A 72089-nucleotide genomic window follows, 5' to 3' on the forward strand; every position below is an offset into this window, starting at 1 on the left:
GGGGTATCACAGGCAGGACAATGGAAAGCTTCCGGAAGAGTACCCGGGGCCAGGACCACCCTGGCTGGCCAGCAGGCACCAAGTTGGCCTGCGTGCTGTCGCTAGTGTGGCTCCACGGCCCTTCCTCTAGGCTTTCAAGCCCTTGTACATATTCAGGTGTTTTACCTGGGAAGGGTGGGAACAGATCAGCAGCAGCTGGCCTGGGGCTCAGCTCACCTTTATTCAGAGATTTCTCGGCACGGTCTCCCAGCTTTGCAATGAGGACGCTCCTTGCGTGTGGGGTGGGTGCTACCTGGATGGGAGATGATTCCACACCTCTGACCAATTTCAGAATTGTTTACCGCTGGAGCAAGTGCCCTGATAGGGTTTTCCTCTGTATAACTGGTGGGTTCAGGTTTTTTTTTCGTTTATGGTTCAACTTAGATTTTATTCCTCTTTTATGTATTTATAGATATAAGCATGGAAATAATTCATTCCTATAAATACATGTGTGTGAAGGGAAGAACATTTTTCTGTTTTATTTTTAAATTTTATTTTTTAAAATTTTGAAATTTAATTTTATTTACTTTTTTATACAGCAGGTTATTATCAGTTATGTATTTTATGCATATACATGTATACAGGTCAATCCCAAACTCCCAACTCATCCCACCGCCACCACCCCATGGCTTCCCACACTTGGTGTCCATACGTTTGTTCTCTACCTCTGTGTCTCTATATCTTCCCTGCAAACCAGTTCATCTGTACCATCTTTTAGGTTCCACATATATGCATTAATATACAATATTTGTTTTCCTCTTTCTGACTTACTTCATTCTGTATGACAGTCTCTAGATCCATCGATGTCTCTACAAATGAACCAGTTTCATTCCTTTTTATGGCCGAGTAATATTCCATTTTATATATGTACCCCATCTTTATCCATTCATCTGTCTGTGGGCATTTAGGTTGCTTCCATTACCTGGCTATTTTAAATAGTGCTGCAATGAACATTGTGGTGAATGTGCCTTTTTGATTTAGGGTTTTCTCTGGGTATATGCCCAGAAGTGGGATTGCTGGATTGGATGGTAATTCTATTTCTAGTTTTTTAAAGGAAACTCCATACTGTTCTCCATAGTGACTGTATCAATTTACATTCCCACCAATAGTGGAAGAGGGCTCCTTTGGTCCACACCCTCCCCAGAATTTGTTGTTTGTAGATTTTCTGATGATGGCGATCCTAACAGGTGTGAGGTGATACCTCATTGTAGTTTTGATTTGCATTTCTGTAATAATTAGTGCTCTTGAGCAGCTTTTCATGTGTGTCTTGGCCGTGTCTGTGTCTTCTTTGAAGAAACGTCTCTTTAGAACTTCTGCCCATTTTTGTATTGGGTTGTTTGTTTTTTTAATATTAAGCTGCATGAGCTGTTTATATATATTGGAGATTAAACCTTTGTCCATTGATTCGTTTGCAACGATTTTCGCCCAGTCTGAGGGATGCCTTTTTCCATTCCCGTCTTTTTAACCAAAGAAGAAAGAAAGACAAAGTAGCAGAACACTAATGTGCATAAAATATGCCTTTTGAAACGGTCGTTTTGAAATATGGACGTCCTTTGAATTTTTTGGTCGATATGTGACCCCAGGATTTGTTTTCAGGGCAGGTGTCATTTACAGGACTGCAATGATTTTGTATATCAACTGACCATTAGCGCTGGGATTAAAGCTGCTGTTGTGTGAAACGGCCACAAGGTGGCAGCAGTTCTCCCTTATTAAATCTGGTTACTAGGGCAGCAGAGACTCAATGGAAGTCATGTTCTAGATTGGAATTTAGAATGGGATGTGCCATGAGAAAGCCCCTCAAGTTTGTCTCCCTACTTCTTGTTCGTATTTTTAATTTAAATTTTTATTTTTTATTACAGCAAGTTTGATTACAATGTTTGGTTTATTGTAGGTGTCGAAGATGTGGTTCTTTTACACATATACAGATGTCTGTTCTTCCTGGGATCCTTTTCCCAGGGACGTTATGACAGAATGTTGAGTAGTCTTCTCTTGGTATTCCGTAGGCCTTTGGTGATTATATATGTCACCTGTGTTTGTATATGTCTGTTAACCGCGATATCGTAATGAAACCAATCCTCACACCTTTCCATTGGTGAACCATAAGTGTGTTTAATGAAACTGTGATTGCCCTTCTCCATGGAAATATCTGCCCTGGTATCCGTTTTTAGGTAACACCTATAAGTGATATGATATGATATGTGTCTTTCACTTTCTGACTTACTACAAGTCACGTGATTACCTCTAGACTCATCTACGGTGCTGCAAATGGCATTGTGTCCTTATTTTCCTTGGCTTCTATTCTGCCTTAGCGAGGTCCATTTTCAACAATGTGATTCCCTGAGGGTTGTGGATTAGCTGACCTGGGCAGCCTTACCCTGCCGGCCGGCCCTCCCCAGGTGTGCCTGGTTGAGGTCAATATAAACAGCGCTCCAGGCAGCAATAGCCCCTGAAGCTGTGCCTGACTCCATATTCTCTGCCCCGTCAGCCGTCTCGGGGCTGAGCTGTTGGGAGGGAATGAGGGGCCACAGCTTTGTTGGTGGCCCGGTGTGAGTGGGGCACTGCTGGCCTTTCTGCAGGAGTTGCCAGGCTGCCACCTGTAAAGAAGAGGATGTGTCACCCATACCTTCCGCTGGAATTTCTCTCCGGACAGAGGTGAGGAAGGAAAAAAGCAGTGGGGGCCGGGACAGGAGGGGTATCACAGGCAGGACAATGGAAAGCTTCCGGAAGAGTACCCGGGGCCAGGACCACCCTGGCTGGCCTGCAGGCACCAAGTTGGCCTGCGTGCTGTCGCTAGTGTGGCTCCACGGCCCTTCCTCTAGGCTTCCAAGCCCTTGTACATATTCAGGTGTTTTACCTGGGAAGGGTGGGAACAGTTCAGCAGCAGCTGGCCTGGGGCTCAGCTCACCTTTATTCAGAGATGCCTCGGCATGGTCTCCCAGCTTTGCAATGAGGATGCTCAATGCGTGGGGGGTGGGTGCTAGCTGGATGGGAGATGATTCCACACCTCTGACCAATTTCAGAATTGTTTACCGCTGGAGCAAGTGCCCTGATAGGGTTTTCCTCTGTATAACTGGTGGGTTCAGGTTTTTTTTCGTTTATGGTTCAAGTTAGATTTTATTCCTCTTTTATGTATTTATAGATATAAGCATGGAAATTATTCATTCCTATAAATACATGTGTGTGAAGGGAAGAACTTTTTTCTGTTTTATTTTTAAATTTTATTTTTTAAAATTTTGAAATTTAATTTTATTTACTTTTTTATACAGCAGGTTATTATCAGTTATGTATTTTATGCATATACATGTATACAGGTCAATCCCAATCTCCCAACTCATCCCACCACCACCACCCCATGGCTTCCCACACTTGGTGTCCATACGTTTGTTCTCTACCTCTGTGTCTCTATTTCTTCCCTGCAAACCAGTTCATCTGTACCATCTTTTAGGTTCCACATATATGCATTAATATACAATATTTGTTTTCCTCTTTCTGAGTTACTTCATTCTATATGACAGTCTCTAGATCCATCGATGTCTCTACAAATGACCCAGTTTCATTCCTTTTTATGGCCGAGTAATATTCCATTTTATTTATGTACCCCCTCTTTATCCATTCATCTGTCTGTGGGCATTTAAGTTGCTTACATTACCTGGCTATTTTAAATAGTGCTGCAGTGAACATTGTGGTGAATGTGCCTTTTTGATTTATGGTTTTCTCTGGGTATATGCCCAGAAGTGGGATTGCTGGATCAGATGGTAATACTATTTCTAGTTTTTTAAGGGAAACTCCATAGTGTTCTCCATAGTGACTGTATCAATTTACATTCCCACCAATAGTGGAAGAGGGCTCCTTTGGTCCACACCCTCCCCAGAATTTGTTGTTTGTAGATTTTCAGATGATGCCGATTCTAACAGGTGTGAGGTGATACCTCATTGTAGTTTTGATTTGAATTTCTCTAATAATTAGTGCTGTTGAGCAGCTTTTCATGTGCGTCTTGGCCATCTCTGTGTCTTCTTTGAAGAAACGTCTCTTTAGAACTTCTGCCCATTTTTGTATTGGGTTGTTTGTTTTTTTAATATTAAGCTACATGAGCTGTTTATATATATTGGAGATTAAACCTTTGTCCATTGATACTTTTGCGAACGTTTTCGCCCATTCTGAGGGTTGGCTTTTTCCATTCCCGTCTTTTTAACCAAAAAAGAAAGAAAGACAAAGAAGCAGAACACTAATGTGCATAAAATATGCCTTTTGAAACGGTCGTTTTGAAATATGGACGTCCTTTGAATTTTTTGGTCGATATGTGACCCCAGGATTTGTTTTCAGGGCAGGTGTCATTTACAGGCCTGCAATGATTTTGAATATCAACTGACCATTAGCGCTGGGATTAAAGCTGCTGTTGTGTGAAACGGCCACAAGGCGGCAGCAGTTCTCCCTTACCAAATCTGGTTACTAGGGCAGCAGAGCCTCAATGGAAGTCGTGTTCTAGATTGGAATTTAGAATGGAATGTGCCAGGAGAAAGCCCCTCAAGTTTGTCTCCCTACTTCTTGTTCGTATTTTTAATTTAAATTTTTATTTTTTATTACAGCAAGTTTGATTACAATGTTTGGCTTATTGTAGGTGTCGAAGATGTGGTTCTTTTACACATATACAGATGTCTGTTCTTCCTGGGATCCTTTTCCCAGGGACGTTATGACAGAATGTTGTGTAGTCTTCTCTTGGTATTCCGTAGGCCTTTGGTGATTATATATGTCACCTGTGTTTGTATATGTCTGTTAACCCCGATATCGTAATGAAACCAATCCTCACACCTTTCCATTGGTGAACCATAAGTTTGTTTAATGAATCTGTGATTGCCCTTCTCCGTGGAAATATCTGCCCTGGTATCCATTTTTAGGTAACACCTATAAGTGATATGATATGATATGTGTCTTTCACTTTCTGAGTAACTACAAGTCACGTGATTACCTCTAGACTCATCTACGGTGCTGCAAATGGCATTGTGTCCTTATTTCCTTGGCTTCTATTCTGCCTTAGCGAGGTCCATTTTCAACAATGTGATTCCCTGAGGGTTGTGGATTAGCTGACCTGGGCAGCCTTACCCTGCCGGCCGGCCCTCCCCAGGTGTGCCTGGTTGTGGTCAATATAAACAGCGCTCCAGGCAGCAATAGCCCCTGAAGCTGTGCCTGACTCCATATTCTCTGCCCCGTCAGCAGTCTCGGGGCTGAGCTGGTGGGAGGGAATGAGGGGCCACAGCTTTGTTGGTGGCCCGGTGTGAGTGGGGCACTGCTGGCCTTTCTGCAGGAGTTGCCAGGCTGCCACCTGTAAAGAAGAGGATGTGTCACCCATACCTTCCGCTGGAATTTCTCTCAGGACAGAGGTGAGGAAGGTAAAAAGCAGTGGGGGCTGGGACAGGAGGGGTATCACAGGCAGGACAATGGAAAGCTTCCGGAAGAGTACCCGGGGCCAGGACCACCCTGGCTGGCCTGCAGGCACCAAGTTGGCCTGCGTGCTGTCGCTAGTGTGGCTCCACGGCCCTTCCTCTAGGCTTTCAAGCCCTTGTACATATTCAGGTGTTTTACCTGGGAAGGGTGGGAACAGTTCAGCAGCAGCTGGCCAGGGGTTCAGCTCACCTTTATTCAGAGATGCCTCGGCACGGTCTCCCAGCTTTGCAATGAGGACGCTCCTTGCGTGGGGGGTGGGTGCTAGCTGGATGGGAGATGATTCCACACCTCTGACCAATTTCAGAATTGTTTACCGCTGGAGCAAGTGCCCTGATAGGGTTTTCCTCTGTATAACTGGTGGGTTCAGGTTTTTTTTCGTTTATGGTTCAAGTTAGATTTTATTCCTCTTTTATGTATTTATAGATATAAGCATGGAAATAATTCATTCCTATAAATATATGTGTGTGAAGGGAAGAACTTTTTTCTGTTTTATTTTTAAATTTTATTTTTTAAAATTTTGAAATTTAATTTTATTTACTTTTTTATACAGCAGGTTATTATCTGTTATGTATTTTATGCATATACATGTATACAGGTCCATCCCAATCTCCCAACTCATCCCACCACCACCACCCCATGGCTTCCCACACTTGGTGTCCATACGTTTGTTCTCTACCTCTGTGTCTCTATTTCTTCCCTGCAAACCAGTTCATCTGTACCATCTTTTAGGTTCCACATATATGCATTAATATACAATATTTGATTTCCTCTTTCTGACTTACTTCATTCTATATGACAGTCTCTTGATCCATCGATGTCTCTACAAATGACCCAGTTTCATTCCTTTTTATGGCCGAGTAATATTCCATTTTATATATGTACCACATCTTTATCCATTCATCTGTCTGTGGGCATTTAGGTTGCTTCCATTACCTGGCTATTTTAAATAGTGCTGCAATGAACATTGTGGTGAATGTGCCTTTTTGATTTAGGGTTTTCTCTGGGTATATGCCCAGAAGTGGGATTGCTGGATCAGATGGTAATTCTATTTCTAGTTTTTTAAAGGAAACTCCATACTGTTCTCCATAGTGACGGTATCAATTTACATTCCCACCGATAGTGGAAGAGGGCTCCTTTTGTCCACACCCTCCCCAGAATTTGTTGTTTGTAGATTTTCTGATGATGCCGATCCTAACAGGTGTGAGGTGATACCTCATTGTAGTTTTGATTTGCATTTCTCTAATAATTAGTGCTCTTGAGCAGCTTTTCATGTGCGTCTTGGCCATCTCTGTGTCTTCTTTGAAGAAACGTCTCTTTAGAACTTCTGCCCATTTTTGTATTGGGTTGTTTGTTTTTTTAATATTAAGCTGCATGAGCTGTTTATATATATCGGAGATTAAACCTTTGTCCATTGATTCGTTTGCAACGATTTTCGCCCAGTCTGAGGGATGCCTTTTTCCATTCCCGTCTTTTTAACCAAAGAAGAAAGAAAGACAAAGAAGCAGAACACTAATGTGCATAAAATATGCCTTTTGAAACGGTCGTTTTGAAATATGGACGTCCTTTGAATTTTTTGGTCGATATGTGACCCCAGGATTTGTTTTCAGGGCAGGTGTCATTTACAGGCCTGCAATGATTTTGAATATCAACTGACCATTAGCGCTGGGATTAAAGCTGCTGTTGTGTGAAACGGCCACAAGGTGGCAGCAGTTCTCCCTTACCAAATCTGGTTACTAGGGCAGCAGAGCCTCAATGGAAGTCGTGTTCTAGATTGGAATTTAGAATGGAATGTGCCAGGAGAAAGCCCCTCAAGTTTGTCTCCCTACTTCTTGTTCTTATTTTTAATTTAAATTTTTATTTTTTGTTACAGCAAGTTTGATTACAATGTTTGGCTTATTGTAGGTGTCGAAGATGTGGTTCTTTTACACATATACAGATGTCTGTTCTTCCTGGGATCCTTTTCCCAGGGACGTTATGACAGAATGTTGAGTAGTCTTCTCTTGGTATTCCGTAGGTCTTTGGTGATTATATATGTCACCTGTGTTTGTATATGTCTGTTAACCCCGATATCGTAAAGAAACCAATCCTCACACCTTTCCATTGGTGAAACATAAGTTTGTTTAATGAATCTGTGATTGCCCTTCTCCGTGGAAATATCTGCCCTGGTATCCATTTTTAGGTAACACCTATAAGTGATATGATATGATATGTGTCTTTCACTTTCTGACTTACTACAATCACGTGATTTCCTCTAGACTCATCTACGGTGCTGCAAATGGCATTGTGTCCTTATTTTCCATGGCTTGTATTCTGCCTTAGCGAGGTCCATTTTCAACAATGTGATTCCCTGAGGGTTGTGGATTAGCTGACCTGGGAAGCCTTACCCTGCCGGCCGGCCCTCCCCAGGTGTGCTTGGTTGAGGTCAATATAAACAGCGCTCCAGGCAGCAATAGCCCCTGAAGCTGTGCCTGACTCCATATTCTCTTCCCCGTCAGCAGTCTCGGGGCTGAGCTGGTGGGAGGGAATGAGGGGCCGCAGCTTTGTTGGTGGCCCGGTGTGAGTGGGGCACTGCTGGCCTTTCTGCAGGAGTTGCCAGGCTGCCACCTGTAAAGAAGAGGATGTGTCACCCATACCTTCCGCTGGAATTTCTCTCAGGACAGAGGTGAGGAAGGAAAAAAGCAGTGGGGGCCGGGACAGGAGGGGTATCACAGGCAGGACAATGGAAAGCTTCCGGAAGAGTACCCGGGGCCAGGACCACCCTGGCTGGCCTGCAGGCACCAAGTTGGCCTGCGTGCTGTCGCTAGTGTGGCTCCACGGCCCTTCCTCTAGGCTTTCAAGCCCTTGTACATATTCAGGTGTTTTACCTGGGAAGGGTGGGAACAGATCAGCAGCAGCTGGCCTGGGGCTCAGCTCACCTTTATTCAGAGATTTCTCGGCACGGTCTCCCAGCTTTGCAATGAGGACGCTCCTTGCGTGTGGGGTGGGTGCTACCTGGATGGGAGATGATTCCACACCTCTGACCAATTTCAGAATTGTTTACCGCTGGAGCAAGTGCCCTGATAGGGTTTTCCTCTGTATAACTGGTGGGTTCAGGTTTTTTTTCGTTTATGGTTCAACTTGATTTTATTCCTCTTTTATGTATTTATAGATATAAGCATGGAAATAATTCATTCCTATAAATACATGTGTGTGAAGGGAAGAACATTTTTCTGTTTTATTTTTAAATTTTATTTTTTAAAATTTTGAAATTTAATTTTATTTACTTTTTTATACAGCAGGTTATTATCAGTTATGTATTTTATGCATATACATGTATACAGGTCAATCCCAATCTCCCAACTCATCCCACCACCACCACCCCATGGCTTCCCACACTTGGTGTCCATACGTTTGTTCTCTACCTCTGTGTCTCTATATCTTCCCTGCAAACCAGTTCATCTGTACCATCTTTTAGGTTCCACATATATGCATTAATATACAATATTTGTTTTCCTCTTTCTGACTTACTTCATTCTGTATGACAGTCTCTAGATCCATCGATGTCTCTACAAATGACCCAGTTTCATTCCTTTTTATGGCCGAGTAATATTCCATTTTATATATGTACCCCATCTTTATCCATTCATCTGTCTGTGGGCATTTAGGTTGCTTCCATTACCTGGCTATTTTAAATAGTGCTGCAATGAACATTGTGGTGAATGTGCCTTTTTGATTTAGGGTTTTCTCTGGGTATATGCCCAGAAGTGGGATTGCTGGATTGGATGGTAATTCTATTTCTAGTTTTTTAAAGGAAACTCCATACTGTTCTCCATAGTGACTGTATCAATTTACATTCCCACCAATAGTGGAAGAGGGCTCCTTTTGTCCACACCCTCCCCAGAATTTGTTGTTTGTAGATTTTCTGATGATGGCGATCCTAACAGGTGTGAGGTGATACCTCATTGTAGTTTTGATTTGCATTTCTGTAATAATTAGTGCTCTTGAGCAGCTTTTCATGTGTGTCTTGGCCGTCTCTGTGTCTTCTTTGAAGAAACGTCTCTTTAGAACTTCTGCCCATTTTTGTATTGGGTTGTTTGTTTTTTTAATATTAAGCTGCATGAGCTGTTTATATATATTGGAGATTAAACCTTTGTCCATTGATTCGTTTGCAACGATTTTCGCCCAGTCTGAGGGATGCCTTTTTCCATTCCCGTCTTTTTAACCAAAGAAGAAAGAAAGACAAAGTAGCAGAACACTAATGTGCATAAAATATGCCTTTTGAAACGGTCGTTTTGAAATATGGACGTCCTTTGAATTTTTTGGTCGATATGTGACCCCAGGATTTGTTTTCAGGGCAGGTGTCATTTACAGGACTGCAATGATTTTGTATATCAACTGACCATTAGCGCTGGGATTAAAGCTGCTGTTGTGTGAAACGGCCAGAAGGTGGCAGCAGTTCTCCCTTATTAAATCTGGTTACTAGGGCAGCAGAGACTCAATGGAAGTCATGTTCTAGATTGGAATTTAGAATGGGATGTGCCATGAGAAAGCCCCTCAAGTTTGTCTCCCTACTTCTTGTTCGTATTTTTAATTTAAATTTTTATTTTTTATTACAGCAAGTTTGATTACAATGTTTGGTTTATTGTAGGTGTCGAAGATGTGGTTCTTTTACACATATACAGATGTCTGTTCTTCCTGGGATCCTTTTCCCAGGGACGTTATGACAGAATGTTGAGTAGTCTTCTCTTGGTATTCCGTAGGTCTTTGGTGATTATATATGTCACCTGTGTTTGTATATGTCTGTTAACCGCGATATCGTAATGAAACCAATCCTCACACCTTTCCATTGGTGAACCATAAGTGTGTTTAAGGAAACTGTGATTGCCCTTCTCCATGGAAATATCTGCCCTGGTATCCGTTTTTAGGTAACACCTATAAGTGATATGATATGATATGTGTCTTTCACTTTCTGACTTACTACAAGTCACGTGATTACCTCTAGACTCATCTACGGTGCTGCAAATGGCATTGTGTCCTTATTTTCCTTGGCTTCTATTCTGCCTTAGCGAGGTCCATTTTCAACAATGTGATTCCCTGAGGGTTGTGGATTAGCTGACCTGGGCAGCCTTACCCTGCCGGCCGGCCCTCCCCAGGTGTGCCTGGTTGAGGTCAATATAAACAGCGCTCCAGGCAGCAATAGCCCCTGAAGCTGTGCCTGACTCCATATTCTCTGCCCCGTCAGCAGTCTCGGGGCTGAGCTGTTGGGAGGGAATGAGGGGCCACAGCTTTGTTGGTGGCCCGGTGTGAGTGGGTCACTGCTGGCCTTTCTGCAGGAGTTGCCAGGCTGCCACCTGTAAAGAAGAGGATGTGTCACCCATACCTTCCGCTGGAATTTCTCTCCGGACAGAGGTGAGGAAGGAAAAAAGCAGTGGGGGCCGGGACAGGAGGGGTATCACAGGCAGGACAATGGAAAGCTTCCGGAAGAGTACCCGGGGCCAGGACCACCCTGGCTGGCCTGCAGGCACCAAGTTGGCCTGCGTGCTGTCGCTAGTGTGGCTCCACGGCCCTTCCTCTAGGCTTCCAAGCCCTTGTACATATTCAGGTGTTTTACCTGGGAAGGGTGGGAACAGTTCAGCAGCAGCTGGCCTGGGGCTCAGCTCACCTTTATTCAGAGATGCCTCGGCATGGTCTCCCAGCTTTGCAATGAGGATGCTCAATGCGTGGGGGGTGGGTGCTAGCTGGATGGGAGATGATTCCACACCTCTGACCAATTTCAGAATTGTTTACCGCTGGAGCAAGTGCCCTGATAGGGTTTTCCTCTGTATAACTGGTGGGTTCAGGTTTTTTTTCGTTTATGGTTCAAGTTAGATTTTATTCCTCTTTTATGTATTTATAGATATAAGCATGGAAATAATTCATTCCTATAAATACATGTGTGTGAAGGGAAGAACTTTTTTCTGTTTTATTTTTAAATTTTATTTTTTAAAATTTTGAAGTTTAATTTTATTTACTTTTTTATACAGCAGGTTATTATCAGTTATGTATTTTATGCATATACATGTATACAGGTCAATCCCAATCTCCCAACTCATCCCACCACCACCACCCCATGGCTTCCCACACTTGGTGTCCATACGTTTGTTCTCTACCTCTGTGTCTCTATTTCTTCCCTGCAAACCAGTTCATCTGTACCATCTTTTAGGTTCCACATATATGCATTAATATACAATATTTGTTTTCCTCTTTCTGAGTTACTTCATTCTATATGACAGTCTCTAGATCCATCGATGTCTCTACAAATGACCCAGTTTCATTCCTTTTTATGGCCGAGTAATATTCCATTTTATTTATGTACCCCCTCTTTATCCATTCATCTGTCTGTGGGCATTTAAGTTGCTTACATTACCTGGCTATTTTAAATAGTGCTGCAGTGAACATTGTGGTGAATGTGCCTTTTTGATTTATGGTTTTCTCTGGGTATATGCCCAGAAGTGGGATTGCTGGATCAGATGGTAATACTATTTCTAGTTTTTTAAGGGAAACTCCATAGTGTTCTCCATAGTGACTGTATCAATTTACATTCCCACCAATAGTGGAAGAGGGCTCCTTTGGTCCACACCCTCCCCAGAATTTGTTGTTTGTAGATTTTCAGATGATGCCGATTCTAACAGGTGTGAGGTGATACCTCATTGTAGTTTTGATTTGAATTTCTCTAATAATTAGTGCTGTTGAGCAGCTTTTCATGTGCGTCTTGGCCATCTCTGTGTCTTCTTTGAAGAAACGTCTCTTTAGAACTTCTGCCCATTTTTGTATTGGGTTGTTTGTTTTTTTAATATTAAGCTACATGAGCTGTTTATATATATTGGAGATTAAACCTTTGTCCATTGATACTTTTGCGAACGTTTTCGCCCATTCTGAGGGTTGGCTTTTTCCATTCCCGTCTTTTTAACCAAAAAAGAAAGAAAGACAAAGAAGCAGAACACTAATGTGCATAAAATATGCCTTTTGAAACGGTCGTTTTGAAATATGGACGTCCTTTGAATTTTTTGGTCGATATGTGACCCCAGGATTTGTTTTCAGGGCAGGTGTCATTTACAGGCCTGCAATGATTTTGAATATCAACTGACCATTAGCGCTGGGATTAAAGCTGCTGTTGTGTGAAACGGCCACAAGGCGGCAGCAGTTCTCCCTTACCAAATCTGGTTACTAGGGCAGCAGAGCCTCAATGGAAGTCGTGTTCTAGATTGGAATTTAGAATGGAATGTGCCAGGAGAAAGCCCCTCAAGTTTGTCTCCCTACTTCTTGTTCGTATTTTTAATTTAAATTTTTATTTTTTATTACAGCAAGTTTGATTACAATGTTTGGCTTATTGTAGGTGTCGAAGATGTGGTTCTTTTACACATATACAGATGTCTGTTCTTCCTGGGATCCTTTTCCCAGGGACGTTATGACAGAATGTTGAGTAGTCTTCTCTTGGTATTCCGTAGGCCTTTGGTGATTATATATGTCACCTGTGTTTGTATATGTCTGTTAACCCCGATATCGTAATGAAACCAATCCTCACACCTTTCCATTGGTGAACCATAAGTTTGTTTAATGAATCTGTGATTGCCCTTCTCCGTGGAAATATCTGCCCTGGTATCCATTTTTAGGTAACACCTATAAGTGATATGATATGATATGTGTCTTTCACTTTCTGAGTAACTACAAGTCACGTGATTACCTCTAGACTCATCTACGGTGCTGCAAATGGCATTGTGTCCTTATTTCCTTGGCTTCTATTCTGCCTTAGCGAGGTCCATTTTCAACAATGTGATTCCCTGAGGGTTGTGGATTAGCTGACCTGGGAAGCCTTACCCTGCCGGAAGGCCCTCCCCAGGTGTGCCTGGTTGTGGTCAATATAAACAGCGCTCCAGGCAGCAATAGCCCCTGAAGCTGTGCCTGACTCCATATTCTCTGCCCCGTCAGCAGTCTCGGGGCTGAGCTGGTGGGAGGGAATGAGGGGCCACAGCTTTGTTGGTGGCCCGGTGTGAGTGGGGCACTGCTGGCCATTCTGCAGGAGTTGCCAGGCTGCCACCTGTAAAGAAGAGGATGTGTCACCCATACCTTCCGCTGGAATTTCTCTCAGGACAGAGGTGAGGAAGGTAAAAAGCAGTGGGGGCTGGGACAGGAGGGGTATCACAGGCAGGACAATGGAAAGCTTCCGGAAGAGTACCCGGGGCCAGGACCACCCTGGCTGGCCTGCAGGCACCAAGTTGGCCTGCGTGCTGTCGCTAGTGTGGCTCCACGGCCCTTCCTCTAGGCTTTCAAGCCCTTGTACATATTCAGGTGTTTTACCTGGGAAGGGTGGGAACAGTTCAGCAGCAGCTGGCCTGGGGTTCAGCTCACCTTTATTCAGAGATGCCTCGGCACGGTCTCCCAGCTTTGCAATGAGGACGCTCCTTGCGTGGGGGGTGGGTGCTAGCTGGATGGGAGATGATTCCACACCTCTGACCAATTTCAGAATTGTTTACCGCTGGAGCAAGTGCCCTGATAGGGTTTTCCTCTGTATAACTGGTGGGTTCAGGTTTTTTTTCGTTTATGGTTCAAGTTAGATTTTATTCCTCTTTTATGTATTTATAGATATAAGCATGGAAATAATTCATTCCTATAAATATATGTGTGTGAAGGGAAGAACTTTTTTCTGTTTTATTTTTAAATTTTATTTTTTAAAATTTTGAAATTTAATTTTATTTACTTTTTTATACAGCAGGTTATTATCTGTTATGTATTTTATGCATATACATGTATACAGGTCCATCCCAATCTCCCAACTCATCCCACCACCACCCCCCCATGGCTTCCCACACTTGGTGTCCATACGTTTGTTCTCTACCTCTGTGTCTCTATTTCTTCCCTGCAAACCAGTTCATCTGTACCATCTTTTAGGTTCCACATATATGCATTAATATACAATATTTGATTTCCTCTTTCTGACTTACTTCATTCTATATGACAGTCTCTTGATCCATCGATGTCTCTACAAATGACCCAGTTTCATTCCTTTTTAGGGCCGAGTAATATTCCATTTTATATATGTACCACATCTTTATCCATTCATCTGTCTGTGGGCATTTAGGTTGCTTCCATTACCTGGCTATTTTAAATAGTGCTGCAATGAACATTGTGGTGAATGTGCCTTTTTTTTTTTTTTTTTTTTTTTTTTTTTTTTTTTTTTTTTTTTTTTGCTGTATGCGGGCCTCTCACTGTTGTGGCCTCTCCCGTTGCGGAGCACAGGCTCCGGACGCGCAGGCCCAACGGCCATGGCTCACGGGCCCAACCGCTCCGCGGCATGTGGGATCTTCCCAGACCGGGGCACGAACCCGTGTCCCCTGCATCGGCAGGCGGACTCTCAACCACTGCGCCACCAGGGAAGCCCAATGTGCCTTTTTGATTTATGGTTTTCTCTGGGTATATGCCCAGAAGTGGGATTGCTGGATCATATGGTAATTCTATTTCTAGATTTTTAAAGGAAACTCCATACTGTTCTCCATAGTGACGGTATCAATTTACATTCCCACCGATAGTGGAAGAGGGCTCCTTTTGTCCACACCCTCCCCAGAATTTGTTGTTTGTAGATTTTCTGATGATGCCGATCCTAACAGGTGTGAGGTGATACCTCATTGTAGTTTTGATTTGCATTTCTCTAATAATTAGTGCTCTTGAGCAGCTTTTCATGTGCGTCTTGGCCATCTCTGTGTCTTCTTTGAAGAAACGTCTCTTTAGAACTTCTGCCCATTTTTGTATTGGGTTGTTTGTTTTTTTAATATTAAGCTGCATGAGCTGTTTATATATATTGGAGATTAAACCTTTGTCCATTGATACGTTTGCAACGATTTTCGCCCAGTCTGAGGGATGCCTTTTTCCATTCCCGTCTTTTTAACCAAAGAAGAAAGAAAGACAAAGAAGCAGAACACTAATGTGCATAAAATATGCCTTTTGAAACGGTCGTTTTGAAATATGGACGTCCTTTGAATTTTTTGGTCGATATGTGACCCCAGGATTTGTTTTCAGGGCAGGTGTCATTTACAGGCCTGCAATGATTTTGAATATCAACTGACCATTAGCGCTGGGATTAAAGCTGCTGTTGTGTGAAACGGCCACAAGGTGGCAGCAGTTCTCCCTTACCAAATCTGGTTACTAGGGCAGCAGAGCCTCAATGGAAGTCGTGTTCTAGATTGGAATTTAGAATGGAATGTGCCAGGAGAAAGCCCCTCATGTTTGTCTCCCTACTTCTTGTTCTTATTTTTAATTTAAATTTTTATTTTTTATTACAGCAAGTTTGATTACAATGTTTGGCTTATTGTAGGTGTCGAAGATGTGGTTCTTTTACACATATACAGATGTCTGTTCTTCCTGGGATCCTTTTCCCAGGGACGTTATGACAGAATGTTGAGTAGTCTTCTCTTGGTATTCCGTAGGTCTTTGGTGATTATATATGTCACCTGTGTTTGTATATGTCTGTTAACCCCGATATCGTAAAGAAACCAATCCTCACACCTTTCCATTGGTGAAACATAAGTTTGTTTAATGAATCTGTGATTGCCCTTCTCCGTGGAAAAATCTGCCCTGGTATCCATTTTTAGGTAACACCTATAAGTGATATGATATGATATGTGTCTTTCACTTTCTGACTTACTACAATCACGTGATTTCCTCTAGACTCATCTACGGTGCTGCAAATGGCATTGTGTCCTTATTTTCCTTGGCTTGTATTCTGCCTTAGCGAGGTCCATTTTCAACAATGTGATTCCCTGAGGGTTGTGGATTAGCTGACCTGGGAAGCCTTACCCTGCCGGCCGGCCCTCCCCAGGTGTGCCTGGTTGAGGTCAATATAAACAGCGCTCCAGGCAGCAATAGCCCCTGAAGCTGTGCCTGACTCCATATTCTCTGCCCCGTCAGCAGTCTCGGGGCTGAGCTGGTGGGAGGGAATGAGGGGCCACAGCTTTGTTGGTGGCCCGGTGTGAGTGGGGCACTGCTGGCCTTTCTGCAGGAGTTGCCAGGCTGCCACCTGTAAAGAAGAGGATGTGTCACCCATACCTTCCGCTGGAATGACTCTCCGGACAGAGGTGAGGAAGGAAAAAAGCAGTGGGGGCCGGGACAGGAGGGGTATCACAGGCAGGACAATGGAAAGCTTCCGGAAGAGTACCCGGGGCCAGGACCACCCTGGCTGGCCTGCAGGCACCAAGTTGGCCTGCGTGCTGTCGCTAGTGTAGCTCCACGGCCCTTCCTCTAGGCTTTCAAGCCCTTGTACATATTCAGGTGTTTTACCTGGGAAGGGTGGGAACAGATCAGCAGCAGCTGGCCTGGGGCTCAGGTCACCTTTATTCAGAGATTTCTCGGCACGGTCTCCCAGCTTTGCAATGAGGACGCTCCTTGCGTGTGGGGTGGGTGCTACCTGGATGGGAGATGATTCCACACCTCTGACCAATTTCAGAATTGTTTACCGCTGGAGCAAGTGCCCTGATAGGGTTTTCCTCTGTATAACTGGTGGGTTCAGGTTTTTTTTCGTTTATGGTTCAACTTAGATTTTATTCCTCTTTTATGTATTTATAGATATAAGCATGGAAATAATTCATTCCTATAAATACATGTGTGTGAAGGGAAGAACATTTTTCTGTTTTATTTTTAAATTTTATTTATTAAAATTTTGAAATTTAATTTTATTTACTTTTTTATACAGCAGGTTATTATCAGTTATGTATTTTATGCATATACATGTATACAGGTCAATCCCAATCTCCCAACTCATCCCACCACCACCACCCCATGGCTTCCCACACTTGGTGTCCATACGTTTGTTCTCTACCTCTGTGTCTCTATATCTTCCCTGCAAACCAGTTCATCTGTACCATCTTTTAGGTTCCACATATATGCATTAATATACAATATTTGTTTTCCTCTTTCTGACTTACTTCATTCTGTATGACAGTCTCTAGATCCATCGATGTCTCTACAAATGAACCAGTTTCATTCCTTTTTATGGCCGAGTAATATTCCATTTTATATATGTACCCCATCTTTATCCATTCATCTGTCTGTGGGCATTTAGGTTGCTTCCATTACCTGGCTATTTTAAATAGTGCTGCAATGAACATTGTGGTGAATGTGCCTTTTTGATTTAGGGTTTTCTCTGGGTATATGCCCAGAAGTGGGATTGCTGGATTGGATGGTAATTCTATTTCTAGTTTTTTAAAGGAAACTCCATACTGTTCTCCATAGTGACTGTATCAATTTACATTCCCACCAATAGTGGAAGAGGGCTCCTTTGGTCCACACCCTCCCCAGAATTTGTTGTTTGTAGATTTTCTGATGATGGCGATCCTAACAGGTGTGAGGTGATACCTCATTGTAGTTTTGATTTGCATTTCTGTAATAATTAGTGCTCTTGAGCAGCTTTTCATGTGTGTCTTGGCCGTCTCTGTGTCTTCTTTGAAGAAACGTCTCTTTAGAACTTCTGCCCATTTTTGTATTGGGTTGTTTGTTTTTTTAATATTAAGCTGCATGAGCTGTTTATATATATTGGAGATTAAACCTTTGTCCATTGATTCGTTTGCAACGATTTTCGCCCAGTCTGAGGGATGCCTTTTTCCATTCCCGTCTTTTTAACCAAAGAAGAAAGAAAGACAAAGTAGCAGAACACTAATGTGCATAAAATATGCCTTTTGAAACGGTCGTTTTGAAATATGGACGTCCTTTGAATTTTTTGGTCGATATGTGACCCCAGGATTTGTTTTCAGGGCAGGTGTCATTTACAGGACTGCAATGATTTTGTATATCAACTGACCATTAGCGCTGGGATTAAAGCTGCTGTTGTGTGAAACGGCCACAAGGTGGCAGCAGTTCTCCCTTATTAAATCTGGTTACTAGGGCAGCAGAGACTTAATGGAAGTCATGTTCTAGATTGGAATTTAGAATGGGATGTGCCATGAGAAAGCCCCTCAAGTTTGTCTCCCTACTTCTTGTTCGTATTTTTAATTTAAATTTTTATTTTTTATTACAGCAAGTTTGATTACAATGTTTGGTTTATTGTAGGTGTCGAAGATGTGGTTCTTTTACACATATACAGATGTCTGTTCTTCCTGGGATCCTTTTCCCAGGGACGTTATGACAGAATGTTGAGTAGTCTTCTCTTGGTATTCCGTAGGCCTTTGGTGATTATATATGTCACCTGTGTTTGTATATGTCTGTTAACCGCGATATCGTAATGAAACCAATCCTCACACCTTTCCATTGGTGAACCATAAGTGTGTTTAATGAAACTGTGATTGCCCTTCTCCATGGAAATATCTGCCCTGGTATCCATTTTTAGGTAACACCTATAAGTGATATGATATGATATGTGTCTTTCACTTTCTGACTTACTACAAGTCACGTGATTACCTCTAGACTCATCTACGGTGCTGCAAATGGCATTGTGTCCTTATTTTCCTTGGCTTCTATTCTGCCTTAGCGAGGTCCATTTTCAACAATGTGATTCCCTGAGGGTTGTGGATTAGCTGACCTGGGCAGCCTTACCCTGCCGGCCGGCCCTCCCGAGGTGTGCCTGGTTGAGGTCAATATAAACAGCGCTCCAGGCAGCAATAGCCCCTGAAGCTGTGCCTGACTCCATATTCTCTGCCCCGTCAGCAGTCTCGGGGCTGAGCTGTTGGGAGGGAATGAGGGGCCACAGCTTTGTTGGTGGCCCGGTGTGAGTGGGGCACTGCTGGCCTTTCTGCAGGAGTTGCCAGGCTGCCACCTGTAAAGAAGAGGATGTGTCACCCATACCTTCCGCTGGAATTTCTCTCCGGACAGAGGTGAGGAAGGAAAAAAGCAGTGGGGGCCGGGACAGGAGGGGTATCACAGGCAGGACAATGGAAAGCTTCCGGAAGAGTACCCGGGGCCAGGACCACCCTGGCTGGCCTGCAGGCACCAAGTTGGCCTGCGTGCTGTCGCTAGTGTGGCTCCACGGCCCTTCCTCTAGGCTTTCAAGCCCTTGTACATATTCAGGTGTTTTACCTGGGAAGGGTGGGAACAGTTCAGCAGCAGCTGGCCTGGGGCTCAGCTCACCTTTATTTAGAGATGCCTCGGCATGGTCTCCCAGCTTTGCAGTGAGGATGCTCAATGCGTGGGGGGTGGGTGCTAGCTGGATGGGAGATGATTCCACACCTCTGACCAATTTCAGAATTGTTTACCGCTGGAGCAAGTGCCCTGATAGGGTTTTCCTCTGTATAACTGGTGGGTTCAGGTTTTTTTTCGTTTATGGTTCAAGTTAGATTTTATTCCTCTTTTATGTATTTATAGATATAAGCATGGAAATAATTCATTCCTATAAATACATGTGTGTGAAGGGAAGAACTTTTTTCTGTTTTATTTTTAAATTTTATTTTTTAAAATTTTGAAATTTAATTTTATTTACTTTTTTATACAGCAGGTTATTATCAGTTATGTATTTTATGCATATACATGTATACAGGTCAATCCCAATCTCCCAACTCATCCCACCACCACCACCCCATGGCTTCCCACACTTGGTGTCCATACGTTTGTTCTCTACCTCTGTGTCTCTATTTCTTCCCTGCAAACCAGTTCATCTGTACCATCTTTTAGGTTCCACATATATGCATTAATATACAATATTTGTTTTCCTCTTTCTGAGTTACTTCATTCTATATGACAGTCTCTAGATCCATCGATGTCTCTACAAATGACCCAGTTTCATTCCTTTTTATGGCCGAGTAATATTCCATTTTATTTATGTACCCCCTCTTTATCCATTCATCTGTCTGTGGGCATTTAAGTTGCTTACATTACCTGGCTATTTTAAATAGTGCTGCAGTGAACATTGTGGTGAATGTGCCTTTTTGATTTATGGTTTTCTCTGGGTATATGCCCAGAAGTGGGATTGCTGGATCAGATGGTAATACTATTTCTAGTTTTTTAAGGGAAACTCCATAGTGTTCTCCATAGTGACTGTATCAATTTACATTCCCACCAATAGTGGAAGAGGGCTCCTTTGGTCCACACCCTCCCCAGAATTTGTTGTTTGTAGATTTTCAGATGATGCCGATTCTAACAGGTGTGAGGTGATACCTCATTGTAGTTTTGATTTGAATTTCTCTAATAATTAGTGCTGTTGAGCAGCTTTTCATGTGCGTCTTGGCCATCTCTGTGTCTTCTTTGAAGAAACGTCTGTTTAGAACTTCTGCCCATTTTTGTATTGGGTTGTTTGTTTTTTTAATATTAAGCTACATGAGCTGTTTATATATATTGGAGATTAAACCTTTGTCCATTGATACTTTTGCGAACGTTTTCGCCCATTCTGAGGGTTGGCTTTTTCCATTCCCGTCTTTTTAACCAAAAAAGAAAGAAAGACAAAGAAGCAGAACACTAATGTGCATAAAATATGCCTTTTGAAACGGTCGTTTTGAAATATGGACGTCCTTTGAATTTTTTGGTCGATATGTGACCCCAGGATTTGTTTTCAGGGCAGGTGTCATTTACAGGCCTGCAATGATTTTGAATATCAACTGACCATTAGCGCTGGGATTAAAGCTGCTGTTGTGTGAAACGGCCACAAGGCGGCAGCAGTTCTCCCTTACCAAATCTGGTTACTAGGGCAGCAGAGCCTCAATGGAAGTCGTGTTCTAGATTGGAATTTAGAATGGAATGTGCCAGGAGAAAGCCCCTCAAGTTTGTCTCCCTACTTCTTGTTCGTATTTTTAATTTAAATTTTTATTTTTTATTACAGCAAGTTTGATTACAATGTTTGGCTTATTGTAGGTGTCGAAGATGTGGTTCTTTTACACATATACAGATGTCTGTTCTTCCTGGGATCCTTTTCCCAGGGACGTTATGACAGAATGTTGAGTAGTCTTCTCTTGGTATTCCGTAGGCCTTTGGTGATTATATATGTCACCTGTGTTTGTATATGTCTGTTAACCCCGATATCGTAATGAAACCAATCCTCACACCTTTCCATTGGTGAACCATAAGTTTGTTTAATGAATCTGTGATTGCCCTTCTCCGTGGAAATATCTGCCCTGGTATCCATTTTTAGGTAACACCTATAAGTGATATGATATGATATGTGTCTTTCACTTTCTGAGTAACTACAAGTCACGTGATTACCTCTAGACTCATCTACGGTGCTGCAAATGGCATTGTGTCCTTATTTCCTTGGCTTCTATTCTGCCTTAGCGAGGTCCATTTTCAACAATGTGATTCCCTGAGGGTTGTGGATTAGCTGACCTGGGCAGCCTTACCCTGCCGGCCGGCCCTCCCCAGGTGTGCCTGGTTGTGGTCAATATAAACAGCGCTCCAGGCAGCAATAGCCCCTGAAGCTGTGCCTGACTCCATATTCTCTGCCCCGTCAGCAGTCTCGGGGCTGAGCTGGTGGGAGGGAATGAGGGGCCACAGCTTTGTTGGTGGCCCGGTGTGAGTGGGGCACTGCTGGCCTTTCTGCAGGAGTTGCCAGGCTGCCACCTGTAAAGAAGAGGATGTGTCACCCATACCTTCCGCTGGAATTTCTCTCAGGACAGAGGTGAGGAAGGTAAAAAGCAGTGGGGGCTGGGACAGGAGGGGTATCACAGGCAGGACAATGGAAAGCTTCCGGAAGAGTACCCGGGGCCAGGACCACCCTGGCTGGCCTGCAGGCACCAAGTTGGCCTGCGTGCTGTCGCTAGTGTGGCTCCACGGCCCTTCCTCTAGGCTTTCAAGCCCTTGTACATATTCAGGTGTTTTACCTGGGAAGGGTGGGAACAGTTCAGCAGCAGCTGGCCTGGGGTTCAGCTCACCTTTATTCAGCGATGCCTCGGCACGGTCTCCCAGCTTTGCAATGAGGACGCTCTTTGCGTGGGGGGTGGGTGCCAGCTGGATGGGAGATGATTCCACACCTCTGACCAATTTCAGAATTGTTTACCGCTGGAGCAAGTGCCCTGATAGGGTTTTCCTCTGTATAACTGGTGGGTTCAGGTTTTTTTTCGTTTATGGTTCAAGTTAGATTTTATTCCTCTTTTATGTATTTATAGATATAAGCATGGAAATAATTAATTCCTATAAATACATGTGTGTGAAGGGAAGAACTTTTTTCTGTTTTATTTTTAAATTTTATTTTTTAAAATTTTGAAATTTAATTTTATTTACTTTTTTATACAGCAGGTTATTATCAGTTATGTATTTTATGCATATACATGTATACAGGTCCATCCCAATCTCCCAACTCATCCCACCACCACCACCCCATGGCTTCCCACACTTGGTGTCCATACGTTTGTTCTCTACCTCTGTGTCTCTATTTCTTCCCTGCAAACCAGTTCATCTGTACCATCTTTTAGGTTCCACATATATGCATTAATATACAATATTTGATTTCCTCTTTCTGACTTACTTCATTCTATATGACAGTCTCTTGATCCATCGATGTCTCTACAAATGACCCAGTTTCATTCCTTTTTATGGCCGAGTAATATTCCATTTTATATATGTACCACATCTTTATCCATTCATCTGTCTCTGGCCTTTAGGTTGCTTCCATTACCTGGCTATTTTAAATAGTGCTGCAATGAACATTGTGGTGAATGTGCCTTTTTGATTTATGGTTTTCTCTGGGTATATGCCCAGAAGTGGGATTGCTGGATCAGATGGTAATTCTATTTCTAGTTTTTTAAAGGAAACTCCATAGTGTTCTCCATAGTGACGGTATCAATTTACATTCCCACCCATAGTGGAAGAGGGCTCCTTTTGTCCACACCCTCCCCAGAATTTGTTGTTTGTAGATTTTCTGATGATGCCGATCCTAACAGGTGTGAGGTGATACCTCATTGTAGTTTTGATTTGCATTTCTCTAATAATTAGTGCTCTTGAGCAGCTTTTCATGTGCGTCTTGGCCATCTCTGTGTCTTCTTTGAAGAAACGTCTCTTTAGAACTTCTGCCCATTTTTGTATTGGGTTGTTTGTTTTTTTAATATTAAGCTGCATGAGCTGTTTATATATATCGGAGATTAAACCTTTGTCCATTGATTCGTTTGCAACGATTTTCGCCCAGTCTGAGGGATGCCTTTTTCCATTCCCGTCTTTTTAACCAAAGAAGAAAGAAAGACAAAGAAGCAGAACACTAATGTGCATAAAATATGCCTTTTGAAACGGTCGTTTTGAAATATGGACGTCCTTTGAATTTTTTGGTCGATATGTGACCCCAGGATTTGTTTTCAGGGCAGGTGTCATTTACAGGCCTGCAATGATTTTGAATATCAACTGACCATTAGCGCTGGGATTAAAGCTGCTGTTGTGTGAAACGGCCACAAGGTGGCAGCAGTTCTCCCTTACCAAATCTGGTTACTAGGGCAGCAGAGCCTCAATGGAAGTCGTGTTCTAGATTGGAATTTAGAATGGAATGTGCCAGGAGAAAGCCCCTCAAGTTTGTCTCCCTACTTCTTGTTCTTATTTTTAATTTAAATTTTTATTTTTTGTTACAGCAAGTTTGATTACAATGTTTGGCTTATTGTAGGTGTCGAAGATGTGGTTCTTTTACACATATACAGATGTCTGTTCTTCCTGGGATCCTTTTCCCAGGGACGTTATGACAGAATGTTGAGTAGTCTTCTCTTGGTATTCCGTAGGTCTTTGGTGATTATATATGTCACCTGTGTTTGTATATGTCTGTTAACCCCGATATCGTAAAGAAACCAATCCTCACACCTTTCCATTGGTGAACCATAAGTTTGTTTAATGAATCTGTGATTGCCCTTCTCCGTGGAAATATCTGCCCTGGTATCCATTTTTAGGTAACACCTATAAGTGATATGATATGATATGTGTCTTTCACTTTCTGACTTACTACAATCACGTGATTTCCTCTAGACTCATCTACGGTGCTGCAAATGGCATTGTGTCCTTATTTTCCATGGCTTGTATTCTGCCTTAGCGAGGTCCATTTTCAACAATGTGATTCCCTGAGGGTTGTGGATTAGCTGACCTGGGAAGCCTTACCCTGCCGGCCGGCCCTCCCCAGGTGTGCTTGGTTGAGGTCAATATAAACAGCGCTCCAGGCAGCAATAGCCCCTGAAGCTGTGCCTGACTCCATATTCTCTTCCCCGTCAGCAGTCTCGGGGCTGAGCTGGTGGGAGGGAATGAGGGGCCACAGCTTTGTTGGTGGCCCGGTGTGAGTGGGGCACTGCTGGCCTTTCTGCAGGAGTTGCCAGGCTGCCACCTGTAAAGAAGAGGATGTGTCACCCATACCTTCCGCTGGAATTTCTCTCAGGACAGAGGTGAGGAAGGAAAAAAGCAGTGGGGGCCGGGACAGGAGGGGTATCACAGGCAGGACAATGGAAAGCTTCCGGAAGAGTACCCGGGGCCAGGACCACCCTGGCTGGCCTGCAGGCACCAAGTTGGCCTGCGTGCTGTCGCTAGTGTGGCTCCACGGCCCTTCCTCTAGGCTTTCAAGCCCTTGTACATATTCAGGTGTTTTACCTGGGAAGGGTGGGAACAGATCAGCAGCAGTTGGCCTGGGGCTCAGCTCACCTTTATTCAGAGATTTCTCGGCACGGTCTCCCAGCTTTGCAATGAGGACGCTCCTTGCGTGTGGGGTGGGTGCTACCTGGATGGGAGATGATTCCACACCTCTGACCAATTTCAGAATTGTTTACCGCTGGAGCAAGTGCCCTGATAGGGTTTTCCTCTGTATAACTGGTGGGTTCAGGTTTTTTTTCGTTTATGGTTCAACTTGATTTTATTCCTCTTTTATGTATTTATAGATAAAAGCATGGAAATAATTCATTCCTATAAATACATGTGTGTGAAGGGAAGAACATTTTTCTGTTTTATTTTTAAATTTTATTTTTTAAAATTTTGAAATTTAATTTTATTTACTTTTTTATACAGCAGGTTATTATCAGTTATGTATTTTATGCATATACATGTATACAGGTCAATCCCAATCTCCCAACTCATCCCACCACCACCACCCCATGGCTTCCCACACTTGGTGTCCATACGTTTGTTCTCTACCTCTGTGTCTCTATATCTTCCCTGCAAACCAGTTCATCTGTACCATCTTTTAGGTTCCACATATATGCATTAATATACAATATTTGTTTTCCTCTTTCTGACTTACTTCATTCTGTATGACAGTCTCTAGATCCATCGATGTCTCTACAAATGACCCAGTTTCATTCCTTTTTATGGCCGAGTAATATTCCATTTTATATATGTACCCCATCTTTATCCATTCATCTGTCTGTGGGCATTTAGGTTGCTTCCATTACCTGGCTATTTTAAATAGTGCTGCAATGAACATTGTGGTGAATGTGCCTTTTTGATTTAGGGTTTTCTCTGGGTATATGCCCAGAAGTGGGATTGCTGGATTGGATGGTAATTCTATTTCTAGTTTTTTAAAGGAAACTCCATACTGTTCTCCATAGTGACTGTATCAATTTACATTCCCACCAATAGTGGAAGAGGGCTCCTTTTGTCCACACCCTCCCCAGAATTTGTTGTTTGTAGATTTTCTGATGATGGCGATCCTAACAGGTGTGAGGTGATACCTCATTGTAGTTTTGATTTGCATTTCTGTAATAATTAGTGCTCTTGAGCAGCTTTTCATGTGTGTCTTGGCCGTCTCTGTGTCTTCTTTGAAGAAACGTCTCTTTAGAACTTCTGCCCATTTTTGTATTGGGTTGTTTGTTTTTTTAATATTAAGCTGCATGAGCTGTTTATATATATTGGAGATTAAACCTTTGTCCATTGATTCGTTTGCAACGATTTTCGCCCAGTCTGAGGGATGCCTTTTTCCATTCCCGTCTTTTTAACCAAAGAAGAAAGAAAGACAAAGTAGCAGAATACTAATGTGCATAAAATATGCCTTTTGAAACGGTCGTTTTGAAATATGGACGTCCTTTGAATTTTTTGGTCGATATGTGACCCCAGGATTTGTTTTCAGGGCAGGTGTCATTTACAGGACTGCAATGATTTTGTATATCAACTGACCATTAGCGCTGGGATTAAAGCTGCTGTTGTGTGAAACGGCCACAAGGTGGCAGCAGTTCTCCCTTATTAAATCTGGTTACTAGGGCAGCAGAGCCTCAATGGAAGTCATGTTCTAGATTGGAATTTAGAATGGGATGTGCCATGAGAAAGCCCCTCAAGTTTGTCTCCCTACTTCTTGTTCGTATTTTTAATTTAAATTTTTATTTTTTATTACAGCAAGTTTGATTACAATGTTTGGTTTATTGTAGGTGTCGAAGATGTGGTTCTTTTACACATATACAGATGTCTGTTCTTCCTGGGATCCTTTTCCCAGGGACGTTATGACAGAATGTTGAGTAGTCTTCTCTTGGTATTCCGTAGGTCTTTGGTGATTATATATGTCACCTGTGTTTGTATATGTCTGTTAACCGCGATATCGTAATGAAACCAATCCTCACACCTTTCCATTGGTGAACCATAAGTGTGTTTAAGGAAACTGTGATTGCCCTTCTCCATGGAAATATCTGCCCTGGTATCCGTTTTTAGGTAACACCTATAAGTGATATGATATGATATGTGTCTTTCACTTTCTGACTTACTACAAGTCACGTGATTACCTCTAGACTCATCTACGGTGCTGCAAATGGCATTGTGTCCTTATTTTCCTTGGCTTCTATTCTGCCTTAGCGAGGTCCATTTTCAACAATGTGATTCCCTGAGGGTTGTGGATTAGCTGACCTGGGCAGCCTTACCCTGCCGGCCGGCCCTCCCCAGGTGTGCCTGGTTGAGGTCAATATAAACAGCGCTCCAGGCAGCAATAGCCCCTGAAGCTGTGCCTGACTCCATATTCTCTGCCCCGTCAGCAGTCTCGGGGCTGAGCTGTTGGGAGGGAATGAGGGGCCACAGCTTTGTTGGTGGCCCGGTGTGAGTGGGGCACTGCTGGCCTTTCTGCAGGAGTTGCCAGGCTGCCACCTGTAAAGAAGAGGATGTGTCACCCATACCTTCCGCTGGAATTTCTCTCCGGACAGAGGTGAGGAAGGAAAAAAGCAGTGGGGGCCGGGACAGGAGGGGTATCACAGGCAGGACAATGGAAAGCTTCCGGAAGAGTACCCGGGGCCAGGACCACCCTGGCTGGCCTGCAGGCACCAAGTTGGCCTGCGTGCTGTCGCTAGTGTGGCTCCACGGCCCTTCCTCTAGGCTTCCAAGCCCTTGTACATATTCAGGTGTTTTACCTGGGAAGGGTGGGAACAGTTCAGCAGCAGCTGGCCTGGGGCTCAGCTCACCTTTATTCAGAGATGCCTCGGCATGGTCTCCCAGCTTTGCAATGAGGATGCTCAATGCGTGGGGGGTGGGTGCTAGCTGGATGGGAGATGATTCCACACCTCTGACCAATTTCAGAATTGTTTACCGCTGGAGCAAGTGCCCTGATAGGGTTTTCCTCTGTATAACTGTTGGGTTCAGGTTTTTTTTCGTTTATGGTTCAAGTTAGATTTTATTCCTCTTTTATGTATTTATAGATATAAGCATGGAAATAATTCATTCCTATAAATACATGTGTGTGAAGGGAAGAACTTTTTTCTGTTTTATTTTTAAATTTTATTTTTTAAAATTTTGAAATTTAATTTTATTTACTTTTTTATACAGCAGGTTATTATCAGTTATGTATTTTATGCATATACATGTATACAGGTCAATCCCAATCTCCCAACTCATCCCACCACCACCACCCCATGGCTTCCCACACTTGGTGTCCATACGTTTGTTCTCTACCTCTGTGTCTCTATTTCTTCCCTGCAAACCAGTTCATCTGTACCATCTTTTAGGTTCCACATATATGCATTAATATACAATATTTGATTTCCTCTTTCTGACTTACTTCATTCTATATGACAGTCTCTAGATACATCGATGTCTCTACAAATGACCCAGTTTCATTCCTTTTTATGGCCGAGTAATATTCCATTTTATATATGTACCCCATCTTTATACATTCATCTGTCTGTGGGCATTTAGGTTGCTTCCATTACATGTCTATTGTAAATAGTGCTGCAATGAACATTGTGGTGAATGTGCCTTTTTGATTTATGGTTTTCTCTGGGTATATGCCCAGAAGTGGGATTGCTGGATCAGATGGTAATTCTATTTCTAGTTTTTTAAGGGAAACTCCACAGTGTTCTCCATAGTGACTGTATCAATTTACATTCCCACAAATAGTAGAAGAGGGCTCCTTTTGTCCACACCCTCCCCAGAATTTGTTGTTTGTAGATTTTCAGATGATGCCGATTCTAACAGGTGTGAGGTGATACCTCATTGTAGTTTTGATTTGCATTTCTCTAATAATTAGTGCTCTTGAGCAGCTTTTCATGTGCGTCTTGGCCATCTCTGTGTCTTCTTTGAAGAAACGTCTCTTTAGAACTTCTGCCCATTTTTGTATTGGGTTGTTTGTTTTTTTAATATTAAGCTGCATGAGCTGTTTATATATATTGGAGATTAAACCTTTGTCCATTGATTCGTTTGCAACGATTTTCGCCCAGTCTGAGGGATGCCTTTTTCCATTCCCGTCTTTTTAACCAAAGAAGAAAGAAAGACAAAGAAGCAGAACACTAATGTGCATAAAATATGCCTTTTGAAACGGTCGTTTTGAAATATGGACGTCCTTTGAATTTTTTGGTCGATACGTGACCCCAGGATTTGTTTTCAGGGCAGGTGTCATTTACAGGCCTGCAATGATTTTGAATATCAACTGACCATTAGCGCTGGGATTAAAGCTGCTGTTGTGTGAAACGGCCACAAGGTGGCAGCAGTTCTCCCTTACCAAATCTGGTTACTAGGGCAGAAGAGCCTCAATGGAAGTCGTGTTCTAGATTGGAATTTAGAATGGAATGTGCCAGGAGAAAGCCCCTCAAGTTTGTCTCCCTACTTCTTGTTCGTATTTTTAATTTAAATTTTTATTTTTTATTACAGCAAGTTTGATTACAATGTTTGGCTTATTGTAGGTGTCGAAGATGTGGTTCTTTTACACATATACAGATGTCTGTTCTTCCTGGGATCCTTTTCCCAGGGACGTTATGACAGAATGTTGAGTAGTCTTCTCTTGGTATTCCGTAGGTCTTTGGTGATTATATATGTCACCTGTGTTTGTATATGTCTGTTAACCCCGATATCGTAATGAAACCAATCCTCACACCTTTCCATTGGTGAACCATAAGTTTGTTTAATGAATCTGTGATTGCCCTTCTCCGTGGAAATATCTGCCCTGGTATCCATTTTTAGGTAACACCTATAAGTGATATGATATGATATGTGTCTTTCACTTTCTGACTTACTACAAGTCACGTGATTACCTTTCGACTCATCTACGGTGCTGCAAATGGCATTGTGTCCTTATTTTCCTTGGCTTCTATTCTGCCTTAGCGAGGTCCCTTTTCAACAATGTGATTCCCTGAGGGTTGTGGATTAGCTGACCTGGGCAGCCTTACCCTGCTAGCCGGCCCTCCCCAGGTTTGCCTGGTTGAGGTCAATATAAACAGCACTCCAGGCAGCAATAGCCCCTGAAGCTGTGCCTGACTCCATATTCTCTGCCCCGTCAGCAGTCTCGGGGCTGAGCTGGTGGGAGGGAATGAGGGGCCACAGCTTTGTTGGTGGCCCGGTGTGAGTGGGGCACTGCTGGCCTTTCTGCAGGAGTTGCCAGGCTGCCACCTGTAAAGAAGAGGATGTGTCACCCATACCTTCCACTGGAATTTCTCTCCGGACAGAGGTGAGGAAGGAAAAAAGCAGTGGGGGCCGGGAAAGGAGGGGTATCACAGGCAGGACAATGGAAAGCTTCCGGAAGAGTACCCGGGGCCAGGACCACCCAGGCTGGCCTGCAGGCACCAAGTTGGCCTGCGTGCTGTCGCTAGTGTGGCTCCACGGCCCTTCCTCTAGGCTTTCAAGCCCTTGTACATATTCAGGTGTTTTACCTGGGAAGGGTGGGAACAGTTCAGCAGCAGCTGGCCTGGGGCTCAGCTCACCTTTATTCAGAGATGCCTCGGCACGGTCTCCCAGCTTTGCAATGAGGACGCTCGTTGCGTAGGGGGTGGGTGCTAGCTGGATGGGTGATGATTCCACACCTCTGACCAATTTCAGAATTGTTTACTGCTGGAGCAAGTGCCCTGATCGGGTTGTGCTCTATATAACTGGTGGGTTCAGGTTTTTTTTCGTTTATGGTTCAAGTTAGATTTTATTCCTCTTTTATGTATTTATAGATAGAAGCATGGAAATAGTTCATTCCTATAAATACATGTGTGTGAAGGGAAGAATTTTTTCTGTTTTATTTTTAAATTTTAGTTTTCAAAATTTTGAAATTTAATTTTATTTACTTTTTTATACAGCAGGTTATTATCAGTTATGTATTTTATGCATATACATGTATACAGGTCAATCCCAATCTCCCAACTCATCCCACCACCACCACCCCATGGCTTCACCCACTTGGTGTCCATACGTTTGTTCTCTACATCTGTGTCTCTATTTCTTCCCTGCAAACCAGTTCATCTGTACCATCTTTTAGGTTCCACATATATGCATTAATATACAATATTTGTTTTCCTCTTTCTCACTTACTTCATTCTGTATGACAGTCTCTAGATCCATCGATGTCTCTACAAATGACCCAGTTTCATTCCTTTTTATGGCCGAGTAATATTCCATTTTATATACGTACCCCATCTTTATCCATTCATCTGTCTGTGGGCATTTAGGTTGCTTCCATTACCTGGCTATTTTAAATAGTGCTGAAATGAACATTGTGGTGAATGTGCCTTTTTGATTTATGGTTTTCTCTGGGTATATGCCCAGAAGTGGGATTGCTGGATCGGATGGTAATTCTATTTCTAGTTTTTTAAAGGAAACTCCATACTGTTCTCCATAGTGACGGTATCAATTTACATTCCCACAAATAGTGGAAGAGGGCTCCTTTTGTCCACACCCTCCCCAGAATTTGTTGTTTGTAGATTTTCTGATGATGCCGATCCTAACAGGTGTGAGGTGATACCTCATTGTAGTTTTGATTTGCATTTCTCTAATAATTAGTGATGTTGAGCAGCTTTTCATGTGCGTTTCGGCCATCTCTGTGTCTTCTTTGAAGAAACGTCTCTTTAGAACTTCAGCCCATTTTTGTATTGGGTTGTTTGTTTTTTTAAAATTAAGCTGCATGAGCTGTTTATATATATTGGAGATTAAACCTTTGTCCATTGATTCGTTTGCAACGATTTTCGACCAGTCTGAGGGATGCCTTTTTCCACTCCCGTCTTTTTAACCAAAAAAGAAAGAAAGACAAAGAAGCAGAACACTAATGTGCATAAAATATGCCTTTTGAAACGGTCGTTTTGAAATATGGACGTCCTTTGAATTTTTTGGTCGATATGTGACCCCAGGATTTGTTTTCAGGGCAGGTGTCATTTACAGGCCTGCAATGATTTTGAATATCAACTGACCATTAGCGCTGGGATTAAAGCTGCTGTTGTCTGAAACGGCCACAAGGTGGCAGCAGTTCTCCCTTACCAAATCTGGTTACTAGGGCAGCAGAGCCTCAATGGAAGTAATGTTCTAGATTGGAATTTAGAATGGGATGTGCCAGGAGAAAGCCCCTCACGTTTGTCTCCCTAATTCTTGTTCGTATTTTTAATTTAAATTTTTATTTTTTATTACAGCAAGTTTGATTACAATGTTTGGCTTATTGTAGGTGTCGAAGATGTGGTTCTTTTACCCATATACAGATGTCTGTTCTTCCTGGGATCCTTTTCCCAGGGACGTTATGACAGAATGTTGAGTAGTCTTCTCTTGGTATTCCGTAGGTCTTTGGTGATTATATATGTCACCTGTGTTTGTATATGTCTGTTAACCCCGATATCGTAATGAAACCAATCCTCACACCTTTCCATTGGTGAACCATAAGTGTGTTTAATGAATCTGTGATTGCCCATCTCCGTGGAAGTATCTGCCCTGGTATCCATTTTTAGGTAACACCTATAAGTGATATGATATGATATGTGTCTTTCACTTTCTGACTTACTACAAGTCACGTGATTACCTCTCGACTCATCTACGGTGCTGCAAATGGCATTGTGTCCTTATTTTCCTTGGCTTCTATTCTGCCTTAGCGAGGTCGATTTTCAACAATGTGATTCCCTGAGGGTTGTGGATTAGCTGACCTGGGCAGCCTTACCCTGCTGGCCGGGCCTCCCCAAGTGTGCCTGGTTGAGGTCAATATAAACAGCACTCCAGGCAGCAATAGCCCCTGAAGCTGTGCCTGACTCCATATTCTCTGCCCCGTCAGCAGTCTCGGGGCTGAGCTGGTGGGAGGGAATGAGGGGCCACAGCTTTGTTGTTGGCCCCGTGTGAGTGGGGCACTGCTGGCCTTTCTGCAGGAGTTGCCAGGCTGCCACCTGTAAAGAAGAGGATGTGTCACCCATACCTTCCGCTGGAATATCTCTCCGGACAGAGGTGAGGAAGGAAAAAAGCAGTGGGGGCCGGGACAGGAGTGGTATCACAGGCAGCACAATGGAAAGCTTCCGGAAGAGTACCCGGGGCCAGGACCACCCTGGCTGGCCTGCAGGCACCAAGTTGGCCTGCGTGCTGTCGCTAGTGTGGCTCCACGTCCCGTCCTCTAGGCTTTCAAGCGCTTGTACATATTCAGGTGTTTTACCTGGGAAGGGTGGGAACAGTTCAGCAGCAGCTGGCCTGGGGCTCAGCTCACCTTTATTCAGAGATGCCTCGGCACGGTCTCCCAGCTTTGCAATGAGGACGCTTCTTGCGTGGGGGGTGGGTGCTAGCTGGATGGGAGATGATTCCACACATCTGACCAATTTCAGAATTGTTTACCGCTGGAGCAAGTGCCCAGATAGGGTTTTCCTCTGTATAACTGGTGGGTTCAGGTTTTTTTTCGTTTATGGTTCAAGTTAGATTTTATTCCTCTTTTATGTATTTATAGATATAAGCATGGAAATAATTCATTCCTATAAATACATCTTTGTGAAGGTAATAAATTTTTTCGGTTTTATTTTTAAATTTTATATTTTAAAATTTTGAAATTTAATTTTATTTACATTTTTATATAGCACGTTATTATTAGTTTTGTATTTTATGCATATACATGTATACAGGTCAATCCGAATCTCCCAACTCATCCCACCAACACCACCCCATGGCTTCCCACACTTGGTGTCCATACGTTTGTTCTCTATCTCTGCGTCTCTATTTCTTCCCTGCAAACCAGTTCATCTGTACCATTTTTTAGGTTCCACATTTATGCATTAATATAAAATATTTGATTTCCTCTTTCTGACTTACTTCATTCTGTATGACAGTCTCTAGATCCATCGATGTCTCTACAAATGACCCAGTTTCATTCCTTTTTATGGCCGAGTAATATTCCATTTTATATATGTACCCCATCTTTATCCATTCATCTGTCTGTGGGCATTTAGTTTGCTTCCATTACCTGTCTATTGTAAATAGTGCTGCAGTGAACAATGTGGTGAATGTGCCTTTTTGATTTATGGTTTTCTCTGGGTATATGCCCAGAAGTGGGATTGCTGGATGAGATGGTAATTCTATTTCTAGTTTTTTAAATGAAACTCCATACTGTTCTCCATATTCACGGTATCAATTTACATTCCCACAAATAGTAGAAGAGGGCTCATTTTGTCCACACACTCCCCAGAATTTGTTGTTTGTAGATTTTCTGATGATGCCGATCCTAACAGGTGTGAGGTGATACCTCATTGTAGTTTTGATTTGCATTTCTCTAATAATTATTGCTCTTTAGCAGCTTTTCATGTGCATCTTGGCCATCTCTGTGTCTTCTTTGAAGAAACGTCTCTTTAGAACTTCTGCCCATTTTTGTATTGGGTTGTTTGTTTTTTTAATATTAAGCTGCATGAGCTGTTTATATATATTGGAGATTAAACCTTTGTCCATTGATTCGTTTGCAACGATTTTCGCCCAGTCTGAGGGATGCCTTTTTCCATTCCCGTCTTTTTAACCAAAGAAGAAAGAAAGACAAAGAAGCAGAACACTAATGTGCATAAAATATGCCTTTTGAAACGGTCGTTTTGAAATATGGACGTCCTTTGAATTTTTTGGTCGATACGTGACCCCAGGATTTGTTTTCAGGGCAGGTGTCATTTACAGGCCTGCAATGATTTTGAATATCAACTGACCATTAGCGCTGGGATTAAAGCTGCTGTTGTGTGAAACGGCCACAAGGTGGCAGCAGTTCTCCCTTACCAAATCTGGTTACTAGGGCAGAAGAGCCTCAATGGAAGTCGTGTTCTAGATTGGAATTTAGAATGGAATGTGCCAGGAGAAAGCCCCTCAAGTTTGTCTCCCTACTTCTTGTTCGTATTTTTAATTTAAATTTTTATTTTTTATTACAGCAAGTTTGATTACAATGTTTGGCTTATTGTAGGTGTCGAAGATGTGGTTCTTTTACACATATACAGATGTCTGTTCTTCCTGGGATCCTTTTCCCAGGGACGTTATGACAGAATGTTGAGTAGTCTTCTCTTGGTATTCCGTAGGTCTTTGGTGATTATATATGTCACCTGTGTTTGTATATGTCTGTTAACCCCGATATCGTAATGAAACCAATCCTCACACCTTTCCATTGGTGAACCATAAGTGTGTTTAATGAATCTGTGATTGCCCTTCTCCGTGGAAATATCTGCCCTGGTATCCATTTTTAGGTAACACCTATAAGTGATATGATATGATATGTGTCTTTCACTTTCTGACATACTACAAGTCACGTGATTACCTCTCGACTCATCTACGGTGCTGCAAATGGCATTGTGTCCTTATTTTCCTTGGCTTCTATTCTGCCTTAGCGAGGTCCCTTTTCAACAATGTGATTCCCTGAGGGTTGTGGATTAGCTGACCTGGGCAGCCTTACCCTGCCGGCCGGCCCTCCCCAGGTTTGCCTGGTTGAGGTCAATATAAACAGCGCTCCAGGCAGCAATAGCCCCTGAAGCTGTGCCTGACTCCATATTCTCTGCCCCGTCAGCAGTCTCGGGGCTGAGCTGTTGGGAGGGAATGAGGGGCCACAGCTTTGTTGGTGGCCCGGTGTGAGTGGGGCACTGCTGGCCTTTCTGCAGGAGTTGCCAGGCTGCCACCTGTAAAGAAGAGGATGTGTCACCCATACCTTCCGCTGGAATTTCTCTCCGGACAGAGGTGAGGAAGGAAAAAAGCAGTGGGGGCCGGGAAAGGAGGGGTATCACAGGCAGGACAATGGAAAGCTTCCGGAAGAGTACCCGGGGCCAGGACCACCCTGGCTGGCCTGCAGGCACCAAGTTGGCCTGCGTGCTGTCGCTAGTGTGGCTCCACGGCCCTTCCTCTAGGCTTTCAAGCCCTTGTACATATTCAGGTGTTTTACCTGGGAAGGGTGGGAACAGTTCAGCAGCAGCTGGCCTGGGGCTCAGCTCACGTTTATTCAGAGATGCCTCGGCACGGTCTCCCAGCTTTGCAATGAGGACGCTCCTTGCGTGGGGGGTGGGTGCTAGCTGGATGGGAGATGATTCCACACCTCTGACCAATTTCAGAGTTGTTTACCGCTGGAGCAAGTGCCCTGATAGGGTTGTCCTCTATATAACTGGTGGGTTCAGGTTTTTTTTCGTTTATGGTTCAAGTTAGATTTTATTCCTCTTTTATGTATTTATAGATATAAGCATGGAAATAATTCATTCCTATAAATACATCTTTGTGAAGGTAATAAATTTTTTCGGTTTTATTTTTAAATTTTATATTTTAAAATTTTGAAATTTAATTTTATTTACATTTTTATATAGCACGTTATTATTAGTTTTGTATTTTATGCATATACATGTATACAGGTCAATCCGAATCTCCCAACTCTTCCCACCACCACCACCCCATGGCTTTCCACACTTCGTGTCCATACGTTTGTTCTCTATCTCTGCGTCTCTATTTCTTCCCTGCAAACCAGTTCATCTGTACCATTTTTTAGGTTCCACATTTATGCATTAATATAAAATATTTGATTTCCTCTTTCTGACTTACTTCATTCTGTATGACAGTCTCTAGATCCATCGATGTCTCTACAAATGACCCAGTTTCATTCCTTTTTATGGCCGAGTAATATTCCATTTTATATATGTACCCCATCTTTATCCATTCATCTGTCTGTGGGCATTTAGTTTGCTTCCATTACCTGTCTATTGTAAATAGTGCTGCAGTGAACAATGTGGTGAATGTGCCTTTTTGATTTATGGTTTTCTCTGGGTATATGCCCAGAAGTGGGATTGCTGGATGAGATGGTAATTCTATTTCTAGTTTTTTAAATGAAACTCCATACTGTTCTCCATATTCACGGTATCAATTTACATTCCCACAAATAGTAGAAGAGGGCTCATTTTGTCCACACACTCCCCAGAATTTGTTGTTTGTAGATTTTCTGATGATGCCGATCCTAACAGGTGTGAGGTGATACCTCATTGTAGTTTTGATTTGCATTTCTCTAATAATTATTGCTCTTTAGCAGCTTTTCATGTGCATCTTGGCCATCTCTGTGTCTTCTTTGAAGAAACGTCTCTTTAGAACTTCTGCCCATTTTTGTATTGGGTTGTTTGTTTTTTTAATATTAAGCTGCATGAGCTGTTTATATATATTGGAGATTAAACCTTTGTCCATTGATTCGTTTGCAACGATTTTCGCCCAGTCTGAGGGATGCCTTTTTCCATTCCCGTCTTTTTAACCAAAGAAGAAAGAAAGACAAAGAAGCAGAACACTAATGTGCATAAAATATGCCTTTTGAAACGGTCGTTTTGAAATATGGACGTCCTTTGAATTTTTTGGTCGATACGTGACCCCAGGATTTGTTTTCAGGGCAGGTGTCATTTACAGGCCTGCAATGATTTTGAATATCAACTGACCATTAGCGCTGGGATTAAAGCTGCTGTTGTGTGAAACGGCCACAAGGTGGCAGCAGTTCTCCCTTACCAAATCTGGTTACTAGGGCAGAAGAGCCTCAATGGAAGTCGTGTTCTAGATTGGAATTTAGAATGGAATGTGCCAGGAGAAAGCCCCTCAAGTTTGTCTCCCTACTTCTTGTTCGTATTTTTAATTTAAATTTTTATTTTTTATTACAGCAAGTTTGATTACAATGTTTGGCTTATTGTAGGTGTCGAAGATGTGGTTCTTTTACACATATACAGATGTCTGCTCTTCCTGGGATCCTTTTCCCAGGGACGTTATGACAGAATGTTGAGTAGTCTTCTCTTGGTATTCCGTAGGTCTTTGGTGATTATATATGTCACCTGTGTTTGTATATGTCTGTTAACCCCGATATCGTAATGAAACCAATCCTCACACCTTTCCATTGGTGAACCATAAGTGTGTTTAATGAATCTGTGATTGCCCTTCTCCGTGGAAATATCTGCCCTGGTATCCATTTTTAGGTAACACCTATAAGTGATATGATATGATATGTGTCTTTCACTTTCTGACATACTACAAGTCACGTGATTACCTCTCGACTCATCTACGGTGCTGCAAATGGCATTGTGTCCTTATTTTCCTTGGCTTCTATTCTGCCTTAGCGAGGTCCCTTTTCAACAATGTGATTCCCTGAGGGTTGTGGATTAGCTGACCTGGGCAGCCTTACCCTGCCGGCCGGCCCTCCCCAGGTGTGCCTGGTTGAGGTCAATATAAACAGCGCTCCAGGCAGCAATAGCCCCTGAAGCTGTGCCTGACTCCATATTCTCTGCCCCGTCAGCAGTCTCGGGGCTGAGCTGTTGGGAGGGAATGAGGGGCCACAGCTTTGTTGGTGGCCCGGTGTGAGTGGGGCACTGCTGGCCTTTCTGCAGGAGTTGCCAGGCTGCCACCTGTAAAGAAGAGGATGTGTCACCCATACCTTCCGCTGGAATTTCTCTCCGGACAGAGGTGAGGAAGGAAAAAAGCAGTGGGGGCCGGGAAAGGAGGGGTATCACAGGCAGGACAATGGAAAGCTTCCGGAAGAGTACCCGGGGCCAGGACCACCCTGGCTGGCCTGCAGGCACCAAGTTGGCCTGCGTGCTGTCGCTAGTGTGGCTCCACGGCCCTTCCTCTAGGCTTTCAAGCCCTTGTACATATTCAGGTGTTTTACCTGGGAAGGGTGGGAACAGTTCAGCAGCAGCTGGCCTGGGGCTCAGCTCACGTTTATTCAGAGATGCCTCGGCACGGTCTCCCAGCTTTGCAATGAGGACGCTCCTTGCGTGGGGGGTGGGTGCTAGCTGGATGGGAGATGATTCCACACCTCTGACCAATTTCAGAGTTGTTTACCGCTGGAGCAAGTGCCCTGATAGGGTTGTCCTCTATATAACTGGTGGGTTCAGGTTTTTTTTCGTTTATGGTTCAAGTTAGATTTTATTCCTCTTTTATGTATTTATAGATATAAGCATGGAAATAATTCATTCCTATAAATACATCTTTGTGAAGGTAATAAATTTTTTCGGTTTTATTTTTAAATTTTATATTTTAAAATTTTGAAATTTAATTTTATTTACATTTTTATATAGCACGTTATTATTAGTTTTGTATTTTATGCATATACATGTATACAGGTCAATCCGAATCTCCCAACTCTTCCCACCACCACCACCCCATGGCTTTCCACACTTCGTGTCCATACGTTTGTTCTCTATCTCTGCGTCTCTATTTCTTCCCTGCAAACCAGTTCATCTGTACCATTTTTTAGGTTCCACATATATGCATTTATATACAATATTTGATTTCCTCTTTCTGACTTACTTCATTCTGTATGACAGTCTCTAGATCCATCGATGTCTCTACAAATGACCCAGTTTCATTCCTTTTTATGGCCGAGTAATATTCCATTTTATATATGTACCCCATCTTTATCCATTCATCTGTCTGTGGGCATTTAGTTTGCTTCCATTACCTGTCTATTGTAAATAGTGCTGCAATGAACATTGTGGTGAAGGTGCCTTTTTGATTTATGGTTTTCTCTGGGTATATGCTCAGAAGTGGGATTGCTGGATCAGATGGTAATTCTATTTCTAGTTTTTTAAAGGAAACTCCATACTGTTCTCCATATTGACGGTATCAATTTACATTCCCACAAATAGTAGAAGAGGGCTCATTTTGTCCACACACTCCCCAGAATTTGTTGTTTGTAGATTTTCTGATGATGCCGATTCTAACAGGTGTGAGGTGATACCTCATTGTAGTTTTGATTTGCATTTCTCAAATAATTAGTGCTCTTGAGCAGCTTTTCATGTGCGTCTTGGCCATCTCTGTGTCTTCTTTGAAGAAACGTCTCTTTAGAACTTCTGCCCATTTTTGTATTGGGTTGTTTGTTTTTTTAATATTAAGCTGCATGAGCTGTTTATATATATTGGAGATTAAACCTTTGTCCATTGATTCGTTTGCAACGATTTTCGCCCAGTCTGAGGGATGCCTTTTTCCATTCCCGTCTTTTTAACCAAAAAAAAAAGAAAGACAAAGAAACAGAAGACTAATGTGCATAAAATATGCCTTTTGAAACGGTCGTTTTGAAATATGGACGTCCTTTGAATTTTTTGGTCGATACGTGACCCCAGGATTTGTTTTCAGGGCAGGTGTCATTTACAGGCCTGCAATGATTTTGAATATCAACTGACCGTTAGCGCTGGGATTAAATCTGCTGTTGTGTGAAACGGCCACAAGGTGGCAGCAGTTCTCCCTTACCATATCTGGTTACTAGGGCAGCAGAGCCTCAATGGAAGTCGTGTTCTAGATTGGAATTTAGAATGGAATGTGCCAGGAGAAAGCCCCTCAAGTTTGTCTCCCTACTTCTTGTTCGTATTTTTAATTTAAATTTTTATTATTTATTACAGCAAGTTTGATTACAATGTTTGGCTTATTGTAGGTGCCGAAGATGTGGTTCTTTTACACATATACACATGTCTGTCCTTCCTGGGATCCTTTTCACAGGGACGTTATGACAGAATGTTGAGTAGTCTTCTCTTGGTATTCCGTAGGTCTTTGGTGATTATATATGTCACCTGTGTTTGTATATGTCGGTTAACCGCGATATCGTAATGAAACCAATCCTCACACATTTCCATTGGTGAACCATAAGTGTGTTTAATGAAACTGTGATTGCCCTTCTCCGTGGAAATATCTGCCCTGGTATCCATTTTTAGGTAACACCTATAAGTGATATGATATGATATGTGTCTTTCACTTTCTGACTTACTACAAGTCACGTGATTACCTCTAGACTCATCTACGGTGCTGCAAATGGCATTGTGTCCTTATTTTCCTTGGCTTCTATTCTGCCTTAGCGAGGTCCATTTTCAACAATGTGATTCCCTGAGGGTTGTGGATTAGCTGACCTGGGCAGCCTTACCCTGCCTGCCGGCCCTCCCCAGGTGTGCCTGGTTGAGGTCAATATAAACAGCGCTCCAGGCAGCAATAGCCCCTGAAGCTGTGCCTGACTCCATATTCTCTGCCCCGTCAGCAGTCTCGGGGCTGAGCTGGTGGGAGGGAATGAGGGGCCACAGCTTTGTTGGTGGCCCGGTGTGAGTGGGGCACTGCTGGCCTTTCTGCAGGAGTTGCCAGGCTGCCACCTGTAAAGAAGAGGATGTGTCACCCATATCTTCCGCTGGAATTTCTCTCCGGACAGAGGTGAGGAAGGAAAAAAGCAGTGGGGGCCGGGACAGGAGGGGTATCACAGGCAGGACAATGGAAAGCTTCCGGAAGAGTACCCGGGGCCAGGACCACCCTGGCTGGCCTGCAGGCACCAAGTTGGCCTGCGTGCTGTCGCTAGTGTGGCTCCACGGCCCTTCCTCTAGGCTTTCAAGCCCTTGTACATATTCAGGTGTTTTACCTGGGAAGGGTGGGAACAGTTCAGCAGCAGCTGGCCTGGGGCTCAGCTCACCTTTATTCAGAGATGCCTCGGCACGGTCTCCCAGCTTTGCAATGAGGACGCTCCTTGCGTGGGGGGTGGGTGCTAGCTGGATGGGAGATGATTCCACACCTCTGACCAATTTCAGAATTGTTTACCGCTGGAGCAAGTGCCCTGATTGGGTTTTCCTCTGTATAACTGGTGGATTCAGGTTTTTTTTCGTTTATGGTTCAAGTTAGATTTTATTCCTCTTTTATGTATTTATAGATATAAGCATGGAAATAATTCATTCCTATATATACATCTTTGTGAATGTAATAAATTTTTTCGGTTTTATTTTTAAATTTTATTTTTTAAAATTTTGAAATTTAATTTTATTTACATTTTTATATAGCACGTTATTATTAGTTTTGTATTTTATGCATATACATGTATACAGGTCAATCCGAATCTCCCAACTCATCCCACCACCACCACCCCATGGCTTCCCACACTTGGTGTCCATACGTTTGTTCTCTATATCTGCGTATCTATTTCTTCCCTGCAAACCAGTTCATCTGTACCATTTTTTAGGTTCCACATATATGCATTAATATAAAATATTTGATTTCCTCTTTCTGACTTACTTCATTCTGTATGACAGTCTCTAGATCCATCGATGTCTCTACAAATGACCCAGTTTCATTCCTTTTTATGGCCGAGTAATATTCCATTTTATATATGTACCCCATCTTTATCCATTCATCTGTCTGTGGGCATTTAGTTTGCTTCCATTACCTGTCTATTGTAAATAGTGCTGCAATGAACATTGTGGTGAATGTGCCTTTTTGATTTATGGTTTTCTCTGGGTATATGCCCAGAAGTGGGATTGCTGGATCAGATGGTAATTCTATTTCTAGTTTTTTAAAGGAAACTCCATACTGTTCTCCATATTGAGGGTATCAATTTACATTCCCACAAATAGTAGAAGAGGGCTCATTTTGTCCACACACTCCCCAGAATTTGTTGTTTGTAGATTTTCTGATGATGCCGATTCTAACAGGTGTGAGGTGATACCTCATTGTAGTTTTCATTTGCATTTCTCTAATAATTACTGCTCTTGAGCAGCTTTTCATGTGCGTCTTGGCCATCTCTGTGTCTTCTTTGAAGAAACGTCTCTTTAGAACTTCTGCCCATTTTTGTATTGGGTTGTTTGTTTTTTTAATATTAAGCTGCATGAGCTGTTTATATATATTGGAGATTAAACCTTTGTCCATTGATTCGTTTGCAACGATTTTCGCCCAGTCTGAGGGATGCCTTTTTCCATTCCCGTCTTTTTAACCAAAAAAAAGAAAGACAAAGAAGCAGAACACTAATGTGCATAAAATATGCCTTTTGAAACGGTCGTTTTGAAATATGGACGTCCTTTGAATTTTTTGGTCGATACGTGACCCCAGGATTTGTTTTCAGGGCAGGTGTCATTTACAGGCCTGCAATGATTTTGAATATCAACTGCCCATTAGCGCCTGGATTAAAGCTGCTGTTGTGTGAAACGGCCACAAGGTGGCAGCAGTTCTCCCTTACCAAATATGGTTACTAGGGCAGCAGAGCCTCAATGGAAGTCGTGTTCTAGATTGGAATTTAGAATGGAATGTGCCAGGAGAAAGCCCCTCAAATTTGTCTCCCTACTTCTTGTTCGTATTTTTAATTTAAATTTTTATTTTTTATTACAGCAAGTTTGATTACAATGTTTGGCTTATTGTAGGTGTCGAAGATGTGGTTCTTTTACACATATACAGATGTCTGTTCTTCCTGGGTTCCTTTTCCTAGGGACGTTATGACAGAATGTTGAGTAGTCTTCTCTTGGTATTCCGTAGGTCTTTGGTGATTATATATGTCACCTGTGTTTGTATATGTCTGTTAACCCCGATATCGTAATGAAACCAATCCTCACACCTTTCCATTGGTGAACCATAAGTGTGTTTAATGAATCTGTGATTGCCCTTCTCCGTGGAAATATCTGCCCTGGTATCCATTTTTAGGTAACACCTATAAGTGATATGATATGATATGTGTCTTTCACTTTCTGACTTACTACAAGTCACGTGATTACCTCTAGACTCATCTACGGTGCTGCAAATGGCATTGTGTCCTTATTTTCCTTGGCTTCTATTCTGCCTTAGCGAGGTCCATTTTCAACAAAGTGATTCCCTGAGGGTTGTGGATTAGCTGACCTGGGCAGCCTTACCCTGCCGGCCGGCCCTCCCCAGGTGTGCCTGGTTGAGGTCAATATAAACAGCGCTCCAGGCAGCAATAGCCCCTGAAGCTGTGCCTGACTCCATATTCTCTGCCCCGTCAGCAGTCTCGGGGCTGAGCTGGTGGGAGGGAATGAGGGGCCACAGCTTTGTTGGTGGCCCAGTGTGAGTGGGGCAATGCTGGCCTTTCTGCAGGAGTTGCCAGGCTGCCACCTGTAAAGAAGAGGATGTGTCACCCATACCTTCCGCTGGAATTTCTCTCCGGACAGAGGTGAGGAAGGAAAAAAGCAGTGGGGGCCGGGACAGGAGGGGTATCACAGGCAGGACAATGGAAAGCTTCCGGAAGAGTACCCGGGGCCAGGACCACCCTGGCTGGCCTGCAGGCACCAAGTTGGCCTGCGTGCTGTTGCTAGTGTGGCTCCACGGCCCTTCCTCTAGGCTTTCAAGCCCTTGTACATATTCAGGTGTTTTACCTGGGAAGGGTGGGAACAGTTCAGCAGCAGCTGGCCTGGGGCTCAGCTCACCTTTATTCAGAGATGCCTCGGCACGGTCTCCCAGCTTTGCAATGAGGACGCTCCTTGCGTGGGGGGTGGGTGCTAGCTGGATGGGAGATGATTCCACACCTCTGACCAATTTCAGAATTGTTTACCGCTGGAGCAAGTGCCCTGATTGGGTTTTCCTCTGTATAACTGGTGGATTCAGGTTTTTTTTCGTTTATGGTTCAAGTTAGATTTTATTCCTCTTTTATGTATTTATAGATATAAGCATGGAAATAATTCATTCCTATATATACATCTTTGTGAATGTAATAAATTTTTTCGGTTTTATTTTTAAATTTTATTTTTTTAAATTTTGAAATTTAATTTTATTTACATTTTTATATAGCACGTTATTATTAGTTTTGTATTTTATGCATATACATGTATACAGGTCAATCCGAATCTCCCAACTCATCCCACCACCACCACCCCATGGCTTCCCACACTTGGTGTCCATACGTTTGTTCTCTATATCTGCGTATCTATTTCTTCCCTGCAAACCAGTTCATCTGTACCATTTTTTAGGTTCCACATATATGCATTAATATAAAATATTTGATTTCCTCTTTCTGACTTACTTCATTCTGTATGACAGTCTCTAGATCCATCGATGTCTCTACAAATGACCCAGTTTCATTCCTTTTTATGGCCGAGTAATATTCCATTTTATTTATGTACCCGCTCTTTATCCATTCATCTGTCTGTGGGCATTTAGGTTGCCTACATTACCTGGCTATTTTAAATAGTGCTGCAGTGAACATTGTGGTGAATGTGCCTTTTTGATTTATGGTTTTCTCTGAGTATATGCCCAGAAGTGGGATTGCTGGATCAGATGGTAATACTCTTTCTAGTTTTTTAAGGGAAACTCCATAGTGTTCTCCATAGTGACTGTATCAATTTACATTCCCACCAATAGTGGAAGAGGGCTCCTTTGGTCCACACCCTCCCCAGAATTTGTTGTTTGTAGATTTCCAGATGATGCCTATTCTAACAGGTGTGAGGTGATACCTCATTGTAGTTTTGATTTGAATTTCTCTAATAATTAGTGCTCTTGAGCAGCTTTTCATGTGCGTCTTGGCCATCTCTGTGTCTTCTTTGAAGAAACGTCTCTTTAGAACTTCTGCCCATTTTTGTATTGGGTTGTTTGTTTTTTTAATATTAAGCTACATGAGCTGTTTATATATATTGGAGATTAAACCTTTGTCCATTGATACTTTTGCGAACGTTTTCGCCCATTCTGAGGGTTGGCTTTTTCCATTCCCGTCTTTTTAACCAAAAAAGAAAGAAAGACAAAGAAGCAGAACACTAATGTGCATAAAATATGACTTTTGAAACGGTCATTTTGAAATATGGATGTCCTTTGAATTGTTTGGTCGATATGTGACCCCAGGATTTGTTTTCAGGGCAGGTATCATTTACAGGCCTGCAATGATTTTGAATATCAACTGACCATTAGCGCTGGGATTAAAGCTGCTGTTGTGTGAAACGGCCACAAGGTGGCAGCAGTTCTCCCTTACAAAATCTGGTTACTAGGGGCGCAGAGCCTCAATGGAAGTCGTGTTCTAGATTGGAATTTAGAATGGAATGTGCCAGGAGAAAGCCCCTCAAGTTTGTCTCCCTACTTCTTGTTCGTATTTTTAATTTAAATTTTTATTTTTTATTACAGCAAGTTTGATTACAATGTTTGGCTTATTGTAGGAGTCGAAGATGTGGTTGTTTTACACATATACAGATGTCTGTTCTTCCTGGGATCCTTTTCCCAGGTACGTTATGACAGAATGTTGAGTAGTCTTCTCTTGGTATTCCGTAGGTCTTTGGTGATTATATATGTCACCTGTGTTTGTATATGTCTGTTAACCCCGATATCGTAATGAAACCAATCCTCACACCTTTCCATTGGTGAACCATAAGTTTGTTTAATGAATCTGTGATTGCCCTTCTCCGTGGAAATATCTGCCCTGGTATCTATTTTTAGGTAACACCTATAAGTGATATGATATGATATGTGTCTTTCACTTTCTGACTTACTACAAGTCACGTGATGACCTCTAGACTCATCTACGGTGCTGCAAATGGCATTGTGTCCTTATTTTCCATGGCTTCTATTCTGCCTTAGCGAGGTCCATTTTCAACAATGTGATTCTCTGAGGGTTGTGGATTAGCTGACCTTGGCAGCCTTACCCTGCCGGCCGGCCTCCCCAGGAGTGCCTGGTTGAGGTCAATATAAACAGCGCTCCAGGCAGCAATAGCCCCTGAAGCTGTGCCTGACTCCATATTCTCTGCCCCGTCAGCAGTCTCGGGGCTGAGCTGGTGGGAGGGAATGAGTGGCCACAGCTTTGTTGGTGGACCGGTGTGAGTGGGGCAATGCTGGCCTTTCTGCAGGAGTTGCCAGGCTGCCACCTGTAAAGAAGAGGATGTGACACCCATACATTCCGCTGGAATTTCTCTCCGGACAGAGGTGAGGAAGGAAAAAACCAGTGGGGGCCGGGACAGTAAGGGTATCACAGGCAGGACAATGGAAAGCTTCCGGAAGAGTACCAGGGGCCAGGACCACCCTGGCTGGCCTGCAGGCACCAAGTTGGCCTGCGTGCTGTCGCTAGTGTGGCTCCACGGCCCTTCCTCTAGGCTTTCAAGCCCTTGTACTTATTCAGGTGTTTTACCTGGGAAGGGTGGGAACAGTTCAGCAGCAGCTGGCCTGGGGCTCAGCTCACCTTTATTCAGAGATGCCTCGGCACGGTCTCCCAGCTTTGCAATGAGGACGCTCCTTGCGTGGGGGGTGGGTGCTAGCTGGATGGGAGATGATTCCACACCTCTGACCAAATTCAGAATTGTTTACTGCTGGAGCAAGTGCCCTGATAGGGTTGTCCTCTATATAACTGGTGGGTTCAGGTTTTTTTTCGTTTATGGTTCAAGTTAGATTTTATTCCTCTTTTATGTATTTATAGATATAAGCATGGAAATAATTCATTCCTATAAATACATGTGTGTGAAGGGAAGAATTTTTTCTGTTTTATTTTTAAATTTTAGTTTTCAAAATTTTGAAATTTAATTTTATTTACTTTTTTATACAGCAGGTTATTATCAGTTATGTATTTTATGCATATACATGTATACAGGTCAATCCCAATCTCCCAACTCATCCCACCACCACCACCCCATGGCTTCCCCCACTTAGTGTCCATACGTTTGTTCTCTACCTCTGTGTCTCTATTTCTTCCCTGCAAACCAGTTCATCTGTACCATCTTTAAGGTTCCACATATATGCATTAATATATAGTATTTGTTTTACTCTTTCTCACTTACTTCATTCTGTATGACAGTCTCTAGATCCATCGATGTCTCTACAAATGACCCAGTTTCATTCCTTTTAATGGCCGAGTAATATTCCATTTTATATATGTACCCCATCTTTATCCATTCATCTGTCTGTGGGCATTTAGGTTGCTTCCATTACCTGGCTATTTTAAATAGTGCTGCAATGAACATTGTGGTGAATGTGCCTTTTTGATTTATGGTTTTCTCTGGGTATATGCCCAGAAGTGGGATTGCTGGATCGGATGGTAATTCTATTTCTACTTTTTTAAAGGAAACTCCATACTGTTCTCCATAGTGACGGTATCAATTTACATTCACACCAATAGTGGAAGAGGGCTCCTTTTGTCCACACCCTCCCCAGAATTTGTTGTTTGTAGATTTTCTGATGATGCCGATCCTAACAGGTGTGAGGTGATACCTCATTGTAGTTTTGATTTGCATTTCTCTAATAATTAGTGATGTTGAGCAGCTTTTCATGTGCGTTTTGGCCATCTCTGTGTCTTCTTTGAAGAAACGTCTCTTTAGAACTTCAGCCCATTTTTGTATTGGGTTGTTTGTTTTTTTAAAATTAAGCTGCATGAGCTGTTTATATATATTGGAGATTAAACCTTTGTCCATTGATTCGTTTGCAACGATTTTCGACCAGTCTGAGGGATGCCTTTTTCCACTCCCGTCTTTTTAACCAAAAAAGAAAGAAAGACAAAGAAGCAGAACACTAATGTGCATAAAATATGCCTTTTGAAACAGTCGTTTTGAAATATGGACGTCCTTTGAATTTTTTGGTCGATATGTGACCCCAGGATGTGTTTTCAAGGCAGGTGTCATTTACAGGCCTGCAATGATTTTGAATATCAACTGACCATTAGCGCTGGGATTAACGCTGCTGTTGTCTGAAACGGCCACAAGGTGGCAGCAGTTCTCCCTTACCAAATCTGGTTACTAGGGCAGCAGAGCCTCAATGGAAGTAATGTTCTAGATTGGAATTTAGAATGGGATGTGCCAGGAGAAAGCCCCTCAAGTTTGTCTCCCTACTTCTTGTTCGTATTTTTAATTTAAATTTTTATTTTTTATTACAGCAAGTTTGATTACAATGTTTGGCTTATTGTAGGTGTCGAAGATGTGGTTCTTTTACACATATACAGATGTCTGTTCTTCCTGGGATCCTTTTCCCAGGGACGTTATGACAGAATGTTGAGTAGTCTTCTCTTGGTATTCCGTAGGTCTTTGGTGATTATATATTTCACCTGTGTTTGTATCTGTCTGTTAACCCCAATATCGTAATGAATCCAATCCTCACACCTTTCCATTGGTGAACCATAAGTTTGTTTAAGGAATCTGTGATTGCCCTTCTCCATGGAAATATCTGCCCTGGTATCAATTTTTAGGTAACACCTATAAGTGATATCATGCGATATTTGTCTTTCAGTTTCTGACTTACTACAAGTCACGTGATTACCTCTAGACTCATCTACGGTGCTGCAAAAGGCATTGTGTCCGTTTTTTCCTTGGCTAATATTCTGCCTTAGCGAGGTCCATTTTCTGCAATGTGATTCCCTGAGGGCTGAGTATTAGCTGACCTGGGCAGCCTGACCCTGCCGGCAAGCCCTCCCCAGGTGTGCCTTGCTGAAATCAATATAAACAGCACTCCAGGCAGCAATAGCCCCTGCAGCTGTGCCTGACTCCATATTCTCTGCCCCGTCAGCAGTCTCGGGGCTGTGCTGGTGGGAGGGTGTGAGGGTCCACGGCATTGTGGGTGGCCCGGTGTGAGTGGGGCTCTGCTGGACTTTCTGCAGGAGTTGCCAGGCTGCCACCTGTAAAGAAGAGGATGTGTCACCCATAACTTCCACTGGAATTTCTCTCCGGGCTGAGGTGAGGAAGGAAAAAAAGGAGTGGGGGCCGGGACAGGAGGGGTATCTCAGGCAGGGAAATGGAAAGCTTCCAGAAGAGAGCCCGGGGTCAGGACCATCCTGGCTGGCCTGCAGGCACCAAGTTGGCCAGCATGCTGTCGCTGGTGTTGCTCCACGTCCCTTCCTCTAGTTTTTCAAGCCCTTGAACATATTCAGGTGTTTTACCTGGGAAGGGAGGGAAAATTTCAACAGCAGCTGGCCTGGGGCTCAGCTCACGTTTACTCACAGAGGCCTCGGCACGGTCCCCCAGCTTTGCGATGAGGACGCCCCTTGCGTGGGGGGGCGGGGCTGCTGGCTGTATGAGACATGATTCCCCACCTCTGACCAATTTCAGAATTGTTTACCGCTGGAGCAAGTGCCTTGGTAGGGTTTGCCTCTGTATAACTGTTAGGTTTCGTTTTTTTTTTGGTTCGAGTTACATTTTATTCCTCTTTTATGTATTTATTGATATAAGCATGGAAATAATTCATTCATATAAATACATCTGTGTGAATGGAAGAATATTTTTCTGTTTTATTTTTAAATTTTACTTTTAAAAATTTTGAAATTTAATTTTATTTATTTTTTTATGCAGCAAGTTATTCTTAGTTATCTATTTCATGCATATATATGTATACAGGTCAATCCCAATCTCCCAACTCATCCCACCACCACCACCCCATGGCTTCCCCCACTTGGTGTCCATACGTTTGTTCTCTACCGCTGTCTCTATTTCTGCCCTGCAAACTAGTTCATTTGTACCATTTTTCTAGGTTCCACATATATGCATTAATATACAATATTTGTTTTTCTCTTTCTGACATACTTCACTCTGTATGACAGTCTCTAGATCCATCGACTTCTCTACAAATGACCCAGTTTCATTTCTTTTTATGGCTCAGTAATATTCCATTTCACATATGTACCACATCTTTTTCCATTTGTCTGTCTGTGGGCATTTAGGTTGCTTCCATTACCTGGCTATTGTAAATAGTGCTGCAATGAACATTTTGGTGAATCTGTCTTTGTGATTTATGGTTTTCTCTGGGTATATGCCCAGAAGTGGGATTGCTGGATCCTATGGTAATTCTCTTTTTAGTTTTTTAAAGGAACCTCCATACTGTTCTCCATAGTGACTCTATCAATTTACATGCCCACCAATAGCGGAAGAGCTTTCCTTTTGTCCACACAGTCCCCAGAATTTGTTGTTTGTAGATTTTCTGATGATCCCGATTCTAACACGAGTGACGTCATACATCATTGTAGTTTTGATTTGCATTTCTCTAATAATTAGTGATGTTGAGCAGCTTTTCATGTGTTTCTTGGCCATCTCTGTGTCTTCTTTGAAGAAACCTCTATTTAGATCTTCTGCCCATTTTTGTATTGGGTTGTTTGTTTTATTAATATTAAGCTGCATGAGCTGTTTATATATACTGGAGATTAAACCTTTGTCCATTGATTCTTTTGCGAACGTTTTCGCCCATTCTGAGGGTTGCCTTTTTCCATTCCCGTTTTTTTAACCAAGAAAGAAAGAAAGCAAAAGAAGCAGAACACTAATGTGCGTAAAATATGCCTCTTGAAACTGTCATTTTGAAATATGGACGTCTTTTGAATTTTTTGGTCGATATATGACCCCAGGATTTGTTTTCAGGGCAGGTGTCATTTACAGTCCTCTAATGATTTTGAATATCCACTGACCATTAGCGCTGGGATTAAAGCTGCTGTTGTGTGAAACGGCCACAAGGTGGCAGCAGTTCTCCCTTACCAAATCTGGTTACTAGGGCAGCAGAGCCTCAATGGAATTCACGTTCTAGATTGGAATTTAGAACGGAATGGGCCAGAAGAAAGCCCCTCACGTTTGTCTCACTACTTCTTGTTTGTGTTTTGAATTTATTTTTTTTTAATTTTTTATTACAGCAAGTTTGATTACAACGTTTGGCTTGTTTTTGGTGTGCAAGATGTGTTTCTTTTACACATATACATATGTCTGTTCTTCCTGGGATCCTTTTCCCAGGGACGTTATGACAGAATGTTGAGTAGTCTTCTCTTGGTATTCCGTAGGTCTTTGGTGATTATATATTTCACCTGTGTTTGTATCTGTCTGTTAACCCCAATATCGTAATGAATCCAATCCTCACACCTTTCCATTGGTGAACCATAAGTTTGTTTAATGAATCTGTGATTGCCCTTCTCCATGGAAATATCTGCCCTGGTATCAATTTTTAGGTAACACCTATAAGTGATATCATACGATATGTGTCTTTCACTTTCTGACTTACTACAAGTCACGTGATTACCTCTAGACTCATCTACGCTGCTGCAAATGGCATTGTGTCCTTTTTTTCCTTGGCTAATATTCTGCCTTAGCGAGGTCCATTTTCTGCAATGTGATTCCCTGAGGATTGTGGATTAGCTGACCTGGGCAGCCTTACCCTGCTGGCCGGCCCTCCCCAAGTGTGCCTGGTTGAGGTCAATATAAACAGCGCTCCAGGCAGCAATAGCCCCTGAAGCTGTGCCTGACTCCATATTCTCTGCCCCGTCAGCAGTCTCGGGGCTGAGCTGGTGGGAGGGAATGAGGGGCCACAGCTTTGTTGTTGGCCCCGTGTGAGTGGGGCACTGCTGGCCTTTCTGCAGGAGTTGCCAGGCTGCCACCTGTAAAGAAGAGGATGTGTCACCCATACCTTCCGCTGGAATTTCTCTCCGGACAGAGGTGAGGAAGGAAAAAAGCAGTGGGGGCCGGGACAGGAGGGGTATCACAGGCAGGACAATGGAAAGCTTCCGGAAGAGTACCCGGGGCCAGGACCACCCTGGCTGGCCTGCAGGCACCAAGTTGGCCTGCGTGCTGTCGCTAGTGTGGCTCCACGTCCCGTCCTCTAGGCTTTCAAGCCCTTGTACATATTCAGGTGTTTTACCTGGGAAGGGTGGGAACAGTTCAGCAGCAGCTGGCCTGGGGCTCAGCTCACCTTTATTCAGAGATGCCTCGGCACGGTCTCCCAGCTTTGCAATGAGGATGCTTCTTGCGTGGGGGGTGGGTGCTAGCTGGATGGGAGATGATTCCACACATCTGACCAATTTCAGAATTGTTTACCGCTGGAGCAAGTGCCCAGATAGGGTTTTCCTCTGTATAACTGGTGGGTTCAGGTTTTTTTTCGTTTATGGTTCAAGTTAGATTTTATTCCTCTTTTATGTATTTATAGATATAAGCATGGAAATAATTCATTCCTATAAATACATGTGTGTGAAGGGAAGAACATTTTTCTGTTTTATTTTTAAATTTTATTTTTTAAAATTTTGAAATTTAATTTTATTTAATTTTTTATACAGCAGGTTATTATTATTTATATATTTTATGCATATACATGTATACAGGTCAATCCCAATTTCCCAACTCATCCCACCACCACCACCCCATGGCTTCCCACACTTGGTGTCCATACGTTTGTTCTCCACCTCTGTGTCTTTATTTCTTCCCTGCAAACCAGTTCATCTGTACCAAATTTTAGGTTCCACATATATGCATTAATATACAATATTTGTTTTCCTCTTTCTCACTTACTTCATTCTGTATGACAGTCTCTAGATCCATCGATGTCTCTACAAATGACCCAGTTACATTCCTTTTTATGGCTGAGTAATATTCCATTTTATATACGTACCCAATCTTTATTCATTCATCTGTCTGTGGGCATTTAGGTTGCTTCCATTACCTGGCTATTTTAAATAGTGCTGCAATGAACATTGTGGTGAATGTGCCTTTTTGATTTATGGTTTTCTCTGGGTATATGCCCAGAAGTGGGATTGCTGGATCAGATGTTAATTCTATTTCTAGTTTTTTAAAGGAAACTCCATAGTGTTCTCCATAGTGACTGTATCAATTTACATTCCCACCAATAGGGGAAGAGGGCTCCTTTTGTCCACACCCTCCACAGAATATGTTGTTTGTAGATTTTCTGATGATGCCGATCCTAACAGGTGTGAGGTGATACCTCATTGTAGTTTTGATTTGCATTTCTCTAATAATTAGTGCTCTTGAGCAGCTTTTCATGTGCGTCTTGGCCATCTCTGTGTCTTCTTTGAAGAAACGTCTCTTTAGAACTTCTGCCCATTTTTGTATTGGGTTGTTTGTTTTTTTAATATTAAGCTGCATGAGCTGTTTATATATATTGGAGATTAAACCTTTGTCCATTGATTCGTTTGCAACGATTTTCGCCCAGTCTGAGGGATGCCTTTTTCCATTCCCATCTTTTTAACCAAAAAAGAAAGAAAGACAAAGAAGCAGAACACTAATGTGCATAAAATATGCCTTTTGAAACGGTCGTTTTGAAATATGGAGGTCCTTTGAATTTTTTGGTCGATATGTGACCCCAGGATTTGTTTTCAGGGCAGGTGTCATTTACAGGCCTGCAATGATTTTGAATATCAACTGACCATTAGCGCTGGGATTAAAGCTGCTGTTGTCTGAAACGGCCACAAGGTGGCAGCAGTTCTCCCTTACCAAATCTGGTTACTAGGGCAGCAGAGCCTCAAAGGAAGTCGTGTTCTAGATTGGAATTTAGAATGGAATGTGCCAGGAGAAAGCCCCTCAAGTTTGTCTCCCTACTTCTTGTTCGTATTTTTAATTTAAATTTTTATTTTCTATTACAGCAAGTTTGATTACAATGTTTGGCTTATTGTAGGTGTCGAAGATGTGGTTCTTTTACACATATACAGATGTCTGTTCTTCCTGGGATCCTTTTCCCAGGGACGTTATGACAGAATGTTGAGTAGTCTTCTCTTTGTATTCCGTAGGTCTTTGGTGATTATATATGTCACCTGTGTTTGTATATGTCTGTTAACCCCGATATCGTAATGAAACCAATCCTCACACCTTTCCATTGGTGAACCATAAGTGTGATTAATGAATCTGTGATTGCCCTTCTCCGTGGAAATATCTGCCCTGGTATCCATTTTTAGATAACACCTATAAGTGATATGATATGATATGTGTCTTTCACTTTCTGACTTACTACAAGTCACGTGATTACCTCTAGACTCATCTACGGTGCTGCAAATGGCATTGTGTTCTTATTTTCCTTGGCTTCTATTCTGCCTTAGCGAGGTCCGTTTTCAACAATGTGATTCCCTGAGGGTTGTGGATTAGCTGACCTGGGCAGCCTTACCCTGCCGGCCGGCCCTCCCCAGGTGTGCCTGGTTGAGGTCAATATAAACAGCGCTCCAGGCAGCAATAGCCCCTGAAGCTGTGCCTGACTCCATATTCTCTGCCCCGTCAGCAGTCTCGGGGCTGAGCTGGTGGGAGGGAATGAGGGGCCACAGCTTTGTTGGTGGCCCGGTGTGAGTGGGGCACTGCTGGCCTTTCTGCAGGAGTTGCCAGGCTGCCACCTGTAAAGAAGAGGATGTGTCACCCATACCTTCCGCTGGAATTTCTCTCCGGACAGAGGTGAGGAAGGAAAAAAGCAGTTGGGGCCGGGACAGGAGGGGTATCACAGGCAGGACAATGGAAAGCTTCCGGAAGAGTACCCGGGGCCAGGACCACCCTGGCTGGCCTGCAGGCACCAAGTTGGCCTGCGTGCTGTCGCTAGTGTGGCTCCACGGCCCTTCCTCTAGGCTTTCAAGCCCTTGTACATATTCAGGTGTTTTACCTGGGAAGGGTGGGAAGAGTTCAGCAGCAGCTGGCCTGGGGCTCAGCTCACCTTTATTCAGAGATGTCTCGGCACGGTCTCCCAGCTTTGCAATGAGGACGCTCCTTGCGTGAGGGGTGGGTGCTAGCTGGATGGGAGATGATTCCACACCTCTGACCAATTTCAGAATTGTTTACCGCTGGAGCAAGTGCCCTGATAGGGTTTTCTTCTGTATAACTGGTGGGTTCAAGTTTTTTTTCGTTTATGGTTCAAGTTAGATTTTATTCCTCTTTTATGTATTTATAGATATAAGCATGGAAATAATTCATTCCTATAAATACATGTGTGTGAAGGGAAGAACTTTTTTCTCTTTTATTTTTAAATTTTATTTTTTATAATTTTTTAATTTAATTTTATTTACTTTTTTATACAGCAGGTTATTATCAGTTATGTATTTTATGCATATACATGTATACAGGTCAATCCCAATCTCCCAACTCATCCCACCACCACCACCCTATGGCTTCCCACACTTGGTGTCCATACGTTTGTTCTCTACCTCTGTGTCTCTATTTCTTCCCTGCAAACCAGTTCATCTGTACCATCTTTTAGGTTCCACATATATGCATTAATATACAATATTTGTTTTCCTCTTTCTGACTTACTTCATTCTGTATGTCAGTCTCTAGATCCATCGATGTCTCTACAAATGACCCAGTTTCATTCCGTTTTATGGCCGAGTAATATTCCATTTTATATATGTACCCCATCTTTATCCATTCATCTGTCTGTGGGCATTTAGGTTGCTTCCATTACCTGGCTATTTTAAATAGTGCTGCAATGAACATTGTGGTGAATGTGCCTTTTTGATTTATGTTTTCTCTGGGTATATGCCCAGAAGTGGGATTGCTGGATCAGATGGTAATTCTATTTCTAGTTTTTTAAAGGAAACTCCATACTGTTCTCCATAGTGACGGTATCAATTTACATTCCCACCAATAGTGGAAGAGGGCTCCTTTTGTCCACACCCTCCCCAGAATTTGTTGTTTGTAGATTTTCTGATGATGCCGATCCTAACAGGTGTGAGGTGATACCTCATTGTAGTTTTGATTTGCATTTCTCTAATAATTAGTGCTCTTGAGCAGCTTTTCATGTGCGTCTTGGCCATCTCTGTGTCTTCTTTGAAGAAACGTCTCTTTAGAACTTCTGCCCATTTTTGTATTGGGTTGTTTGTTTTTTTAATATTAAGCTGCATGAGCTGTTTATATATATTGGAGATTAAACCTTTGTCCATTGTTTCGTTTGCAACGATTTTCGCCCAGTCTGAGGGATGCCTTTTTCCACTCCCGTCTTTTTAACCAAAAAAGAAAGAAAGACAAAGAAGCAGAACACTAATGTGCATAAAATATGCCTTTTGAAACGGTCGTTTTGAAATATGGAGGTCCTTTGAATTTTTTGGTCGATATGTGACCCCAGGATTTGTTTTCAGGGCAGGTGTCATTTACAGGCCTGCAATGATTTTGAATATCAACTGACCATTAGCGCTGGGATTAAAGCTGCTGTTGTGTGAAACGGCCACAAGGTGGCAGCAGTTCTCCCTTACCGAATCTGGTTACCAGGGCAGCAGAGCCTCAATGGAAGTCGTGTTCTAGATTGGAATTTAGAATGGAATGTGCCAGGAGAAAGCCCCTCAAGTTTGTCTCCCTACTTCTTGTTCGTATTTTTAATATAAATTTTTATTTTTTATTACAGCAAGTTTGATTACAATGTTTGGCTTATTGTAGGTGTCGAAGATGTGGTTCATTTACACATATACAGATGTCTGTTCTTCCTGGGATCCTTTTCCCAGGGACGTTATGACAGAATGTTGAGTAGTCTTCTCATGGTATTCCGTAGGTCTTTGGTGATTATATATGTCACCTGTGTTTGTATATGTCTGTTAACCCCGATATCGTAATGAAACCAATCCTCACACCTTTCCATTGGTGAACCATAAGTGTGTTCAATGAATCTGTGATTGCTCTTCTCCGTGGAAATATCTGCCCTGGTATCCATTTTTAGATAACACCTATAAGTGATATGATATGATATGTGTCTTTCCCTTTCTGACTTACTACAAGTCACGTGATTACATCTAGACTCATCTACGGTGCTGCAAATGGCATTGTGTTATTATTTTCCTTGGCTTCTATTCTGCCTTAGCGAGGTCCATTTTCAACAATGTGATTCCCTGAGGGTTGTGGATTAGCTGACCTGGGCAGCCTTACCCTGCCGGCCGGCCCTCCCCAGGTGTGCCTGGTTGAGGTCCATATAAACAGCGCTCCAGGCAGCAATAGCCCCTGAAGCTGTGCCTGACTCCATATTCTCTGCCCCGTCAGCAGTCTCGGGGCTGAGCTTGTGGGAAGGAATGAGGGGCCACAGCTTTGTTGGCGGCCCGGTGTGAGTGGGGCACTGCTGGCCTTTCTGCAGGAGTTGCCAGGCTGCCACCTGTAAAGAAGAGGATGTGTCACCCATACCTTCCGCTGGAATTTCTCTCCGGATAGAGGTGAGTAAGGAAAAAAGAGTGGGGGCCGGGACAGGAGGGGTATCACAGGCAGGACAATGGAAAGCTTCCGGAAGAGTACCCGGGGCCAGGACCACCCTGGCTGGCCTGCAGGCACCAAGTTGGCCTGCGTGCTGTCGCTAGTGTGGCTCCACGGCCCTTCCTCTAGGCTTTCAAGCCCTTGTACATATTCAGGTGTTTTACCTGGGAAGGGTGGGAACAGTTCAGCAGCAGCTGGCCTGGGGCTCAGCTCACCTTTATTCAGAGATTTTCGGAACGGTCTCCCAGTTTTGCAATGAGGACGCTTCTTGCGTGGGGGGTGGGTGGTAGCTGGATGGGAGATGATTCCCCACCTCTGACCAATTTCAGAATTGTTTACCGCTGGAGCAAGTGCCCTGATGGGGTTTTCCTCTGTATAACTGGTGGGTTCAGGTTTTTTTTCGTTTATGGTTCAAGTTAGATTTTATTCCTCTTTTATGTATTTATAGATATAAGCATGGAAATAATTCATTCCTATAAATACATGTGTGTGAAGGGAAGAAATTTTTTCTGTTTTATTTTTAAATTTTATTTTTTAAAATTTTGAAATTTAATTTTATTTACTTTTTTATACAGCAGGTTATTATCAGTTATATATTTTATGCATATACATGTATACAGGTAAATCCCAATCTCCCAACTCATCCCACCACCACCACCCCATGGCTTCCCACACTTGGTGTCCATACGTTTGTTCTCTACCTCTGTGTCTCTATTTCTTCGCTGCAAACCAGTTCATCTGTACCATCTTTTAGGTTCCACATATATGCATTAATATACAATATTTGTTTTCCTCTTTCTGACTTACTTCATTCTGTATGACAGTCTCTAGATCCATCGATGTCTCTACAAATGACCCAGTTTCATTCCTTTTTATGGCCGAGTAATATTCCATTTTATATATGTACACCATCTTTATCCATTCATCTGTCTGTGGTCATTTAGGTTGCTTCCATTACCTGGCTATTTTAAATAGTGCTGCAATGAACATTGTGGTGAATGTGCCTTTTTGATTTATGGTTTTCTCTGGGTATATGCCCAGAAGTGGGATTGCTGGATCAGATGCTAATTCTATTTCTAGGTTTTTAAAGGAAACTCCATAGTGTTCTCCATAGTGACTGTATCAATTTACATTCCCACCAATAGGGGAAGAGGGCTCCTTTTGTCCACACCCTCCCCAGAATTTGTTGTTTGTAGATTTTCTGATGATTCCGATCCTAACAGGTGTGAGGTGATACCTCATTGTAGTTTTGATTTGCATTTCTCTAATAATTAGTGCTCTTGAGCAGCTTTTCATGTGCGTTTGGGCCATCTCTGTGTCTTCTTTGAAGAAACGTCTCTTTAGAACTTCTGCCCATTTTTGTATTGGGTTGTTTGTTTTTTTAATATTAAGCTGCATGAGCTGTTTATATATATTGGAGATTAAACCTTTGTCCATTGATTCGTTTGCAACGATTTTCGCCCAGTCTGAGGGATGCCTTTTTCCACTCCCGTCTTTTTAACCAAAAAAGAAAGAAAGACAAAGAAGCAGAACACTAATGAGCATAAAATATGCCTTTTGAAACCGTCGTTTTGAAATATGGACGTCCTTTGAATTTTTTGGTCGATATGTGACCCCAGGATTTGTTTTCAGGGCAGGTGTCATTTACGGGCCTGCAATGATTTTGAATATCAACTGACCATTAGCGCTGGGATTAAAGCTGCTGTTGTGTGAAACGGCCACAAGGTGGCAGCAGTTCTCCCTTACCGAATCTGGTTACCAGGGCAGCAGAGCCTCAATGGAAGTCGTGTTCTAGATTGGAATTTAGAATGGAATGTGCCAGGAGAAAGCCCCTCAAGTTTGTCTCCCTACTTCTTGTTCGTATTTTTAATATAAATTTTTATTTTTTATTACAGCAAGTTTGATTACAATGTTTGGCTTATTGTAGGTGTCGAAGATGTGGTTCATTTACACATATACAGATGTCTGTTCTTCCTGGGATCCTTTTCCCAGGGACGTTATGACAGAATGTTGAGTAGTCTTCTCATGGTATTCCGTAGGTCTTTGGTGATTATATATGTCACCTGTGTTTGTATATGTCTGTTAACCCCGATATCGTAATGAAACCAATCCTCACACCTTTCCATTGGTGAACCATAAGTGTGTTCAATGAATCTGTGATTGCTCTTCTCCGTGGAAATATCTGCCCTGGTATCCATTTTTAGATAACACCTATAAGTGATATGATATGATATGTGTCTTTCCCTTTCTGACTTACTACAAGTCACGTGATTACATCTAGACTCATCTACGGTGCTGCGAATGGCATTGTGTTATTATTTTCCTTGGCTTCTATTCTGCCTTAGCGAGGTCCATTTTCAACAATGTGATTCCCTGAGGGTTGTGGATTAGCTGACCTGGGCAGCCTTACCCTGCCGGCCGGCCCTCCCCAGGTGTGCCTGGTTGAGGTCCATATAAACAGCGCTCCAGGCAGCAATAGCCCCTGAAGCTGTGCCTGACTCCATATTCTCTGCCCCGTCAGCAGTCTCGGGGCTGAGCTTGTGGGAAGGAATGAGGGGCCACAGCTTTGTTGGCGGCCCGGTGTGAGTGGGGCACTGCTGGCCTTTCTGCAGGAGTTGCCAGGCTGCCACCTGTAAAGAAGAGGATGTGTCACCCATACCTTCCGCTGGAATTTCTCTCCGGATAGAGGTGAGTAAGGAAAAAAGAGTGGGGGCCGGGACAGGAGGGGTATCACAGGCAGGACAATGGAAAGCTTCCGGAAGAGTACCCGGGGCCAGGATCACCCTGGCTGGCCTGCAGGCACCAAGTTGGCCTGCGTGCTGTCGCTAGTGTGGCTCCACGGCCCTTCCTCTAGGCTTTCAAGCCCTTGTACATATTCAGGTGTTTTACCTGGGAAGGGTGGGAACAGTTCAGCAGCAGCTGGCCTGGGGCTCAGCTCACCTTTATTCAGAGATTTCTCGGAACGGTCTCCCAGTTTTGCAATGAGGACGCTTCTTGCGTGGGGGGTGGGTGGTAGCTGGATGGGAGATGATTCCCCACCTCTGACCAATTTCAGAATTGTTTACCGCTGGAGCAAGTGCCCTGATGGGGTTTTCCTCTGTATAACTGGTGGGTTCAGGTTTTTTTTCGTTTATGGTTCAAGTTAGATTTTATTCCTCTTTTATGTATTTATAGATATAAGCATGGAAATAATTCATTCCTATAAATACATGTGTGTGAAGGGAAGAAATTTTTTCTGTTTTATTTTTAAATTTTATTTTTTAAAATTTTGAAATTTAATTTTATTTACTTTTTTATACAGCAGGTTATTATCAGTTATATATTTTATGCATATACATGTATACAGGTAAATCCCAATCTCCCAACTCATCCCACCACCACCACCCCATGGCTTCCCACACTTGGTGTCCATACGTTTGTTCTCTACCTCTGTGTCTCTATTTCTTCGCTGCAAACCAGTTCATCTGTACCATCTTTTAGGTTCCACATATATGCATTAATATACAATATTTGTTTTCCTCTTTCTGACTTACTTCATTCTGTATGACAGTCTCTAGATCCATCGATGTCTCTACAAATGACCCAGTTTCATTCCTTTTTATGGCCGAGTAATATTCCATTTTATATATGTACACCATCTTTATCCATTCATCTGTCTGTGGTCATTTAGGTTGCTTCCATTACCTGGCTATTTTAAATAGTGCTGCAATGAACATTGTGGTGAATGTGCCTTTTTGATTTATGGTTTTCTCTGGGTATATGCCCAGAAGTGGGATTGCTGGATCAGATGCTAATTCTATTTCTAGGTTTTTAAAGGAAACTCCATAGTGTTCTCCATAGTGACTGTATCAATTTACATTCCCACCAATAGGGGAAGAGGGCTCCTTTTGTCCACACCCTCCCCAGAATTTGTTGTTTGTAGATTTTCTGATGATGCCGATCCTAACAGGTGTGAGGTGATACCTCATTGTAGTTTTGATTTGCATTTCTCTAATAATTAGTGCTCTTGAGCAGCTTTTCATGTGCGTTTGGGCCATCTCTGTGTCTTCTTTGAAGAAACGTCTCTTTAGAACTTCTGCCCATTTTTGTATTGGGTTGTTTGTTTTTTTAATATTAAGCTGCATGAGCTGTTTATATATATTGGAGATTAAACCTTTGTCCATTGATTCGTTTGCAACGATTTTCGCCCAGTCTGAGGGATGCCTTTTTCCACTCCCGTCTTTTTAACCAAAAAAGAAAGAAAGACAAAGAAGCAGAACACTAATGAGCATAAAATATGCCTTTTGAAACCGTCGTTTTGAAATATGGACGTCCTTTGAATTTTTTGGTCGATATGTGACCCCAGGATTTGTTTTCAGGGCAGGTGTCATTTACGGGCCTGCAATGATTTTGAATATCAACTGACCATTAGCGCTGGGATTAAAGCTGCTGTTGTGTGAAACGGCCACAAGGTGGCAGCAGTTCTCCCTTACCAAATCTGGTTACTAGGGCAGCAGAGCCTCAATGGAAGTCGTGTTCTAGATTGGAATTTAGAATGGAATGTGCCAGGAGAAAGCCCCTCAAGTTTGTCTTTCTACTTCTTGTTCGTATTTTTAATTTAAATTTTTATTTTTTATTACAGCAAGTTTGATTACAATGTTTGGCTTATTGTAGGTGTCGAAGATGTGGTTTTTTTACACATATACAGATGTCTGTTCTTCCTGAGATCCTTTTCCCAGGGACGTTATGACAGAATGTTGAGTAGTCTTCTCTTGGTATTCCGTAGGTCTTTGGTGATTATATATGTCACCTGTGTTTGTATATGTCTGTTAACCCCGATATCGTAATGAATCCAATCCTCACAGCTTTCCATTGGTGAACCATAAGTGTGTTTAATGAATCTGTGATTGCCCTTCTCCGTGGAAATATCTGCCGTGGTATCCATTTTTAGGTAACACCTATAAGTGATATGATATGATATGTGTCTTTCACTTTCTGACTTACTACAAGTCACGTGATTACCTCTAGACTCATCTACGGTGCTGCAAATGGCATTGTGTCCTTATTTTCCTTGGCTTCTATTCTGCCTTAGCGAGGTCCATTTTCAACAATGTGATTCCCTGAGGGTTGTGGATTAGCTGACCTGGGCAGCCTTACCCTGCCGGCCGGCCCTCCCCAGGTGTGCCAGGTAGAGGTCAATATAAACAGCACTCCAGGCAGCAATAGCCCCTGAAGCTGTGCCTGACTCCATGTTCTCTGCCCCGTCAGCAGTCTCGGGGCTGAGCTGGTTGGAGGGAATGAGGGCCACAGCTTTGTTGGTGGCCCGGTGTGAGTGGGGCACTGTTGGCCTTTCTGCAGGAGTTGCCAGGCTGCCACCTGTAAAGAAGAGGATGTGTCACCCATACCTTCCGCTGGAATTTCTCTCCGGACAGAGGTGAGGAAGGAAAGAAGCAGTGGGGGCCGGGACAGGAGGGGTATCACAGGCAGGACAATGGAAAGCTTCCGGAAGAGTACCCGGGGCCAGGACCACCCTGGCTGGCCTGCAGGCACCAAGTTGGCCTGCGTGCTGTCACTAGGGTGGCTCCACGTCCCTTCCTCTAGGCTTTCAAGCCCTTGTACATATTCAGGTGTTTTACCTGGGAAGGGTGGGAACAGTTCAGCAGCAGCTGGCCTGGGGCTCAGCTCACCTTTATTCAGAGATGCCTCGGCACGGTCTCCCAGCTTTGCAATGAGGATGCTCAATGCGTGGGGGGTGGGTGGTAGCTGGATGGGAGATGATTCCCCACCTCTGACCAATTTCAGAATTGTTTACCGCTGGAGCAAGTGCCCTGATAGGGTTTTCCTCTGTATAACTGGTGGGTTCAGGTTTTTTTTCGTTTATGGTTCAAGTTAGATTTTATTCCTCTTTTATGTATTTATAGATATAAGCATGGAAATAATTCATTCCTATAAATACATGTGTGTGAAGGGAAGCACTTTTTTCTGTTTTATTTTTAAATTTTATTTTTTAAAATTTTGAAATTTAATTTTATTTAATTTTTTATACAGCATGTTATTATCAGTTATGTATTTTATGCATATACATGTATACAGGTCAATCCCAATCTCCCAACTCATCCCACCACCACCACACCATGGCTTCCCACACTTGGTGTCCATACGTTTGTTCTCTACCTCTGTGTGTCTATTTTTTGCCTGCAAACCAGTTAATCTGTACCATCTTTTAGGTTCCACATATATGCATTAATATACAATATTTGTTTTCCTCTTTCTGACTTACTTCATTCTATATGACAGTCTCTAGATCCATCGATGTCTCTACAAATGACCCAGTTTCATTCCTTTTTATGGCCGAGTAATATTCCATTTTATATATGTACCCCATCTTTATCCATTCATCTGTCTGTGGGCATTTAGGTTGCTTCCATTACCTGGCTATTTTAAATAGTGCTGCAATGAACATTGTGGTGAATGTGCCTTTTTGATTTATGGTTTTCTCTGGGTGTATTCCCAGAATTGGGATTGCTCTATCATATGGTAATTCTATTTCTAGTTTTTTAAAGGAAACTCCATAGTGTTCTCCATAGTGACTGTATCAATTTACATTCCCACCAATAGTGGAAGAGGGCTCATTTTGTCCACACCCTCCCCAGAATTTGTTGTTTGTAGATTTTCTGATGATGCCGATCCTAACAGGTGTGAGGTGATACCTCATTGTAGTTTTGATTTGCATTTCTCTAATAATTAGTGCTGTTGAGCAGCTTTTCATGTGCGTCTTGGCCATCTCTGTGTCTTCTTTGAAGAAACGTCTCTTTAGAACTTCTGCCCATTTTTGTATTGGGTTGTTTGTTTTTTTAATATTAAGCTGCATGAGCTGTTTATATATATTGGAGATTAAACCTTTGTCCATTGATTCGTTTGCAACGATTTTCGCCCAGTCTGAGGGATGCCTTTTTCCATTCCCGTCTTTTTAACCAAAAAAGAAAGAAAGACAAAGAAGCAGAACACTAATGTGCATAAAATATGCCTTTTGAAATGGTCGTTTTGAAATATGGACGTCCTTTGAATTTTTTGGTCGATATGTGACCCCAGGATTTGTTTTCAGGGCAGGTGTCATTTACAGGCCTGCAATGATTTTGAATATCAACTGACCATTAGCGCTGGGATTAAAGCTGCTGTTGTGTGAAACGGCCACAAGGTGGCAGCAGTTCTCCCTTACCAAAACTGGTTACTAGGGCAGCAGAGCCTCAATGGAAGTCGTGTTCTAGATTGGAATTTAGAATGGAATGTGCCAGGAGAAAGCCCCTCAAGTTTGTCTCCCTACTTCTTGTTCGTATTTTTAATTTAAATTTTTATTTTTTATTACAGCAAGTTTGATTACAATGTTTGGCTTATTGTAGGTGTCGAAGATGTGGTTCTTTTACAAATATACAGATGTCTGTTCTTCCTGGAATCCTTTTCCCAGGGACGTTATGACAGAATGTTGAGTAGTCTTCTCTTGGTATTCCGTAGGTCTTTGGTGATTATATATGTCTCCTGTGTTTGAATATGTCTGTTAACCCCGATATCGTAATGAAACCAATCCTCACACCTTTCCATTGGTGAACCATAAGTGTGTTTAATGAATCTGTGATTGCCCTTCTCCGTGGAAATAGCTGCCCTGGTATCCATTTTTAGGTAACACCTATAAGTGATATGATATGATATGTGTCTTTCACTTTCTGACTTACTACAAGTAACGTGATTACCTCTAGACTCATCTACGGTGCTGCAAATGGCATTGTGTCCTTATTTTCCTTGGCTTCTATTCTGCCTTAGCGAGGTCCATTTTCAACAATGTGATTCCCTGAGGGTTGTGGATTAGCTGACCTGGGCAGCCTTACCCTGCCGGCCGGCCCTCCCCAGGTGTGCCTGGTTGAGGTCAATATAAACAGCGCTCCAGGCAGCAATAGCCCCTGAAGCTGTGCCTGACTCCATATTCTCTGCCCCGTCAGCAGTCTCGGGGCTGAGCTGGTGGGAGGGAATGAGGCGCCAGAGCTTTGTTGTTGGCCCGGTGTGAGTGGGGCACTGCTGGCCTTTCTGCAGGAGTTGCCAGGCTGCCAACTGTAAAGAAGAGGATGTGTCACCCATACCTTCCGCTGGAATTTCTCTCCGGACAGAGGTGAGGAAGGAAAAAAGCAGTGGGGGCCGGGACAGGAGGGGTATCACAGGCAGGACAATGGAAAGCTTCCGGAAGAGTACCCAGGGCCAGGACCACCCTGGCTGGCCTGCAGGCACCAAGTTGGCCTGCGTGCTGTCGCTAGTGTGGCTCCAGGGCCCTTCCTCTAGGCTTTCAAGCCCTTGTACATATTCAGGTGTTTTACCTCGGAAGGGTGGGAACAGTTCAGCAGCAGCTGGCCAGGGGCTCAGCTCACCTTTATTCAGAGATGCCTCGGCACGGTCTCCCAGCTTTGCAATGAGGATGCTCCTTGCGTGGGGGGTTGGTGCTAGCTGGATGGGAGATGATTCCACAACTCTGACCAATTTCAGAATTGTTTACCGCTGGAGCAAGTGCCCTGATAGGGTTTTCCTCTGTATAACTGGTGGGTTCAGGTTTTTTTTCGTTTATGGTTCAAGTTAGATTTTATTCCTCTTTTATGTATTTATAGATATAAGCATGGAAATAATTCATTCCTATAAATACATGTGTGTGAAGGGAAGAACTTTTTTCTGTTTTATTTTTAAATTTTATATTTTAAAAATTTGAAATTTAATTTTATTTACTTTTTTATACAGCAGGTTATTATCAGTTATGTATTTTATGCATATACATGTATACAGGTCAATCCCAATCTCCCAACTCATCCCACCACCACCACCCCATGGCTTCCCACACTTGGTGTCCATACGTTTGTTCTCTACCTCTGGTCTCTATTTCTTCCCTGCAAACCAGTTCATCTGTACCATCTTTAAGGTTCCACATATATGCATTAATATACAATATTTGATTTCCTCTTTCTGACTTACTTCATTCTATATGACAGTCTCTAGATCCATCGATGTCTCTACAAATGACCCAGTTTCATTCCTTTTTATGGCCAAGTAATATTCCATTTTATATATGTACCCCATCTTTATCCATTCATCTGACTGTGGGCATTTAGGTTGCTTCCATTACCTGGCTATTTTAAATAGTGCTGCAATGAACATTGTGGTGAATGTGCCTTTTTGATTTATGGTTTTCTCTGGGTATATGCCCAGAAGTGGGATTGCTGGATCAGATGTTAATTCTATTTCTAGATTTTGAAGGGAAACTCCATACTGTTCTCCATAGTGACGGTATCAATTTACATTCCCACCAATAGTGGAAGAGGGTTCCTTTTGTCCACACCCTCCCCAGAATTTGTTGTTTGTAGATTTTCTGATGATGCCGATCCTAACAGGTGTGAGGTGATACCTCATTGTAGTTTTGATTTGCATTTCTCTAATAATTAGTGCTCTTGAGCAGCTTTTCATGTGCGTCTTGGCCATCTCTGTGTCTTCTTTGAAGAAACGTCTCTTTAGAACTTCTGCCCATTTTTGTATTGGGTTGTTTGTTTTTTTAATATTAAGCTGCATGACCTGTTTATATATATTGGAGATTAAACCTTTGTCCATTGATTCTTTTGCGAACGTGTTCGACAATTCTGAGGGTTGCCTTTTTCCATTCCTGTTTTTTTAAACAAGAAAGAAAGATAGCAAAAGAAGCAGAACACTAATGTGCGTAAAATATGCCTCTTGAAACTGTCATTTTGAAATATGGACGTCTTTTGAATTTTTTGGTCGATATATGACCCCAGGATTTGTTTTCAGGGCAGGTGTCATTTACAGGCCTGTCATGATTTTGAATATCCTCTGACCATTAGCGCTGGGATTAAAGCTGCTGTTGTGTGAAACGGCCACAAGGTGGCAGCAGTTCTCCCTTACCAAATCTGGTTACTAGGGCAGCAGAGCCTCAATGGAATTCACGTTCTAGATTGGAATTTAGAACGGAATGGGCCAGGAGAAAGCCCCTCAAGTTTGTCTCACTACTTCTTGTTTGTGTTTTGAATTTAATTTTTTTATTTTTTATTACAGCAATTTTGATAACAACGTTTGGCTTGTTTTTGGTGTACAAGATGTGTTTCTTTTACACATATACATATTTCTGTTCTTCCTGGGATCCTTTTCCCATGTACGTTATGACAGAATGTTGAGTAGTCTTCTCTTGGTATTCCGTAGGTCTTTGGTGATTATATATTTCACCTGTGTTTGTATCTGTCTGTTAACCCCGATATCGTAATGAATCCAATCCTCGCACCTTTCCATTGGTGAACCATAAGTTTGTTTAATGAATCTGTGATTGCCCTTCTCCGTGGAAATATCTGCCCTGGTATCCATTTTTAGGTAACACCTATAAGTGATATGATATGATATGGGTCTTTCAGTTTCTGACTTACTACAAGTCACGTGATTACCTCTAGCCTCATCTACGGTGCTGCAAATGGCATTGTGTCCTTATTTTCCTTGGCTTCTATTCTGCCTTAGCGAGGTCCATTTTCAACAATGTGATTCCCTGAGGGTTGTGGATTAGCTGACCTGGGCAGCCTTACCCTGCCGGCCGGCCCTCCCCTGGTGTGGCTGGTTGAGGTTAATATAAACAGCGCTCCAGGCAGCAATATCCCCTGAAGCTGTGCCTGACTCCATATTCTCTGCCCCGTCAGCAGTCTCGGGGCTGAGCTGGTGGGAGGGAATGAGGGGCCACAGCTTTGTTGGTGGCCCGGTGTGAGTGGGGCTCTGCTGGACTTTCTGCAGGAGTTGCCAGGCTGCCACCTGTAAAGAAGAGGATGTGTCACCCATAACTTCCACTGGAATTTCTCTCCGGGCTGAGCTCAGGAAGGAAAAAAAGGAGTGGCGGCCGGGAAAGGAGGGGTATCTCAGGCAGGGAAATGGAAAGCTTCCAGAAGAGCGCCCGGGGCCAGGACCATCCTGGCTGGCCTGCAGGCACCAAGTTGGCCAGAGTGCTGTCGCTGGTGTGGCTCCATGGTCCTTCCTCTAGGTTTTCAAGCCCTTGTACATATTCAGGTGTTTTACCTGGGAAGGGAGGGAAAATTTTAACAGCAGCTGGCCTGGGGCTCAGCTCACGTTTACTCACAGAGGCCTCGGCACTGTCCCCCAGCTTTGCGATGAGGACGCTCCTTGCGTGGGGGGCGGGGCTGCTGGCTGTATGAGAGATGATTCCCCACCTCTGACCAATTTCAGAATTGTTTACCGCTGGAGCAAGTGCCTTAGTAGGGTTTTCCTCTGTATACCTGTTATGTTCCGGTTTTTTTTTTTTGGTTCGAGTTACATTTTATTCCTCTTTTATGTATTTATTGATATAAGCATGGAAATAATTCATTCATATAAATACATCTGTGTGAATGGAAGAACTTTTTTCTGTTTTATTTTTTTTTTTTTTCTTTTTGCGGTATGCGGGCCTCTCACTGTTGTGGCCTCTCCCGTTGCGGAGCACAGGCTCCGGATGCGCAGGCCCAGCGGCCATGGCTCACGGGCCCAGCCGCTCCGCGGCATATGGGATCCTCCCAGACCGGGGCACGAACCCGTATCCCCTGCATCGGCAGGCGGACTCTCAACCACTGCGCCACCAGGGAGGCCCTCTGTTTTATTTTTAAATTTTATTTTTAAAAATTTTGAAATTTAATTTTATTTATTTTTTTATACAGCAGGTTATTCTTAGTTATCTATTTCATGCATATACATGTATACAGGTCAATCCCAATCTCCCAACTCATCCCACCACCACCACCCCATGGCTTCCCCCACTTGGTGTCCATACGTTTGTTCTCTACCTCTGTCTCTATTTCTGCCCTGCAAACTAGTTCATTTGTACCATTTTTCTAGGTTCCACATATATGCATTAATATACAATATTTGTTTTTCTCTTTCTGACTTACTTCCCTCTGTATGACAGTCTCTAGATCCATCGACTTTTCTACAAATGACCCAGTTTCATTCCTTTTTATAGCTCAGTAATATTCCATTTTATATATGTACCACATCTTTTTCCATTTGTCTGTCTGTGGGCATTTAGGTTGCTTCCATTACCTGGCTATTGTAAATAGTGCTGCAATGAACATTGTGGTGAATGTGTCTTTGTGATTTATGGTTTTCTCTGGGTATATGCCCAGAAGTGGGATTGCTGGATCCTATGGTAATTCTCTTTTTAGTTTTTTAAAGGAACCTCCATACTGTTCTCCATAGTGACTGTATCAATTTACGTGCCCACCAATAGCGGAAGAGGGTTCCTTTTGTCCACACCGTCCCCAGAATTTGTTGTTTGTAGATTTTCTGATGATCCCGATTCTAACAGGAGTGAGGTCATACCTCATTGTAGTTTTGATTTGCATTTCTCTAATAATTAGTGATGTTGAGCAGCTTTTCATGTGCGTCTTGTCCATCTCTGTGTCTCCTTGGAAGAAACGTCTATTTAGATCTGCCCATTTTTGTATTGGGTTGTTTGTTTTATTAATATTAAGCTGCATGAGCTGTTTATATATATTGGAGATTAAACCTTTGTCCATTGATTCTTTTGCGAACGTGTTCGCCCATTCTGAGGGTTGCCTTTTTCCATTCCCGTTTTTTTAACGAAGAAAGAAAGAAAGCAAAAGAAGCAGAACACTAATGTGCGTAAAATATGCCTCTTGAAACTGTCATTTTGAAATATGGACGTCTTTTGAATTTTTTGGTCGATATATGACCCCAGGATGTGTTTTCAGGGCAGGTGTCAATTACAGGCCTCTAATGATTTTGAATATCCACTGACCATTAGCGCTGGGATGAAAGCTGCTGTTGTGTGAAACGGCCACAAGGTGGCAGCAGTTCTCCCATACCAAATCTGGTTACTAGGGCAGCAGAGCCTCAATGGAATTCATGTTCTAGATTGGAATTTAGAACGCAATTGGCCAGGAGAAAGCCCTTCAAGTTGGTCTCACTATTTCTTGTTCGTGTTTTGAATTTAATATTTTTATTTTTTTTATTACAGCAAGTTTGATTACAACGTTTGGCTTGTTTTTGGTGTGCAAGATGTGTTTCTTTTACACATATACATATGTCTGTTCTTCCTGGGATCCTTTTCCCATGTACGTTATGACAGAATGTTGAGTAGTCTTCTCTTGGTATTCTGTAGGTCTTTGGTGATTATATATTTCACCTGTGTTTGTATCTGTCTGTTAACCCCAATATCGTAATGAATCCAATCCTCCCACCTTTCCATTGGTGAACCATAAGTTTGTTTAATGAATCTGTGATTGCCCTTCTCCATGGAAATATCTGCCCTGGTATCAATTTTTAGGTAACACCTATAAGTGATATCATACGATATGTGTCTTTCACTTTCTGACTTACTACAAGTCACGTGATTACCTCTAGACTCATCTACGGTGCTGCAAATGGCATTGTGTCCTTTTTTTCCTTGGCTAATATTCTGTCTTAGCGAGGTCCATTTTCTGCAATGTGATTCCCTGAGGGCTGAGTGTTAGCTGACCTGGGCAGCCTGACCCTGCCGGCAAGCCCTCCCCAGGTGTGCCTGGGTTGAGGTCAATATAAACAGCACTCCAGGCAGCAATAGCCCCTGCAGCTGTGCCTGACTCCATATTCTCTGCCCCGTCAGCAGTCTCGGGGCTGTGCTGGTGGGAGGGTGTGAGGGTCCACAGCTTTGTGGGTGGCCCGGTGTGAGTGGGGTTCTGCTGGACTTTCTGTAGGAGTTTCCAGGCTGCCACCTGTAAAGAAGAGGATGTGTCACCCATAACTTCCATTGGAATTTCTCTCCGGGCTGAGGTGAGGAAGGAAAAAAAGGAGTGGGGGCCGGGAAAGGAGGGGTATCTCAGGCAGGGAAATGGAAAGCTTCCAGAAGAGCGCCCGGGGCCAAGACCATCCTGGCTGGCCTGCAGGCACCAAGTTGGCCAGAGTGCTGTCGCTGGTGTGGCTCCATGGTCCTTCCTCTAGGTTTTCAAGCCCTTGTACATATTCAGGTGTTTTACCTGGGAAGGGAGGGAAAATTTTAACAGCAGCTGGCCTGGGGCTCAGCTCACGTTTACTCACAGAGGCCTCGGCACTGTCCCCCAGCTTTGCGATGAGGACGCTCCTTGCGTGGGGGTCGGGGCTGCTGGCTGTATGAGAGATGATTCCCCACCTCTGACCAATTTCAGAATTGTTTACCGCTGGAGCAAGTGCCTTAGTAGGGTTTTCCTCTGTATACCTGTTAGGTTCCGGTTTTTTTTTTTTTGTTTCGAGTTAGATTTTATTCCTCTTTTATGTATTTATTGATATAAGCATGGAAATAATTCATTCATATAAATACATCTGTGTGAATGGAGGAACTTTTTTCTGTTTTATTTTTAAATTTTATTTTTAAAAATTTTGAAATTTAATTTTATTTATTTTTTTATACAGCAGGTTATTCTTAGTTATCTATTTCATGCATATACATGTATACAGGTCAATCCCAATCTCCCAACTCATCCCACCACCACCACCCCATGGCTTCCCCCACTTGGTGTCCATACGTTTGTTCTCTACCTCTGTCTCTATTTCTGCCCTGCAAACTAGTTC

Source organism: Mesoplodon bidens (assembly GCF_964165515.1).
Source record: "Mesoplodon bidens genome assembly, contig: HAP1_SCAFFOLD_148, whole genome shotgun sequence".
NCBI lineage: Eukaryota > Metazoa > Chordata > Mammalia > Artiodactyla > Ziphiidae > Mesoplodon > Mesoplodon bidens.